Source organism: Macaca fascicularis, chromosome 2 (assembly GCF_037993035.2).
Source record: "Macaca fascicularis isolate 582-1 chromosome 2, T2T-MFA8v1.1".
Lineage (NCBI taxonomy): Eukaryota > Metazoa > Chordata > Mammalia > Primates > Cercopithecidae > Macaca > Macaca fascicularis.
The window spans coordinates 8,221,029-8,293,117 of record NC_088376.1 but is presented as its reverse complement, the minus strand read 5'-3'; the positions used below and the strand labels follow the sequence as shown (position 1 = coordinate 8,293,117).

Genomic DNA, 72,089 nt, shown 5'->3' with positions numbered 1-72,089 from the left:
TAGACAAATTTAAATTTAACTGAGTTTATTTGAGGGGAAAAGGAAAGCATTCAACAAACACACAAAAATGATTCACAAATCAGGTCGCCCTCAGAAGCAAAAGGTTCTAGGAACTCCTGATCTGCAACGTGTTTAGGCGGTTTTTATGGATAGAAAATAGAAGTGAGGCAAAAAGGATAACTTAATCGTTACAGTTTATTTGAATTAGCTGGCCCCCTACATTTGAGGAAAGCTCAGCTACTGTAACTAACCAGGATCCAGCTATCAATATATGAGTATCCTCCCAAGTTAATTGGTTTTATTAGCATGAAGGACTCCATATTGGTTTGATCTGTTGGGCCTAGTACAAGAACTTAGTCCAAATCAATGGCCTCCTACAAATTTTATTCAACATTTTTTTTTCAACTATAAAATGGGAATAGTGACACCTCAGAGTGGTGGTGTAAGTTTTAAGGGGCACTAGGTATATAGTGATTTTGGTTCTGTGACTGCCACATAATAGGCACAAAATCCATGATGAATATCATTTGATATAACTTCAAGCATAAACTATAGCAACTCTTACAAGGCTTTACATCTTGAAGTCTCTAAATTTATTCCTAAATTTAACAAACAATAATGGCATTATTTTCCTTACAATAATGGCAAAGAACAATGATATAATGAGTTTTTTTGTGTTTTTTCCCCATCACTACAACCAACTACACTGAAGAATAGCAATTTAATTTGAACACTAGGACATGGGATATTTGTCCTTCAGGAATCTGTAGTTTCATAAGTTCTGTGCCAATAAAGGTTTTTGAGACAGTCATGCAGACGTGTTGAAAAAGATTCTGACAGTCATCATATGAGCTAGTGAATATAACCCAGCCATCTGAGTGTCTGTTCTGGTGTCCAGGGCCAATACCAGCTCTGCAGTTCTGTCTTTTTCCCCCCGAAGGAATGTAAGAATCAAATGAGGAAATGCAAGTGAAAGCAATTTGAAACTTGTACAACACTGTGCAGATAATAGAATTGTTACGAGGCCTCTGTTCTGAAAGCCAGAAAAGATAACACAGTAAAGAAATAATAGGCCATCTCATAAAGAAGTTTCATTGTTTTGGACTGATGGTAAGTATAGTTACGTGCCACCATCTGTTGGGTAACTGAAAAGCTGATGTCCACATGGCAAGAGGAATCATCTGATTCAAGAAGCAGATAGAAGCCCCAGATCAGATCGTTTTTAACGTTTCCTGTTATTCAGATATGGGATGTTTCTTAAAAAAAAAAAAAATCTAATGAAACATTAAAAAAAATAGAGATGAAAAAATTCTCCCAAATTTTGCTATTGAACTGACACACTTTCTAGAAATAAATTCAAAGTAAAATATGTAGTTTTACAAACCTGTATTTTTCAGGCAACAGAGCAATCAAATAAGAAAACAAAGCCAAAATTATGGACCAAGTTGTTTACTAAATGAAAATTCTAGCCTTCATTATGGCTGTGGGATTTGGCTCTCCCAGAGCTATCACACCTGGCTTGTTGAGCAATAAATACCTGTGGCACCATGAGTCAGATGGGGCATTCACTGGCAAGTCAAGAGAACCAGGCGCACTACTGAAGTGACGTCTTTCCACCTGCAAAGGTACAACACTTGCTGTCCACAAACTAATTAAGCATGATGTGGATAGATAAGAGCAAGGAGGAGGGAGTACGAGGCCCGGGACTGGGAGCTTCTTGGCAGAAAATATTTCTGTCGACAAACCTTCAGTCTGTTAGGCTCCACCTCGTGATCTTTCAATACTTTGCATGCCTCTGTACAACGCATCAGATCTGTGTTGCATATCTTTCTCCATGAGGCAGGAAATGTGTCTCATTTTTCTGTATCTTTAATGACAAACCATGTCATTGCATACAACTCAGCATAAGGCTATTAAGTGAGTACAATAGCACAGATTAAAAAGTATCTCCGGTTCAAAAATTATTGCCAGTTAGTGGTCGAAAATCCGTGTCCTGCTCTAAACTTCTGGGAAAATGAATATACATTAACTTTAAGGACGATAATCAGAGATATTGTAATATAGGACTACTGTGAAACCTGGCAGGCAGAGCCCGGAGTAGCATGAAGCTCCTTCAATGCTGCAGCTCTCTCCTTGAGCCAAAGAGGAGGCGTCACTGCTGGCAGCAAGACAAGGACACCACTCCAGTCTTTCTAGTTACCCTGCCCAAAGAGATAAATGATAGCACTTCCTAATATGAGAAGCAAGCCTCAATCCCTAACTGAAGTACATGGAATTCTGGCTTCTTCCAAAACTGTATCTTCCAAATTGTATTAGGGGGCATATTTGGCCAATTTTCAGTCAACAATTTCCCTGATCTATCTAGATCATTGATATTTGCTGACCGTTGCTTTCTTTCTGAAATCTCGAATCCCTTATGTTCTATGAGAACATTATCTGCTGGTATTCTACTTTATAGGTGGACGTTTTCTGTGACTACTTTGAGGTTTCTTTCTCCTCTCACCAAGACAAGATTATTTACCACATGGCTCAGTGTTTGACTCTTATTTCTGTTCTCTAAACAATTTCCCCTTTAGTAATTCAATCTCTTCTCAAGACTTTAACTACATTAGTGTTCAAGAAGTGAGCATGTCTATCCATGGCTATCCCTGCCTCTACTTTAGTTTCAGTTTTACAAATGTTTGCAACATACCTTTTTGTAGATGCTCTGTCATCAGTTCATTGCCTTGTCTTGCTCTGCATACCACGTGCACAAATTTGGAAGGTCTCTCCTTTGGTCTGCATCTCAATTTTTCACAAATTGACTTAGGTGGTAGAAGAAATTATTTAGAAATTCAATGAAGCTTTTTAAATTCAGAGTAAAAGATTCTCTCAAATGAAATTCACAGTTTTTCCAATGTTCTTGGCAACTATACATTTCTATCATTTTTGTTACCATATTTCTAATGGTTCAAGCTAAAAACCAATATTAAAATTTAATATTCACCCACCAGTATTTAAATGATCCAGCCCGATACAGTGGCTCACGCCTGTATTCCCAGCACTTTGGAAAGCCAAAGAGGTGAATCACTTGAAGTCAGGAGTTTGAGACCAACCTGACCGACATGGTGAAACCCCGTCTCTACTAAAAATACAAAAATTAGCCAGGCATGGTGGCACATGCCTGTAATCCCAGCTACTCTAGAGTCTGAGACAGGAGAATTGCTTGAACCCAGGAGGCAGAGGTTACAGTGAGCGGAGATCACACCATTGCACCCCAGCCTGGGCAACAAGAGGGAACCTCTGTCTCAAAAATAAATAAATAAATAAATAAATAGTCAGACAAATCTTTTTATCTTTATTTATTCTAGTATTTGAATGACCATTGTTAGAATGGGCTAAAAGAAGATAAGACTTGAAGTCTCAGAAGGGAACGTCTGGACTCTATCACTAATAAAAATGGTTTCATGCTCTGCCTTACATTTGATTTATTCATATGGGTCTGTCTTTCCAATTAGATTTGAGGTTCTAGAAGGAAAGACTGATATCTGATTCATTTTAGTGTTATATAAAACAGTGTCTAATATTTTATATGTGCTCAATAAGTATTTGTTAAATTATTGCAATTTCAAGTACTATGCTTCTTACAGATGAGACACTGAGGTGTAGAAATATATGTCGTGTGCCCATGACCAATATGAACTTCTCTCTAACTTCCCCCCGGCGCTAGTCCTCTTCACTGCATGTCTCAGATCCTGCAAAGGCTTTTTGTCTCTACCTCCAGCCTCTTCCCTCTCACTCATCCTTCACATTGGTGCTTGATGTCACGCAAGCATCTCCACTGGCTTGTTCTTGTCCATGCCATCATAATGAAATATGTCACTCATGTGGCTTTTCACAACCGCTCTCCTGACCTTTTTCGAACTTGTCTCTCACTTTGATGCGGAATGCTTGTGTATTTCAAATGATCACTCTTTTCCTCCCTCTGCCACAGCCGTGAGAGGTTTTTCGGTTTAAGAACGTGGTAGGGTTCCTGAAGGTAAAATCCACAGAAGTGTGGGGATACCCTTGACTAAAGTTCCCCCAATTTTTTCAGAGTACTTTTGGTTTCAACTATGACAATATGAAGAGCTATTCAGCTTCCAGCAGTTCATCAAAATTCCCATTTAATTGTTCCTATCCATTTATAGCTTTAGTAGCTTCTGCCCCCGGTAAGTTGATCTTGGCTGTGTCTCCCTGAATTCATCTGTCTCTTCAGGGTAATGTAATGTTTTGTCCACAGTCTCACTTCTCTAATAGATCTAAAAAAAGGCATTGATTTTCAACTTGTTCAACTTTTTCTTGTCATAGGGGCAGGAGTGATGACTTCCAAGCTCTTCTTGGTCAGAGTTGAAACCAAAAGTACTCTGAATCCCTCCTGATTAGTCTAACATTGTTGGATGTGGAATGGCATAAGAATGAGAAATATATGGACTGTATCTTATTTAACCTCACATTCAGCTCTGGGAAGGGCAGAATAGAGTTAAGGCTCAATATACTGCAAAGCATTAGTGTCGAGTCAACAGAAAAAGACAAACTGTCTCACACATCAGAAAACTGCTACACTTCAGTTAATCAGCAGAATCAGTAAAGATTTCCAAGTATACTAATTGCATAAATTATAGAAGAGACTTGTAAAATTTAAAAAGCATAATAATGTTTTGCAGTGTTAGATGTGCGTGCCTGCATTCTTGAATAAAATTACAACCTTAGACACAGCACGTAATTATTCACACTGCTTATAAATCTGAAACTTAAAAGGGAAACCTATAAATTTTCAACAAACAATAGCACCCACACACCTACTTCATATGTCTGCTCATTCCCAAGCACCAGATTTTATACAGCTGCCTGAAATTTTGGCAGAGGGCATCCTAGATGCTGCCAAGATCATGAGAAAGGAAACAGATCTTAACCCAGTCCATTCCAACTTTAAGTATTCAAGATAATACATTTCTGAGTGTTCAGGAAACAAAGATTTTGATGGTGAGAATAATGTCTGAGAAAGAGAAAATTTCATACAAAGATTAAATTTCTAATATACTTTCAGAGTTATTTTTCTGATTTTTAACAGATGGGTTCAGAAACAGTGTAGAGAGTGTAGGGGAGAAAAGATTTCTTCCTTTTATTATTGCTATACTTTAGGTTCTGGGATACATGTGCAGAACGTGCAGGTTTGTTACATGGGTATACATGTGTCATGGTGGTTTGCTGCACCCGTCAACCCGTCATCTAGGTTTTAAGCCTTGCATGCATTAGGTATTTGTCCTATTGCTCTCCCTCCCCTTCCCCCCCATTCACAGACAGGCCCTGGTATGTCATGTTCCCCTCCCTGTGTCCATGTGTTCTCCTTGTTCAACTTCCACTTATGAGTGAGAACATGTAGTGTTTGGTTTCTGTTCCTGTGTTTGTTTACTGAGAATGATGGTTTCTAGCTTCATCCATGTCTCTGCAAAGGACATGAACTCTTTCTTCTTTGTGGCTGCACAGTGTTCTGTGGTGTATATGGGCCACATTTTCTTTATCCAGTCTATCTCTGATGGGAATCTGGATTGGTTCCAAGTCTTTGCTATTGTAAATAGTGCTGCAATAAACATATGTGTGCATGTGTCTTTATGGTAGAATGATGAAAAGATTTCTTTACTTACCCATTGCTAGGCTCATGGCAGAGGCACTTATAACAAAAGACAGATTAACAAGATAAAAACACACACTATAAGTTTTATGTGACACATGGACGTTCAGAAATTAATACCCCCAAAAATAGGGAGACCTGTGTAATTTTATGCTTAGACTCGATGAAAAGTGGACGGTCATGCAAAAGTATGAATGGACAAAGAGGGCATGATCTAATGGTGATAAATTTGGGGAGGAACTTAGTAAAGCCTCTTTGTCAAGATTCTTCTGTGTCTTCAGAGATAAGAATATTCCTTCCTTTGGGGTATTAGGAGGGTACCTGTTAAATGAGTGTCTTATTGTTACTTTAAAGAAAGAAAGATTGTTCTTTTATGGCCATCTTCTGGGAAGAAGAGCATGAGAAGGTCAAAGAGACCCTCCTGCGTTTGTTTTCTCAAATGCCAAGGTGCCATTTTGGGGGATAGCATGTCCTAAATCCCATCAATAGAAAGAAGACACTTGGACGGAATCTAAGATATGACCCCTCACTGCATCTCTGAAGCATTCCATTAGGAATCCAGTAAAGTCCCCGAGAACATATGTTAAGCAGTCATTCATTCCCAGCGGCTGTGGAAGGAAAAAGTCTGGCTGTAACTGTAGGAAATGCAAAAAACTGGCTTGAGGAAACAACTTAGGAGCAAACTTTAAAGGGAGTTTATTCTTCCAGGAGAGAGATTTTTTCTCACTATAAAGCAAGACCAATCCCACAGAAGTTAGAAATGTCCAATGCCTTTTGCACTCACACTTCAAGTTGAAAAAATATTGGTGACCTTTATTCTAGGAAAGGAACATATTATATCAAAAGAGTCTAGATTGGGAATCAACAAAGACTAATGTAATCTCCAGTCAGATAAATAAATACCACATGCTGGCATGATACAAGTTCTCTGTATGCTCTTTTCTAGTAATCACAAATACCCTCTCCCTGAAAGGTAATTTCTGTGTAACTTACGGGATAATTATTTCCTTGCTTTCTTCACAGTTTTGCCATGTAAATATATGCCCTTGAGATGTAATTAAATTTTGTTGTTACTAAACTTTATTAAAATTGATTAAAACTGTATATATTTTTGGATTGCTTTTTTTTACACAATATTATGTTAGTCACATTTATTTATATACTATCTATAATGTGGTTTGTTCGTTTTTTGTTGTAAGACTTTCCATTGTGTGATAATAGCACAATTTAAATATCTATCTTTTATTGATGAACAATTATTTATCATAAACTATGTCCCAGTGAATAGTCTTGTACATATAGCCTGTTGCAAACTTGCAATAATTTCAAGTCTTATTCTTTATTAGCTTTTCAAAGATCAACCCAATGAGAAAAGTAAAAGCTGTTTACTCAGAGATTGCTGTACCAAGGAAGTCAGCCATCATCAGAGTGGCAGAGACTCAAAGGCGGGTAGAGGAATAGGAAAGCTTTGTAGTAGAAAAGGGGAAGGCTTCCAGTGTGCTCCGATGGAAGGCTGTGGTCACAGGGCAGCTGTAGATGGGCTCTAGAAGTGGGACATCCTATGTAATTTATTAGGGGTATATATTTAGCTTTGTCTCTTTGGTCCTAAGTTAAAAGTGGTGAAAAAAATTAGGGAAACTGTCAGTTATTAATCAAGTCCTGCCCATTTGGGGCTGGTTATTATAAAAGTTAGTTTTGAGCTTTTTGGATTGATACTAAAGATAGCCATCTAGCCTTCTTATAGCAGGCTGGCTTCCTGGTCTGTTTACTGTACAGAAGGGGGTGGACTTTCTGTGCAGGTTGCTGCAAGTTGTGGTTCAAAGTTCTATTTTTATATTTCCTCCAGCCATTGTTCATTTGTATATTCAGCATCTCACTTTTGTGATTTTTGTCATCTGGCTTTCCTGAACTTCAGGATATAATAACAAAATGTATTTCATATTACTTTTTCTGATAGTTGGATAATATTATGATATATTTGATCTCTATCTCACTGTTTGACACGTAATTGTTCTTTCCTCTTTACACCTCTTCCAGTTTAATAGATGCTTGACAAGCGTCTACCAGTGAACTACAAGCAGCATTGCTTGAAATGCGGATGTTATGAAAAAAATTTCAAACACCAAAGTACTGGAGTAGCCGTATTGCTGCTCCTTTCTACCCTGAGAATCCATGTCTATGTTGCTAGTTGTAACATCTCTGTGTTCCTCCCAAAGATAAAAGTCCTTAGATAAATTAGTACATTTTCCTAGTGTCACATACTTAGTAAGTGGAAGACCTAAGATTTAAATCTAGGGCTGTCTGATTCCAACGTACATGCTTTTATTTGCTTCTTTTCCTCCTATATGTAAATGCCTCCCAGTATTTCAGGGCATTTTCCTAATTTATCAGACCACAGGGATACTTTTTTCTTTTTTTTTTTTTGAGACGGAGTTTCGCTGTTTTGCCCAGGCTGGAGTGCAATGGCACGATCTCGGCTTACTTCAATCTCTGCCTCCTGGCTTCAAGCGATTCTTCTGCTTCAGCCTCCTGAGTAGCTGGGACTATAGGCATGCCCCACCATACCCGGCTAATTTTTGTATTTTTAGTAGAGATAGGATTTCACCACGTTGGTCAGGCTGGTCTCAAACTCCTGATCCACCCGCTTTGGCCTCCCAAAGTGCTGGGATTACAGGCGTGAGTCACCACGCCCGGCTAGGGATACTTTCAAGGTTATAATGTATTAATAGAAACCCAACAGAAAATGTTCAGAGATTCAAAGAATAAGCAGAAGTTTATTGCATAATAAGATTTTGTAATTTATTGTGATTGCCACTTAATATGAAAAACCTATTTTATACATATTCGTTGTAATAAAGAGAAGCAAATGAACTCCACAGTAACTAAGCTGATAGTCTTGAATTAAGCTATTCCAAACATCATTAATGCTTACATCTTGAAAAGCTCATCACCATCTCTACCACCAGTTTTTAAAACAATGACTGTTGTTATTTAATTTTACTTTGAGGTTGTGGTTGTTTTAATTTCACTGGATTTTTGCTTATATCGTTTGGTCACAATATGAGAACCTCAATATTTTTCCCCACTTAACCGCAGAACTCGTTTCGTATAGTTTGGTTGTTCAAAGTATACATAGAGTATATTACATTTTCTAAACAATAAAAAGATGCAAAATGCATTTGATATATTACTAATATAGTATTCAAATTAAATTATAAATGAAAAGTATTGCTTTTATCTGTTTTTAAATAATATTTAGTGTTTCCTGGAGGGTGTTTTAGGAAATGCTATTAAAGTAGAGCTAGGCACTATGCACTCAGCATTAGCGACAATTAGAATGCATTGAACTTTTTCAATTTTATCATTCTTTTCAGAGCTAAAATTTCTCTATTTATCTGACCAGTTGTCAAAGGTAAGTTGGTTTTTAAAAACAACGATAAACTAAAAAGAAAGAGGCTTTCTATGTCTTTAAATATTCCAAAGGGAATATCTACCTGTTTGTGCTTTTAGCATGTAGTAGTACTACAGTTAGCTGATATTCATATCACCAAGGGTTTTCTTTACCTCATCACTTTTAGAAAACTATTGCATGCATACCTGATCTACAGAAATTATAGTGCATGAAATTATGGAAGTCTTTGTTTAGCATATTAAAGCTTGCCACATTGTTAATACCCTTTCGGAAAAATTCAGGCCAGCTACTGTCCAACCCCATGGGCTCAGGCCTGCTTATTCCAGTCACTTCTTTACAAAGTCTGGCAGAGACTGTAGCTCAGAAAGGTCCTTTTCTTTAAAATGGCATTTGGCTGATGTAAGCTCTACTCAGGTGTGACAGATAATCCATTGCTATTGCTCATATATATTGGAGTGCAGTGGAATTATTTAACTGAAAGGGATAAAAATTAAAGAAGGATACAGCTTAATTTTATCTTGCTGTATAGAGGTTTAAGAAACAATACGAGGTTTATTGAGGCTTTGTTTTGGTATACAGTATTGTTGAAACAGGCAGTTACAGAATTAAAAAATGAGACTATATTGATGTATTATTTTGCAATGACATCTGAGAAATAATATATTAATATAACCAGTAAAAACAGAACTGAAATTTAGTGTTCAAGGTAAAAGGAATATACCTGAAATTTGTGGAATTGGGTTTTTATCTTAGTTTTTCCTATTAAAAAAGGTATGATTCTACACAAATCAGATCACTTCTGTGAACAGCAATTTCTTCTTTAATATAATTGCATTATAAGGTCCCTTTTGTCTGTATCACAAAATTTTAGGAAGAACTTACAACGCAATTCAAGGGAATGTTATAAAATGTTAGTGAATACAGAGTATATAGCAAGCATTTTGCTGGGTGCTTTCTACATAATGTATACACAAATACATTGTATATTGTGAATTACCATACAAATGTATGGAAATATTGTGATATATAGAATAGTACTTACAACTGAGAACATGTGACACTTGATTTTCTTTCTGAGTTATTTCCCTTAGAATAGTGGCTTCCAGCTTTATACATGTTGCTGTGAGCTGGGCTGTGTCTTGAAAATATGTCTATCCTTGTACATAATGTCATGAGTATAATTACCCTGACTATAGTTAAATGGAATAAAATTGTTTGGAACTAAAGAGATAGGAAATGAGAAATGAGTAGATGAGGGTTGATGAAGAAAGCAAGGAAGATTGGGGAAAAAATGTGACTGAGAGGAGGGTGAAGGATTTACCTGGAGTGAAAGGGAAAGAGTAAAAAAGAAGAGTTGAAGTTGTTTGTCGCTGTTCTTATGTACATCAAATCATTCATGAGATTCAAAAGAAACTGAATTTTGGTGGCCAAAGATGTATAGAATTAACAAGATGATACCAGCAGAGGAGTCCTCCAAGATGCTAAGTTTGGGCTGGATGTCTAAGCCAGTCTGTTTTGGTTGCTATAATAAAATATCATAAATTGGGTGGCTTATGAACAACAGATATTTATTTCTTACAGGTCTGGCGTCTGGAAAGTCTAAGATAAGGCATGAGTAGATTTGGTGAGACTAGCTTTCTGGTTCATAGATGGCTGTCTTCATGTTACACCCTCATGTGGTAGAAGTGATGAGGGGTTTCCTGGTGTTTCTTATATAAGAGCACTAATTCCATTGGTGGAGGCTTTGCATTCATGACTTCATCAATTTTCAAAGGCCTTACTTTCAGATATTTCCACACTGGAGAATAGATGTGAAGCTATGAATTTTGGGAGAAACATATATATTTAACCTATAATATATATTCATTAGGCACTAATGCATTGACATTAACTATTAAGTGAGGCCAAGGACTTAAGAGTGTGTGTTGGCACTCCCTAGCCTTCACCCACAAAGGAAGAATCTACGTAGTCTCTTGCCGTTCCATTTCCTGCCTACTTCTCTCTTATCCTTAGAATCTGACATAGTCAAGCTACTCTTGTCTAGGTGAATTTTTCTCTTATGTGTTTGCCAAAATAATAATTCTTTCATTTCATCCAAATATACTTTATAGTTAGCTAAAATGATACTTCTTATCCTTGGAAGACCATTTAGCATTAGACAGAGCTGGTTTTGAGCTCATGGATAACTTAGAAATGTCAGCATCTCACAGAACATCCCCCATTCTTACCACAACTATGTGGGTATGAGGACGCCCAGACTAAGTTCTGCAGAACTCAGCTAAGAAAGATTCTCAGGGCTGCCAGTCTGACAATGAGATATCACAACTATATCTGGGTTAAAATAATAAATATAAAAACTATAACCTCTGTGACAGTCTTTTCTCCTTCCCTTCAATTTTCAGTTGGTTACTTCATTCTTCTTCTCCTTCCTTTTTGCTTCCTTCTTCCTTTTATCTTTCTTCCTAATTTGCCCTCTTATTTTTCACTAATTTAGTCAGACATTCACTCAGCCAAATAGTTGGCACTATGCCACTGTTGTGAGTACTGCTGAGCATTATATTCAATTTTAGAAAAAAGTGTTCCTGCTCTCATAGAGTTTAGGTCTAGTGACAGAGAAGGAAATTCATGCAAAATCATACAAATAAAGATCAAGTGAAACTTTGATAAGTGCTGTAGAAAGAAGTGGAAGATAGTTTCAGGGCATATAATAGGGAGAAGAGAAGGCTTTTCTTAACAAGTAATGATAGAGTAGAAATCTGAGGCACTGTAAGAGTTAATTAAGTTTAAAGAAAAGTGTTCTTTATTTTTAAACTTTATTTTAAGTTCAGGGGTACATGGGCAGGTTTGTTATAATATATAGGTAAGCTTGTGTCAGGTTTGTTTTACAGATTATTTAATCAGTCAGGAATTTAGCCTAGTATTCACTGGTTATTTTTTTGTGATTCACTCCCTCCTACAACTCTCCACTTTCCAGTAAGCCCCAGTGTGTGTTGTTCCCTTCTCTGTGTCCATATATTCACATTATTTAGTTCCCACTTATAAGTAAGAACATGTGGTATTTGGTCTTCTGTTGCTGCATTGGTTTGCTGAGGATAATGATCTTCAGCTCCATCTATGTCCCTGCAAAGGGCATGATCTCGTTCCTCTGTATGGCTGCATAGTATTCCATGGTGTATATATACCACATTTTCCTTATCCAATCTGTCCTTGATGGGCATTTAGATTGATTCCATGTCTTTGCTATTGTGAAGAGTGCTGCAGTGAACATGCACATGGATGTGTCTTTATGACAGAATGATTTATATTCCTTTGGGTGTATACCCAGCAATGAGATTGCTGGGTTGAGTGGTATTTCTCTTTTTAGGTCTTTGAGGAATTGCCACACTGTCTTCCACAATGGTTGAATTAATTTTCACTCCCACCAACAGTGTATAATTGTTCCTTTTTCTGCACAACCTCTCCAGCATCTGTTATTTTTTGACTTTTTAGTAATAGCCATTTTGACTATTGTGAGATGGTATCTCATTGTGATTTTTATTTGCATTTCTCTAATGATCAGTGATGTTGAGTTTTTTTCATATGATTGTTGGCTGCATGTATATCTTCTTTAGAAAAGTGTCTGTTCATGTACTTGCCCATTTAAAATTTTTTTTCTTATAAATTTAAGTTCCTTCTACATGCTGGATATTAGACCTTTGTCAGATGCATAATTTGCAAAAATGTTTTCCCATTCTGTAGGTTGTCTGTTTACTCTGTTGATAGTATATTTTGCTGTGCATAAGCTCTTAAGTTTAATTAGATCCCATTTGTTAATTTTTGCTCTTGTTGTAATTGCTTTTGGCATCTTTATCATGAAATCTTTGCCTGTTTCTATGTCCACAATGCTATTGCCTAGGTTGCCTTCCAGTGTTTTTATAGTTTTGGGTTTGACATTTAAGTTTTAATTCTTCTTGAGTTGATTTTTGTATGTGGTGTGAGGAAAGGTTCAAATTTCAATCTTCTGCATATAGCTAGCCATTTATCACAGCACCATTTATTGAATAGGGAGTCCTTTCCCTATTGGGAAAAAAAACTTCAGCTTTGTCAAAGATCAGATGATTGTAGGTGTGTGACTTTATTTCTGGGCTCTCTGTTCTATTCCATTGGTCTGTGTGTCTGTTTTTGTGGGAAGAGCTTTCAAACGGAAAGAAGAACATGTGCATACACCCGTTGGTAGGAATATATATGACACATTCAAGAAACAAAAAGAAGACCAGTGCAGCTAGAGTGCCAGGAAAAAAATAAGCATGGAAGCATATGATGTTGGAAAAATAGGTGGGGACCAAACAATGCAGGTTAACATTAAGAATATTTGTCTCTATTCTAAAAGAATAGAAGGACATTAAATGTTTTAAAGATGAGGATACTTAGACTTCTATTTTGAAAAGATGCCTTTGGTTGCAGGAAAATAGAGAATGAATTGGCAGTTTGTAACTAAGATTACAGAAATGACTCAAAGTATTAATTTCAGGGAATTAGTTACCTAGTTTATGAAGTGGATTAAAAAGTCAAAGTGAGGTAAACCAGAGTTAGCAGCAGCTTGATGTCCCTAACATGCCCAGGCTGGGAGGGCAAAGGAAAGAGGCGATGGACTGGTGTCCAGGGCCCATGGTTTTCTAATGGAAGCTGGAATCATAAAAGGTAAGCTCTATATCACAGAAAAGATAGAAAACAGTGCCATGAAAATAGCTGGCTCGTCCCTACCATCCTCCAATATCCTGCCACTATCTCTCATTGGCAGAATCATCAGGAAGCCAGCTGACACATATCTGGGTTATCAAAGTGTGCAATGGTTAATCTCCCTACAATGTCAAGCAGCACACAGGAAGAATGAGGGTCTGATCTAAGGCCGAATCAGTCTAGAACTAGCAGAAAGAGCAGGAGTGAATGGTGAGGTTGGCGGTGCATATTTGGAGGTATTGAAATAATTCAGCAGCTTATACTAAACTACTGGCAGAGAAAATGGGGAGAAGTGTATTTAAGACATATTTAAAAGAAAAAATCAGTAAGACTTGGTGACGGATTAAATTTGAGAATTAAGGAAATATGAAGTATAAAAAATTTCAACTATTTTCTTTGATTGGGTTAGTTTTGTGGTTTCTGCAGAACTATAAAGCTGTCACTCAAAAATAATCCCTGAGTGTTTAACCAAATTGCTACTCCAAGTTATACTAAGAAAGGGTAGCCAGCAATTGGCTCGATGGCATGCAGCAGAGAAAGAGGGAGATTGGCTGCTACCATGGAAACATTTGTTATTGTCACCAGGAGGCACAGGAGAGAACAGCAAGTTCTATTAACTGAGGAACAGAGGAATAATATTAATAGATCTCCCAGATATCTCTTTTACTGATAATAAAAACCAACTCACTACAGAAATTTAAAAGATACCATACCAGATATGATAATAAATGCTAGGGCTCTGTGTGTGTGTGTGTGTGTATGTGGTGAAGTAGTTGAAAAATATCTTGAGAATTTCTACAAAAAGCCATGTAGGTAGTCCAAAAAATAAGTCTCTCAAGGCATCAGAACAAAGGTGAAGATGAAGCTGTGGCATAGAAGAATTCATGGGCCAAAACATGAATGGCTGCCAACTTATCCTGTGCATTTGCAACTGCATTTAAGTGGGTGAGGTGGAGTGGACAAGAGAGCTTAGTAGTCATTAGACCTGTTCTCAACAGCTTTTGCCTGGTTCGTAAGTCCTCGGGGGAGAGTCAGGACCTTGACACACCATGCTTCCACTTATAATAATTTATACATTTTTAACTTTAGTAATAATGTAAGCAAAAGATAGCTAAAGCAATTTTGTCAATAATAACCCAGCTATATGATGATGCACTACTTCCATGGCTCAATGAGACATTAATTAAGTGCCTAACATATGCATGGCTTTGTGCTACAAAGAAATACAGAGCACATTTCAGCACCAATACAGCAAGATTCTTTCATTTTTAATTTTAGTAACACAATTTATTAGCTCTAGCAACACTGAATTCCAAGCAAATCCACCTACTAGTATCCACCTACTAGATACCTACTACAATCTCACATATAATAAAACCTCAATCTAAATTCATGTGAAAGAAAATCTGTTTTATGGATCAGAAAAGTTAATGTGTATGTATAAAAGCCATAGGATTTGAAAAGATCCTGTGGACATTATCAAATAAGAATGACATGAAGTGTTTGAGGTAGACAAAAGCACTATTAAACAGGTAGTTTGTTTTGGAAAAGCCTCAAAATGCCATTCTGACAAGCACACAATCTCTGAGGATCAACAAAATAATTCTGGAAGATACATTTTTTGTGCCAGGAATTACATTATAATCAGGCCTTTTTCACAGAAAAATAATTTAAAAAAATCATCAAGAAAACAAACAATCAGGTGACTTGCCAGAGATAGAAAACTGAAGAGCAAGATGTAAATGTCTCGATAGAAACTGTATGAAGGGCAAGTTTACCAAACTGTTGAACTTGTGATCTTTGATTTTGTGGAGGTTAATCAACATCCAACTTTAATTCTACATTGCAGAAACAATAGAATCACATTGGAAGACAATGGAAAGCCTTAGAGATAAAACCAGGCCTTTGCCTAAGATACTTGATACCTACTTTTAGGGTTCAATCAGAAATTTTGGCAACCTAAAGAAGAAAGAAGCAGGGACTCAAATTGAAAGAATTTATTTTGCAGCGAGACAGGATCGAGGGAAAAAGGAAATGGTGGAGCTACTGAGCACACTGAGAGTATTGTGCAATTCTCCCTCACTGAACAGTTCCCTGACCTTGACCCTGAGTTTTCAGCTTCATTCAACTCCATAGACTGCCAAGGGAAGGCATCTGTTCTGGAGCTTTGCTCATCTGGTTGATAGGGAGGGATAAGAATGGCAAAAGGAAGGTGTAGAGGATTTACTGGTTTGGGAGAGGACTCTTTAAAAATCATTGTTTTGAAAGTTAGAGCTCTAATTTCCAGTGTTAGATCAAAGCCTGGTACGTCTGATAGGAATTAATCTTCTACTTACTTTGTGTTGAAGAGTGGCTTCCTGTGCCCAGAAATAAGTTGGAGTCATGGACGACTGAGTGGTGTTTCGAACTGTAGAAAAGCATGACCACAAAATCAACTCAGTTGCACGGAGTACTGGCCATGTGGTCATTATGGGTGCTGAGCATGTCTTCCCCGTCTATTAGACTTTAGCCTCTCTATCTCTTACAAAGTAAACTATCACCTTATATTGTGGATGTCAGCTACTCAATGACTCTGTTAATATGTCATTAACAGAGTTATGAAGGGAAATTCAGAATTATGAAGGGAAAAATTCAGAATCATCCTTTTGACTAAGGATAGTATATTGGCTCACAAGTTTACAATTTGCCAAAATTCAGACCCCTAAGGAATGCATGCACAGATAATCCCCAACTTCTGAAGGTTTGACTTACAATTATTCAACTTTACAATGGTAAAAAAGTAATACCCATTCAGTAGAAATTGTATTTCTCTTGCAATGCTGGGCAGTGATAGTGAGCCACAGTTCCCCATCAGCCATATATTTTAAATTTATGATATTTTCAACTTGTGATTTGTTTATCAAGATGCAATTCCATTTTTAAGTCAAGGAGCATCTGTATTCCACAGAGAAACACAATTATGTTTTTAGGAAAATAAAACATTAATGATGAAAAAATATGGAATTTTAAATAGAAAAATTTATATGGACTATATTAACAAAGCAAAGTTAAATACAAGACTCATCTGATTATTATAAACTCAAACATTACTGATGGCAGTGCAGTTGGGCATCATCCGTTGGATAGCAATTTGACAATACATATGAAATGTCATAAAAAATTTAGTAATCCTATTTATTGAAAAGTGCCAAAGAAAATGTAAAAGAAAGGGCCTGTATGCAAGAAGATTATTATCAAATTAAATTAATTAAAATGTTCAATTATAAGACAATATTTCAGTAAAATAGATCTTATCTATTCAATGGACTATTGCCTATGTAATAAAATAATAATTATAGCTACTAAGCAGTACCATAAATATGTCAATAGAAAATGTTGAATGGGAACAACAAAATTCACTAAATTAAGGGTATATATATATACACACACACACACACATACACATATATATACACATATATATTCGGTTAGAGTAATAAAAAATTATCTGTGCATGGATAGACACTGAAAGATACGATGGAGAGTCACTTTTTTCTATTGTCTTGCTTGTATGTATCAAAAGAATGTTTTTATTTTTAATTTTGTGGGAACAAGGTCTGCCTTTTCTCTATTTTTCTCACTCTTTTCTATACATAGATGGACAGAAGACTAATCCGATTGGTGAGTTTGGGGGAAGGGGTCACTGCACATCTACATCCTTGCCTTTGCTCTTTTCTGGGCCTTGAAGACACAGGCTGCAGACATTTTTGCCTTTGCTCCAGCATCCTTCTATGGGTAAGGCTTCTGGGACAGGCCTGTCCCTTGCAAAGCACTCCTGACATTTTCTAACTTCACTGACTATGACTAGGTGCATATATCAATTCTGTGGGGTTAGGAATAAGATGTTTTTTGGTGGTTGTGTCTTTATCTGGTTTTGGTATTATGGTAATGCTGGTCTTATAGATAAGTTCAGAAGTATTCCCTCCTCTTCATTTATTTATTTTTTTGAAATAGGTTGTGTATAATTGGTATTCGTTCTTTAAATGTTTGGAAGAATTCTGCAGTGAATCTGTCAGTTCCTAGACTTGTTTTTGATGGGATTCTTTTTATTACTGCTTTGAGTTTATGACTTACTTGTCTGTTCAGGTTTTCTAATTCTTCATGGTTCAATCTTGGTAGGTTTTATGTTTCCAGACATTTATCTATTTTTTCTAGGCTTTCAATTCTGTTGGCATATATTTGTTCATAATTGTCTCTATTGATTCTCTGTATTACTATAGTGTCGGTAGTAATGTTTCCTTTTTCCTTTTTATTTATTTGGTTCTTCTCTCTTTTTTTCTTAGTCTAGAGAGATAAAAGTTCGTTGGTTATCTTTTTGATAAAATAAGTTTTTGTTTTGTTGATCTTTTTCTTAGTCTCAATTTTATTTGTTTCTACTCTGAACTTTATTGTTTCTTTTCCTCTACTATTTTGGGTTGCTTTGTTTTTGCTTTTCAAGTTCCTGGAGATAATCATTAGATTGTTTATTTGTAGTCTTTCCATTTGTTTTTCATATAGGCATTTATTGCTATAAACTTTCCTCTTAGTACTGCTTTTGCTGTATCCCCTAGGTTCTGTTATGTTGTGTTCCTATTTTTGTTTCCAAAAAATTTTTAAATTTTCTTCTTAATTTCTTCATTGACCCATTGGTTGTTCATAAACTTGATGCTTTATTTCCCAGTATTGTTCAGTTTCCAAAGTACCTTTTGTTATTTATTTCTGTTTTTACTTTATTATGGTCAGAAAATATACTTGTTATGATTAAGAATTTTTAAAATTTTTTGTCTTGTTTTGTGGCCTAACATATGGTCTACACGGTGGAAATGCTGAGAAGAAAAATGTATATTCTGCAGCAGTCAGACAAAATGTTCTGTAAATGTCTCTTAGGGCCATGTGGCCTAGAGTATAGTTTAACTCCAATGTTTCTTCATTGATTTCCTGCCTTGATGATCTGTTCATTATCCAAAGTGGAGTATTGAAGTATCCTACTATTTTTGTATTGTAATCTATTTCTCCCTTTAGATTTATTGATATTTGCTTTATATATCTGGGTGCTCTTGTATGGAGTAGATAATATATTTATTATTGTTAGATCCTCTTAAGGAATCATTATATAATGCTTATATAATGACCTTTATCATTATATAATGAACTTCTTTGTCTTTTGTTTGTTTGTTTTTGACTTAAAGTCTATTTTTCCAATGTAGTACAGCTACTCCTGATCTGTTTTGGTTTCCATCTCCATGTAGTATCTTTTTCCATCCCTTTACCTTCAGTCTGTGTATGTCTTTATATGGGAAGTGATTTTCTTGTAGGCAGCCTAGTTAGGTTTTATTTTTAATTTATTCAGACACTCTATGTCTTTTAATTGTAGAATTTAGTTTATTTACATTCAATATGATCTTTAATAGGTAAGGCTCTATTCCTACTATTTTATTACTTGTTTCCTAGTTTTTGTGTAGTTCCTCTCTTCCTTTATTACTCTCTTTATACGTGGTTAAGTGATTTTCTTTGGTAGTATATTTAAAATTTTTTTTCAGCTTTTGAGTGTCTTATACATTTTTGCTTTTTTGTTACCATGAAACTTACTAAAATCATCCTGTAGTGGCTCAGCACAGTGACTCATGCCTGTAATCCCAGCACTTTGGAAGGCCGAGGTACGTGGATCACCTGAGGTCAAAAGTTCAAGACAAGCCTGGCCAACATGGTGAAACCCCATCTCTACTAAAAATACAAAAAATTAGCCGGATATGGTGGTTGGCACTGGTAATCCTAGCTACTTGGGAGGCTGAGGCAGGAGAATCACTTGAATCCAGGAGGCAGATGTTACAGTGAGCCGAGATCATGCCATTGTGCTCCAGCCTGGGTGACAAGAGTGAAACTCTGTCTCAAAAGGAAAAAAAAAATCATTCTATACTTATAACAAACATTTAAAACTAATACTGACTTAACTATGAATGCAACAACAACAACAAAAAAGAAATCAAACAACTTCCCGAACAAAAACCTGGTATATATACATTGTGAATTAATTTCCTTCTTCCTCTACATTTTGAATTTTTTGTGTTACAATTCACATTTTTTGTATTTCTTGTTGTTTTACAAATTTTTGTAGTTATTCTTACTTTTAATAGTTTTGTGGTTTGGTCTTCTTACTAAAGACACAAGTGCTGTAAACACTACGATTACAATATTAATATTACAATTACATTAGCATCCTTTTCTTTCAGTTTGAAGAACTGCTTTTAGCATTTCTTGTAGAATAGGTCTGGTAGTGATAAATTCTCTCAGCTTTTGTTTGTCTAGGAAAGTCTTTATCTCTTCTTCATTTCTGAAGGATAAGTTCGCACAGTGTTCTTGTTTAACAATTTTTTTCCCCTCAGAACTCTGAATATATTGTCCCATTCTCTCCTGGCCTGTAAGGTTTCAGCTGAAAGCCTTTTGCCAGGCATATTAGATCTTCCTTTATATGTTTTTTTCCTTCTTTTCTCTCACTGCTTTCAGGATCCTCTCTTTGTCTACCACCTTTGAGAATTTGACTGTAATATTTCTTGGGGTATTCTTATTTGGGTTGAATCCGATTGATGACCTTAGACCTTCCTGTACCTGACTGTTTATATCTTTCTGCAGGTATGAAAAGTTTTCTATTGTTTCTATGGTTCTTTCCACCATTTTGTCTTTCTCAGTTCCCTCTTTAACTCCAATAACCTAAATATTGCTCTTTTTATGTCATCCAATAGATCACATACACTTTGTTTTTTTCTTTATATTCTTTATTCATTTTCTTCTTCTGACTATATATTTTCAAATCGTCTGTCTTCAAGCTCAATGATTCTTCTCTTTTTTTTTCATCATTTCAGCTGTTGATGCTCTGTTGCATTTTTTATTTCATTCATTGTATTTTTATGTTCCCGGATTTCTGGTTTTTTTTGTTTGTTTTAGTTATTTCATCTCTCTGTTAAGTTTCTCTGATAAATTTCAAATTGATTCTCTCTGTTTTCTTGACGTTTGTTTTCTTAAAATAGCTTTGTTGAATTATTTGTCTGAGGGATTATACATCTCCATTACTTTAGGGCTAGTTTCTGGTGCCTTATTTTGTCTGCTTGATGAGGTCATATTTTCCTGAATATTCTTGATACTTGTAGAGTGTGATATTGTGTATACATTGAGTGCTTAGGTAAGTATTTTAGTCTTCACAGGGTGGCTTTTTATGTGCCTGTCCTTCAGAGGGCCTTCTGGAGATTCTAAACTGACCGATTGTTGTGTTTCCTGAGCCTGTGACCACAGTAGTCATCTTAGCCCTAGTGGATTCTCTAAGCCCAGGGTTGTCAAGAGTCTCACAAAGGTTCAGAGTTTGACATGGCTTTCCAGCCTAGATAGACTTGGGGAAGATCTAAGTAGGGTACTAAGACTGTGTGGGAATGCTGCCCAGGTACCTGAGTCTGGAAGGCTATCCCAGTGACATAGATAGGTGTGCCCCCCAGTAGGTCTTTGCACAGGCAGAAATGGTTTCCAACTACAACAAGAAGAGCTGAAGATGTGACTAGAACCCCATGGGACTGGCTATGGGACAGACTGAAGAGCCCATCTCTTTGGTCCAGACAGGTACATAGTTCTCAGCAAGTCCTTGTGCAGGTGGGATAGATTCCTGTTTGTAGTGAGAGGGACCAGATCTAACACTGTGCCTCTTTGGGATCTGCTGTAGAAAGAAGTTGGCTGGTGTGCCTGTCTAGGAGGGTTAGATTCCCAGGCTGGGAAATATGGGCAAGTCTCCTCTGAGTCATTGTTGAGCAGCTCTGAGCTGGGAGGTCACCTGAAGAAGGCTTGCGCAGCACCACAGGGCAACTTTCGGGTTCTACTGCCAAGATCAATGTTAGTGAGCAGACCAGCCTTTCTGCCAAGGGACTGGGGTGCCCAATTTCTTCAGGACCACATGGCAGCTGATTTTGGTTGCAGGTTCAAAGCCAAACAGGGCTGTAGCCAAGCCCCTTGGGGGACTGAACTATTACTAAACTTGAACCTAGAAGCAAGCTCAGCAGATCAGCCACCCGGATGTTGATCTGCACTTTTGAAACAACCCTCCAAGGACTTGAGCTCTACCAGGGTTTCACAAACTCCTACCTGAATCCTGCAGCTCTCACAGAGAGACTTTTGATTCTAGGTAGATGCAGAATTTTTGTGTTTTTTAGGGGGTGTTAGCAGATTACCTTCTATTTTACCATTTTGGTGACATCAGTCCTTCTATGATTCTCTTCATCATATTTGCAAGATTGTCTCATTTGTCCAACAAATTTAATCTCACTGTATCTGAGAGACCCACTGTTGCCATGGAGGTTTTAAGTTGAAAATAATACCAAAAAAGATGAATGTAAATTTTAACTATCAAATTCTATGGACAACTCAATAAAAATGTTTTATTCATTTATTTTCTTAGTTATTGAGCAGGAAGTCTTAAAGTGTCTGATTATCTATTATTAAAACAGTATGTTTTAAAAATATTTTATTAAAAATTTGATTCAAATGATCAATAATTCAAAATTAATCATTAAAATAACTATGTACTCGTTACTCTCAACTAAAACTGAGTAAATTGAAAATTACAGAGGATTAATGACCTCATCAAGGTCACAGAGGTAGTAAGTGGAAGGGTACTTAATCATGAGGCTATTCAAGTGTCATGGTGAATTCACAAACTGGTTACAGAAAGAGTTGAGGTTGTTCATGTCAAAGTAGGTGGCTCCCTATTCTTAGAACTATAGCTGGTATTACTGTTTATCAACACTGACAAGCTTGTCACATAATCTGACACTGGTGTAAGTTTATGACAAAAGTCTCTTTTGAAAGGTCTTTAGACACAGATGTCTTTCTCTTTGCTGGGATCTGTGAACTGAATCATGGTTACAGAAAGGCTGACAATCTTTCTGAGGGCCTGATGGTGAACTTCAGCAATTATGACAGTTTTCACAGTTGCTTAGCATCAAGACAGAGAATCCGAAAGGTGGTTTTTGGGGGACTTCACAGAAAAAATATCCTCTAGTGATAAATGGAATAACGTCTAATAATGTGCTGGAAGATTCTCCAAAGAGGGGAGCTTACTTGGGGGAAGTTTCTGAATTATAGTATCTGCCACCTTGCATTTTAGAGAGCTTTTGTCTGTGGAGGCTAAAAGGATGGCAACTTGTCGAGGATACTTGAAAAAGAATTAGGTTTAGTCTAAATTGTATCATTTGACCTCCAGGATCTCTTTCAGTCCTAGGTGGAAGACAACTTTAAGAAAAAAAAAAAAAACCTACTCTTTCACACCTCACCATTTTCATTTCCATAAATTGTCCTCCTTGCATCAGCTCATCTCTGAAATTCTACAAAGAGGTAACTGATAAAACCAATTTATCTTCTTTTGCAAACTATCTCACCTGCTTAGCAATGAGTATCTTAAAATAGAGGGGTAATATAACCTTTATCTTACAGAAAGGATGTAGGAAGATCAGAGATAAATAATTATTACAATTCTGATTTATTAGGGATATGTGAAAGAAAATTATATCAAAGTAGGGAAAGAAATGAAGAGGAGTTAATTGCTTTTTAATTATTTATTAAATGCTAGCTTTGGGCTAGGCAGAGTTCTAGAAATGAGATATAGCAGTAAATGAAAACAAAAAAATTCTACATATCTGTGGGAATATAAAAAATATGCTTGTAAGCCAATAACTATGTGTCAGTTTGTGATAAGAATTATGAAGAAAAAACAAGTAGGATGTTAGAGAGTAATGAGGGGCTGGGTTATGTACTATTTTCTATATGATGGTCATGGGAAGCTTCTTGGATAAGGTGACATTTGAGCATAATGAATTCTATGAGGAGTCATAGCATGTGGATATCCAGAGAAAAACAATCTAGGCAGAGGGTACAGCAAATGCAAATGGCCTGCAGTGGGACTATCCCTTTGATGTCTGAGGAAGAGCAAGGAGATCAATGTGGTTGTTGAAGAATGTGTCAAGGAGAGGCGATGGTATCAGAGAAACAAAGGGTCATGGATTAGTCTGTTCTCATACTGCTATAAAGAACTCCTCAAGACTGGGTAAATTATTAAAAAAGAGGTTTAATTGACTCACAGCTCCACACAGCTGGGGAGGTCTCAGGAAAAAACTTAACAATCATGGTGGAAGGGGAGGCACGTCTTATATGGCCACAGGCAAGAGAGTGTATAACGGAAGTGAAGGGGGAAGAGCCCCCTACAAAACCATCAGATCAAATGAGAACTTACTCACTATGATGAGAACAGCATAGGGGAAACCACCTCCATGATCCAATCACCTCCCACCAGGTCCCTCCCTCAACACCTGGGGATTACAATTTCAGATGTATTTGGGTAGAAACACAAAGCAAAACCATATTATTTTGCTCATGGTCCCTCTCAAATATCACATCTTTCACATTTCAAAACTAATTATCTGAGACAAGTCAAGTCCCTTCCACCTAGGAGCCTATAAAATAAAAAGAAAAAGTTAGTTCCCTCCAAGATACAATGGGGATACAGGCATTGGGTAAATACACTCATTTCAAATGGAAGAAATTGGCCAAAACAAAGGTGCCACAGGCCCCATGCACGTCCAAAATCCAATAGGGCAGTTAATAAATCTTAAAGCTTCAAAATAATCCTCTGGACTCCATGACTCACATCCAGGGCACACTGATTAAGGGGGTGGGCTCCCACAGCCTTGGGAAGCTCCTTCATGGGCTGGTATTGAGTGGCCTGTGGCTTTTCCAGGTGCACATTGCAAGCTGTTGGTGGATCCAACATTCTGGGATCTGGAGGTTGGTGGCCCTCTTCTCACAGCTCCACTAAGCAGTGCCCCAGTGAGGACTCTGTGTGGGGCCTCTAACCCCACATTTATTTCCCTTCTGTACCACCAGAGGTTCTCTATGAGGGCTTTGCTCCTGCAGCAGACTTATGCCTGGACATACAGGCATTTTCATACATCCTCTGAAATTTAGGTGGAGGTTCCCAAACCTTAATACTTGACTTCTGTGGACTCACAGTCACAACAGCATGTAGAAGCCACCAAAGCTTGGGACTTGCACCTTCTGAAGCAATGGCCCAAGCTGTACCTTGGCCCCTCTTAGCCATACCTGGAATGCATGGCATCAAGTTGCAAGGCTGTATACAGCAGTGGAGCCCTGGGCCCAGCCCATGAAACCAGTTTTTCCTCCTAGGTCTCTGGGCCTGTGATAGAAGGGGCTGCTTCAAAGATCTCTAACATTCCCTGGAGATATTTTCCCCATTGTCTTGGCTGTTAATGTTTGGCTCCCTATTACGCAAATTTCTGCAGCCAGCTTGAATTTCTCTCCAGAAAATGGGTTTTTCTTTAGCTATTGCTTCATCAGGCTGCAAATTTTCCAAACTTTTATGCTTTGCTTTCCTTTTAAACATAAGTTCCAATTTCAGACCATCTCTCTCAAGTTTAAAGTTCCACATATCTCTAGGGAAGAGGCAAAATGCTACCAGTCTCTTTGCTAAAGCATAGCAAAAGTGATTTTCATTCCAGTTCCCAGTAAGTTCCTCATCTCCATCTGAGACCACCTCAGCCTGGACTTCATTGTCCACATCACTATCAGCATTTTGGTCCAAACCATTCAACACGTCTCTAGGAAGTTCCAAACTTTCCCACATCTTCCCTTCTTCTTCTGAGCCCTCCAAACTGTGCCAACCTCTGCCTGTTACCTAGTTCCAAAGTCGTTTCCACATTTTCTGCATCTTTATAGCAGTACCTCATTGCCTCAGTACCAATTTACTGTATTAGTCTATTTTAGCACTGCTATAAAGAACTATAAATTTTAAAGAAAAGATGTTTATTGGACTCACAGTTCCACATGGCCAGGGAGGCCTCAGAAAACTTATAATCATGGTGGAAGGGGAAATAGGCACATCTTACATGGCAGCAGGCAAGAGAACGTGTGAAGGAAGTGAAGGGGGAAGAGCACCTTATAAAACCATTGGATCTCATGAGAACACTCACTATCATAAAAACAGCATGGGGGAACCACCCCCATGATCCAGTCATCTCCCACCACGTCCCTCCCTCAACACCTGGTGATCACTATTTGAGATGATATTTGGGTGGGAACACAAAGTCAAACCATATCAGGCCATGTAATATATAGGACCTTGTAGATCATGCTCCAAGGTGCAGAATTTGAATTTTATTCTAAGTGTAAAAGCCTTAAATGGTTTTGAGCAGAAGGGAAACACAATTATGAATCGAATTGTAAGATAATCATGCTGCTGTCTGGAAATTAGACCATGAGTGGACAAGCATTAAAGTCCAGTGACCAATGAAAAAGTCCAATAAAATATCAGTAGTCCAAATGAGAGACTATGGGATTTGGACTAATACCTAATGGATAAGTTAGCAGGGATCAGATATGGGGTAAATTGTAAACTACAGCTAACAGGATTTAACAATGGATTGGACATAGTGTATAAGACAAAGAATGTATTCAAGAGCATATTGTGAAGACCTTGGCTCACTGGCTAAAGAAACAGAGAAACAGTTAAACAGAAAAGTAGAATCTCAGGTTTTTGTTTTGTTTGCTGTTGGTAGGGGATAAAGGGGCTAAAAGAGGGAGGACAAAGGGGGAGAAATGGGATCAATAATTTGGTTTTGTTCATGTTTTGTTTGAGATTCCTATTAGACATTTTAGTGGAAATACTGAGCAAGTACTGTATAATAAGTGTGGAGTTCAATGAACAAATGAGTCTAGAGTTTTAAATTTGTGACAGTTTTAGATGAGTTTTGATTGAAAAGGCTTGACAGAATGTCAGGAAGGAGAAACCAGAGGCTGTCTCTTGTCCTGAGAATTGCTTCCTGTTGGGGTTTACCCTAATCTGGGGGATTTTTCAGCTAGGGCAGATTTTTGTGCTTGAATTTAACTTAAAACGCTTCCTTGTAAACTACTTCAAATCTCAACCATGTCTCATAATCTTTACACAGCTAAGTTCTGACCTCATGACTTTGTCAAAGTAGACACTTAGTTCGACTAAAAAAAGGAACAATTTAAGCTGCTAGTATTAAATAAGTGTTCAGAGCGCACCACATGTAGTTGGTGGCTGTGGGCATTTAATTCATACTTTTGGTTGAATGAGAGGCTGACATTGAAAGACAATGTATTAACAGTCAAAGTGAATAAGCCTTGTCTAAAATTTTAATATTGAATGTAAATTAATTTAATTTTTAAATTTTCTGGACAGTGCATGCTTTTACTTACTTTTTTTTAAATAAGGAGAGTTTTAAAAGACATTAATAATAAAAAACAAGCTTCAAAACATGTCCTGTTTAAACAATTAACAAAATAAACTTTCTGCGAAAGTTTGAAATTATCATTTTACACAAATTATTAATATATTCAATAAACAAAACTTTTATATTTTAACTTAAGAACAATTTCTTCTGAAGAACATTTTTTACCCTAATCTTTTCCATAAAACCATATTATTGATTCTGACAATTTACATTGTTCTTACTATATTAAATAGTTTAAACTATAAATCATGTGACTTATAAAAACTGGATTAAAAGGTGTTTTTGAAAATATCTTGCAAAATTAGTAAGAAAGTAATAAATATGAGGATTAAAACATAAAGTTATCACCACATTTTATTGTTGTCTTCTCCAGTAAACTCAACATATAATGTAGAGACTCTTACTCTTTTCTAGCTTTATTTTAACCATGTTCTAACAGATGATAAGCTGAAAACATGGGAATTCAATAGAGGAATTATCTCAGGGCTGGAAAATTATAAAAATTAAGACAATTTCCCTGTAAGTTTTTACAGTATTATAGACAAGACACACTCATGTTCATATTTAATGAATATAAGTTATCAGATGCCTACTAAGTGCCAGGTACCAAGCAAGATACTTTCTCATTTCTCTGACAGTCTTGAGATGAGATTATGGGGTTGTCAGGTACACAATAATACACAGAAACAATAACTGGTTACATTCATCATGATGCGGTGATTAAAATATCTATGACCTGCAATAAACTTAGAGAAAAAAAGCATGAATGATACCAGTTTTAGAGGAAAAGAGAATCTTCATAAAAGCAAATTTTCTTTCCTTAACAAACTTATGGCTTAGGTTGGACAGAGGGGATTAATCCTAACATTTTCTTTGCGGGATTTTTTTTCTTTTTTCAGAGTTGGACTCACTCACAGTGAGGTGACAGTTTAGACTTAAAACGATTAGACAGCATAGGAAACTTAATCTCAACCTACTTAATTTCCTAGGATTCCTGGCTGGAATACTAGACTGTTTTGTAAGTGTACAACCTGAGATCATGGAGCGTTGGAGGCTGCTTGTGCAGCTGGCTAAGCAATATAGAAGTAAAAGATCAGTACTAGAACTCAGAAGATCCAAGCTTACATCTTACCTCCATTATTTTTGTGAGTTTGGGTGAAACGCTTCTTTTTTCCAGGTCTCAATCTAACTAGTTGTATAAAAGGAGATTGGTGAATATATTAATCAGGACTCTTTCAGAAGTAAATGATAGAAATACAAGTCAAAATACATTAAGAAAATATGAAATTTATATGTGCATAAAAACTCTACGTAGGGCTGGATCAAGAGGCTTGATTTATGTGATCAGGCATTTTTCCTCTGGCTCAGTTCTGCTTTTTTTGTAGAGTTGCTTTCATTTTTTTTTATTGGCTCTAGGGTTTTTTATTTCATCTTCTAGATAAATAGTTTTCTTCCCTGGTAGTTATAATAAAAGATCTGAAATGGAGCCTCATTGATCTGACTTGAGTCGTATACTCTACCTTAATCATTATTCATTAGTTTATCAATTTATTTACTAGTTACTATTTGAGCTCTACTATGTGATAGGCACTGTTCTAAACATTTGTGATACAAAGATGAACATAATATACACAAACATAAACATATAAAATAGCTACTTTTATAAAGCATTCATTCTCGTGAAACAATACAGTAATGCATGAATAAAAATATAATATTCTGTCATTCTTTTCATGTTACAAAGAAAAATAAAGCAGGGAAAGAGAATAGAGTGTCATAGGTGGCTACTTTATATAGGGTGATCAGAGAGGTCTTTTCTGATAAGAAAATTCTTTTGGGAGAAAACGGATGATGTGAAAAAAGCAGTAAGTTTAAGATGTGCACTTGTTGCATCTCAGAAATAGCAAAGAGACCAGTGTGGCCAGGTCAAGATGATCTGTAAGGAGAGTAGTAACGTGTAAGGATGGGAAAGTAGCTAGTGTCAGATTTAATTTTAAGTGAGCTGGAAATCTTGGAGGATTGTGAACACTAGAGTGATAAGATAATTATCTAACTTATGTCTTCCAAAGATATTGCTGCTAGATAGAGAATAAACAGTAGGACCACAGTGAGAACGGTGCCACTCTGGGTTTTTACAACAAAGTAGCCTTGAGACACAGACTGTGTCTTACTCATCTCTTTGTACCATTTCTGTTTAGATCAAGATTTGACACATATTAAACACAAAATAAATAAACACAAAATTAAACACAAATGTTTCATTGTAGAGTGAGTTTCACCAATAACATTTCAGTAAAATTGCTTTGCTTCCAATATCTTATGAAGAACTAAAATAGCAAAGTGGCTGCATTCAGACTCATTTTTCACTTTATTCTTTTTAAATAAAAAGTCACATCAACAGAAAATGTCCTTACTTCTGTAATATGGAATTAATTCTCAATGCTGAGCCCATATTATTCCATTACTTCTGTAATATGGAATTCTCAATGCTGAGTCCGTATATTATTCTGACAGACAGACATGAGGTAGGATGATATTTGGAGCTGGGGAAAGGACTGTACCTGAATGTGTGCTTCAAATTGCAAGATCTAGGCTTTCATTTTACATCTATATATATAATTTTACATATACATAATTTACATATATATAATTTACATATATATACATATAGAGAGAGAACATACAGAGAACGCCACAAAGATACTCCTCGAGAAGAGCAACTCCAAGACACATCATTGCCAGATTCACCAAAGTTGAAATGAAGGAAAAAATCTTAAGGGCAGCCAGAGAGAAAGGTCGGGTTACCCACAAAGGGAAGCCCATCAGACTAACAGCAGATCTCTCGGCAGAAACTCTCCAAGCCAGAAGAGAGTGGGGGCCAATATTCAACATTCTTAAAGAAAAGAATTTTAAACCCAGAATTTCATATCCAGCCAAACTAAGTTTCATAAGTGAAGGAGAAATAAAATCCTTTACAGATAAGCAAATGCTTAGAGATTTTGTCACCACTAGGCCTGCCTTACAAGAGACCCTGAAGGAAGCACTAAACATGGAAAGGAACAACCGGTACCAGCCATTGCAAAAACATGCCAAAATGTAAAGACCATCAAGGCTAGGAAGAAACTGCATCAACTAACGAGCAAAATAACCAGTTAATATCATAATGGCAGGATCAAGTTCACACATAACAATCTTAACCTTAAATGTAAATGGACTAAATGCTCCAATTAAAAGACACAGACTGGCAAACTGGATAAAGAGTCAAGACCCATCAGTCTGCTGTATTCAGGAGACCCATCTCACACGCAGAGACATACATAGGCTCAAAATAAAGGGATGGAGGAAGATTTACCAAGCAAATGGAGAACAAAAAAAAGCGGGGGTTGCAATACTAGTCTCTGATAAAACAGACTTTAAACCATCAAAGATCAAAAGAGACAAAGAAGGCCATTACATAATGGTAAAGGGATCAATTCAACAGGAAGAGCTAACTATCCTAAATATATATGCACCCAATACAGGAGCACCCAGATTCATAAAGCAAGTCCTTAGAGACTTACAAAGAGACTTAGACTCCCATACAATAATAATGGGAGACTTCAACACTCCACTGTCAACATTAGACAGATCAACGAGACAGAAAGTTAACAAGGATATCCAGGAATTGAACTCATCTCTGCAGCAAGCAGACCTAATAGACATCTATAGAACTCTCCACCCCAAATCAACAGAATATACATTCTTCTCAGCACCACATCGTACTTACTCCAAAATCGACCACGTAATTGGAAGTAAAGCACTCCTCAGCCATTGAAGCAATAATTAATAGCCTACCAACGAAAAAAAGTCCAGGACCAGATGGATTCACAGCTGAATTCTACCAGAGGTACAAGGAGGAGCTGGTACCATTCCTTCTGAAACTATTCCAATCAATAGAAAAAGAGGGAATCCTCCCTAACTCATTTTATGAGGCCAACATCATCCTGATACCAAAGCCTGGCAGAGACACAACAAAAAAAGAGAATTTTAGACCAATATCCCTGATGAACATCGATGCAAAAATCCTCAATAAAATACTGGCAAACCGGATTCAGCAACACATCAAAAAGCTTATCCACCATGATCAAGTGGGCTTCATCCCTGGGATGCAAGGCTGGTTCAACATTCGCAAATCAATAAACATAATCCAGCATATAAACAGAACCAAAGACAAGAACCACATGATTATCTCAATAGATGCAGAAAAGGCTTTTGACAAAATTCAACAGCCCTTCATGCTAAAAACGCTCAATAAATTCGGTATTGATGGAACGTACCTCAAAATAATAACAGCTATTTATGACAAACCCACAGCCAATATCATACTGAATGGGCAAAAACTGGAAAAATTCCCTTTGAAAACTGGCACAAGACAGGGATGCCCTCTCTCACCACTCCTATTCAACATAGTGTTGGAAGTTCTGGCTAGGGCAATTAGGCAAGAGAAAGAAATCAAGGGTATTCAGTTAGGAAAAGAAGAAGTCAAACTGTCCCTGTTTGCAGATGACATGATTGTATATTTAGAAAACCCCATTGTCTCAGCCCAAAATCTCCTTAAGCTGATAAGCAACTTCAGCAAAGTCTCAGGATACAAAATTAATGTGCAAAAATCACAAGCATTCTTATACACCAGTAACAGACAAACAGAGAGCCAAATCAGGAATGAACTTCCATTCACAATTGCTTCAAAGAGAATAAAATACCTAGGAATCCAACTTACAAGGGATGTAAAGGACCTCTTCAAGGAGAACTACAAACCACTGCTCAGTGAAATCAAAGAGGACACAAACAAATGGAAGAACATACCATGCTCATGGATAGGAAGAATCAATATCGTGAAAATGGCCATACTGTCCAAGGTAATTTATAGATTCAATGCCATCCCCATCAAGCTACCAATGAGTTTCTTCACAGAATTGGAAAAAACTGCTTTAAAGTTCATATGGAACCAAAAAAGAGCCCGCATCTCCAAGACAATCCTAAGTCAAAAGAACAAAGCTGGAGGCATCACGCTACCTGACTTCAAACTATACTACAAGGCTACAGTAACCAAAACAGCATGGTACTGGTACCAAAACAGAGATATAGACCAATGGAACAGAACAGAGTCCTCAGAAATAATACCACACATCTACAGCCATCTGATCTTTGACAAACCTGAGAAAAACAAGAAATGGGGAAAGGATTCCCTATTTAATAAATGGTGCTGGGAAAATTGGCTAGCCATAAGTAGAAAGCTGAAACTGGATCCTTTCCTTACTCCTTATACGAAAATTAATTCAAGATGGATTAGAGACTTAAATGTTAGACCTAATACCATAAAAATCCTAGAGGAAAACCTAGGTAGTACCATTCAGGACATAGGCATGGGCAAAGACTTCATGTCTAAAACACCAAAAGCAACGGCAGCAAAAGCCAAAATTGACAAATGGGATCTCATTAAATTAAAGAGCTTCTGCACAGCAAAAGAAACTACCATCAGAGTGAACAGGCAACCTACAGAATGGGAGAAAATTTTTGCAATCTACTCATCTGACAAAGGGCTAATATCCAGAATCTACAAAGAACTCAAACAAATTTACAAGAAAAAAACAAACAACCCCATCAAAAAGTGGGCAAAGGATATGAACAGACATTTCTCAAAAGAAGACATTCATACAGCCAACAGACACATGAAAAAATGCTCATCATCACTGGCCATCAGAGAAATGCAAATCAAAACCACAATGAGATACCATCTCACACCAGTTAGAATGGCAATCATTAAAAAGTCAGGAAACAACAGGTGCTGGAGAGGATGTGGAGAAATAGGAACACTTTTACACTGTTGGTGGGATTGTAAACTAGTTCAACCATTATGGAAAACAGTATGGCGATTCCTCAAGGATCTAGAACTAGATGTACCATATGACCCAGCCATCCCATTACTGGGTATATACCCAAAGGATTATAAATTATGCTGCTATAAAGACACATGCACACGTATGTTTATTGCAGCACTATTCACAATAGCAAAGACTTGGAATCAACCCAAATGTCCATCAGTGACAGATTGGATTAAGAAAATGTGGCACATATACACCATGGAATACTATGCAGCCATCAAAAAGGATGAGTTTGCGTCCTTTGTAGGGACATGGATGCAGCTGGAAACCATCATTCTCTAGCAAACTATCACAAGAACAGAAAACCAAACACCGCATGTTCTCACTCATAGGTGGGAACTGATCAATGAGATCACTTGGACTCAGGAAGGGGAACATCACACACAGGGGCCTATCATGGGGAGGGGGGAGGGGGGAGGGATTGCATTGGGAGTTATACCTGATGTAAATGATGAGTTGATGGGTGCAGCACACCAACATGGCACAAGTATACATATGTAACAAACCTGCACGTTATGCACATGTACCCTACAACTTAAAGTACAATAATAATAAATAAATTTAAAAAAAAATAAAAAAAAATAAAAAACAAATTGCAAGATATAGGCTTTCATTTTACATATATATAATTTACATATATATGTAAATATATGTATTATGTTCTCTCTATATTAATATATTATTTACATATATGTGTAAATATATATTTAATATATATTATTTAGTATATTTACACATATATGTGTATATATGTATAAATATGCATACACAGTATATATTTACACATATATGTATAATATACATATACGCATATGTATATTATACATATATACATAATATACATATATGTAATATATATATACTATGTATATTTACACATATATGTGTATATGTGTATATTATTAAATACATATTATTTGCACATATATGTAAATAGATATTACATATATTTATTTTTCAGGTGTGTGTGTGTGTGTGTGTATATATATATATATATATATGCATGCACATACACACACACACACATATACATACCTGAAAAAAAAACCTTTATTTATCCAGTATTTCTCATTTACAAAGGACATTTACATATGTCATTTGACTTCCACTGAAGTCCTGTGAGTTAAATTGGACATATATCATGACTGAGACTGAAAGATAAGTTTGTCCAGGCTACATAGCTAATGAAGTAGGCAAAAGCTGGTTTTGATGGGCAGCAACATGCCCATCTATGAAACTAAACACCTAATTCACTTGCTGCCGAATACGACCATGGACAACTATTCTATCAAATGAGACATCAAAATAGAGGAATATTTTTTTTAAAAAACATATTTCTTAATCGTCTTTTCCATATGCTATTTGATATAAACAAAAAATGTGTGTAATATATGTAAGTCTTAAAGAATAATAATTACATATGAATACCTATAAACCCACTGCCTAACCCAAGGACTAGAACGTTACCAACAATCACCATATACTTGTGACTCCTTTACCCATCCTACTGCTTGTCTTCTTTCGAAGGAAACATTGTATTAAATTTTGTTATTCATGTCCATGCCTTTTCTTTACATGTATGTTACAATACATGTAACAATAGTGTGATCTCACATGTATGTTTTACACACACACACACACCTCCCTTAACAATATATTATTTAGGTTTGCTAGTTGTGAGTTAAAAATGATATTATGCGCAATGAGTCCTTCTGGGAGTTGCTTTGTTATTTTTTTCTGAGACGGAGTTTCGCTCTTGTTGCCCAGGCAGGAGTGAAATGGCGTGATCTCTGCTCATGGCAACCTCTGCCTCCTGGATTCAAGTGATCCTCCTTCCTCAGCCTCCCGAGTAGCTGGAATTACAGGCATGTGCCACCATGCCTGGCTAATTTTGTATTTTTAGTAGAAACGGTGTTTCTTCATGTTTCTCCCGACCTCAGGTGATCTGCCCACCTTGGCCTCCCAACGTGCTGGGATGACAGGTGTGAGCCTGGGAGTTGCTTTTTTCGCTCAAAATTGTTTCTAAGGAAATATTTATTTTACATATAACTGTATCTATTTATTTTTTCATTTTTACTGCTATAAGGTGTTTCAATGTGTAAACACACCACAAATTATTTATCATTAAACCAGTGAAAATTTTAAAGGTTTCCAGTTTTCTTACTATAGCTACAATTGTCATTCTTATACATGTACCCCGTTATACACATAAGAGTTTCTCAAAAGTATATGCTTACTAGTGCATTTTAATGTGAAGTTGGATGTTTAAATTTACAGTATAATGTTAGTATTCCTTTCAAAATTTGTTAGATCAATTGGAGACCATCATTAATCCAAATATCCTACAACACTTGTAAGCATATCAGACATCTTACATTTTGTCAATCTGGTGAACATATAAGTCTGGTTTAAAGTTATATTTTTCATTTATTTTATTAATAAGGTTTTATTATTGAAGTTATTAATAAGATTGAGCATAATTTCATATTTTAATAAGCTTATATCATTTATCTTTTGCAAAATGCCTTTGCATGAATTTTGCTTTTTTTCTATTTGGTTGTATTTGTTATAATTTATTGGTTTTTTAAAAATATTCTGAATATTAAGTCTTTGTTTATTATATGCTATGCGGTGGTTATTCTTCCTAATTTTGGATTGCCTTCTGATGTTTCTATTATGTCTTTGATGAACAGAGCCCTTTATTTTAACACAGTTGTATATAACTATTTTTTAAGATTTTGTTTTTGTGTCTTATTTAATTAGAAAAATTCTTTAATTTATGGTAAGAAATTTATTCTTCCATATTTTTTCTGAATTTTTTTATATTTTAGTCTTTAACCTATGTAAAATTAATTTTTGTGTATTATATGGGTTAGAGACCATGTTTGTTTGTTTTCTTCCCCTGTAAATATCCACTTGTCCCACAGCATATATTGAAGCATCCCTCATTTCTTTGTTGATCTGTAATACTATCATGTCTTATATCACAATTCCATACATGCTTAGCTCTATTTGTACTCTCTATCCCACTTTTCAGTTTTCCACCCACTGAGGATTTATGAAAAAGTTTTGATTTTCTGATATATAGGTACCACTCCTTTCTCCTGTTTGCCTTATTCTTCTTTTGCTTCTTCATCTTCTTGACTTGAATAAGGTGATAAGAGTGAAGGTAGAGTAGCCTTCCTAGAACCAAAATAGCCATGAGAACGGAAGCCATACACTAAGAATGACAAAGAGAGAAGATGACTGAGCAATGATTTTACAAATTCATCAAATCATCTGTCTACTACCTACCTTGGGACAACTTGGTCTGTGAGAAAACCAAAGCTCTATTGGCTAATTCTCTGTACTTTCATGTGACATTCAGGAGGTATGCTGCTCTTCAAGTAAGAATCTTTCGTGGAGTGGGAATGGAGGGGGTGGGGTGGTGGGCAGTTTGCTGACAGCTTTTCTCTGCAGTGCTGTTGGCAGCTGCTACAACTTTCTAGTTAAAGTCACACTTTTAACAGCTCACAGATAATGAGTAAGTACAGTGGGGGTATTACGAAGTGACCATTGCTGCCCAATGCAGGACTACCTCATGGACATCCTTTAAACAAGAGTCCTCATGGGCTGGCCACAAGGCTTTATAAGAACACTCAACAGCCTAAAGTTTTTCTGACACAATTATCCTGCTGTCCTATTATCCATTCGCAGGTGTCAGACCAGGCTGTATTTGTTAACTATAGCCCATAGGCTAAATCTGGTCCACAGCCTTTTTTGTGTGTGTGTGGCCCACAAACTAAGAATGATTTACATATTTCAAAGAATGATACAAGTGACAAAATATTAGGAATACATTATAGACAATTTATGTGACCCACAAAGCCTGAAATATTTGCTATCTGGTCATCTACAGAAAAAAGTTTGCTCATCCCTCCGATCCCTGGCAAAGATTTTCCTATCTACTCCTGCTGCCTTTTCCTATTTTTTTTTTTTTCTCCACAGGTATTAGCCATCATGCTTTTGCAAGTCTAACTCTGACTTGGCATCCTCCTTCCCAGAACACTTAAACTGACACGTTTGGTTTCTATCACATTAAATTACAAAGATGCAATTATTAAAAGGGCAGATTCAGGATCAGAATCCAGGGCTGGTCTGTGACCCTAACACACCAGATTTCTTTGATGATACTCTCACAGAGAAAAAAAGAATGAAATTTTTGAGAGATAACAAAAGATGGATTTAGTAATGAGAAAAATAAATTTGGTTTCTCCCATTATTAACCAGCTAGCCTAGTGATATGTAACAATCAATCTAAATATCCAAAGACTGGAGCATATTTTCAACTTGACTCAATCCTGTGAAACTGATGTTTTGTTACTCTCTTCTCTTGAAATCCTTTTCTCCATTCTAGTTCTTCACATGCCTCTGTTTTTCTATTGCTTACTGTACATCTTTACTTGGATGTACAATAAGGCATGTTAAGATTATCATGTCCAGGTTGGGCGCGGTGACTCATGCCTGTAATCCCGGCACTTTGGGAGACTGAGGTGGACGGATCACCTGAGGTCAGGAGTTCGAGACCAGCCTGGCCAACATGGTGAATCCCAGTCTCTACTAAAAATACAAAAATTAGCTGAGTGTGGTGGCTTGTACCTGTAGTCCCAGCTACTCCGGAGGCTGAGGCGGGAGAATCTCTTGAACCTGAGAGGTGGAGGTTGCAGTGAGCTGAGATCATACCAATGCACTGCAGCCTGGATAACAGAATGAGACTCTGTCTCAGAAAAAGAAGAAGAAGAAGAAGAAGGAAGAAGAAAGAAGAAGGAAGAAGGAAAAAGAAGGAAGAAGAAGGAAGAAGGAAGAAGAAGAAGGAAGAGGAGGAGGAGGAAGAAGACAGAAGAAGAAGAAGGAAGAAGAAGAAGAGGAAGAGGAGGAAGAGGAAGAAGGGGAAGAGGAAGAGGAAGAAGAAGAGGAAGAGGAAGAAAGAGGAGGAGAAGGAGGAGGAGGAGGAGAAGGAGGAGGAGGAGAAGGAGAAGGAGAAAGAGAAGAAGAAGAAGAAATTATTACCATGTCCAAAATGAAATTTCTGACTTTCTTTTTCAAACCTGCTCTCAGTCTTTCCACTTTTGGTTTACGTCTGCTCTATCCTATCAATTTCTTAGGCAAAAAGCTTTGGAATCATTTTTGACTAGTCTTTTACTTTCTTTTTTTTTTTTTTTTTTTTTTTTTTTTTTGAGACGGAGCCTCGCTCTGCCGCCCAGGCTGGGGTGCAGTGGCCGGATCTCAGCTCACTGCAAGCTCCGCCTCCCGGGTTCACGCCATTCTCCGGCCTCAGCCTCCCGAGCAGCTGGGACTACAGGCGCCTGCCACCACGCCCGGCTAGTTTTTTGTATTTTTAAAGTAGAGACGGGGTTTCACCGTGTCAGCCAGGATGGTCTCAATCTCCTGACCTCGTGATCCGCCCGTCTCGGCCTCCCAAAGTGCTGGGATTACAGGCTTGAGCCACCGCGCCCGGCCTAGTCTTTTACTTTCATACCTCACATCTAGTCAATCAGCAAAACCAGTTGGCTCTACTTTAAAATAATATCCAGATTCTAACCACTTCCTCCTATGACAGATTGCAATCACCAAGCCATCTCTTGCCTGGATTATTGTAATAACCTTCCATATGAACTCATTGCTTCTCTCCTTATCCACTTATGGTCTATTTTTCAACACAACAGGAAGACTAATCCTACTAAGTCTCAATTTAGATCTTTGTTTCCTTTGATCAAAACTTAACAATATCTTTCTCTTTCATTCAAAGTAAAAGATGAAGTCTTTATAATGGTCTGTCATATTCCATACATTTTAAATCTCTTACCCTTTATGCTTTCATTTTAAAATACTCTCTTCCTGTCTTACTTCATTGCAGCTGCACTGGCCCCTTTGCTCTTTTTTGAACATTTTGTACGTGATTCTACCTTAGGGAACTTGCACGTGCTATTTCCGGAATACTTTCCTACCAGGTACCACTTGATTTGCTTCATCTCTTAAATTATTTCTTAAACTTCACCTTCTCATTGAGGACTTCCATTGCCACATTATTTTAAACTCTTACCTTCCTCCAACGTTCTCAATATTTCTTGACTATTTAGTTTAGGTTTATCACTGTTTAATAAGCTATATAATTAGTATATCCGTTTTATTATCTGCATTCCTCACCTATAATGTAACTTCCTGGATGAAAGGAATTTTTGTCCATTTTATTCATGGCTCCTGGGTTGCACAACTCCAGAGCCACCATTTCCATTATTTCAGAAAACACATGGAAAATGTTAGATTCTTAAAAATATTATGTGAGGCCAGTGTGGTGGCTCACACCTATAATCCTGCACTTTGGGAGGCTGAGGTGGGTGGATCACTTGAGCTCAAGAGTTTGAGACCAGCCTAGGAAATATGGAGAAACCCCATCTCTACGAAAAATATACAAAAATTAGCTGGGTGTGGTGGCATGTGTGGGTAATCACAGCTACTTGAGAAGCTTAGGCAGGAGAATTGCTTGAGCCTGGGAGGTGGAGGTTGCAGTGAAACGAGATGATGTCACTGCACTCCAGCCTGAGCAATAGGAGTGAAACCCTGTCTGAAAAAAAAAAAAAAAAATATATATATATATATATATATATATATATATATGAATCAATCAATCAGTCTGTGTTTAGAAAGTATGTCTGGTAAGAGTATATTACCATATACTTAAATGGAAAATAAAGCACAAATCAAAATTATTTTTATATGATGCTATGTAAAATAATAAAAAATAAGAATAAACCCCAAAGCCTATCTCTGGGAAAGGAAAAAGGGCTAGAGAAATCACATCAAATTCTTAGAAAGTTCTACCTTTTGGTAATATGACTATTATATTATTTAAAATAATTATTTCCAATTTTCTATATTTTTCTACTTCATTAATAAGTTTTAATTTTATTATCAAATAAATAAATATTGTGGTAAAAATTATCACAAAAAATCATTTTAAAACCACTGCCCTGCTGTATTGAAGCTCATATCTCTTTGCTGTATTTCATTCTCATCTTCCAGCAAGTATTCTCTGCTATTCCTCACCCTTGATCTAGATGTCTGCTTGACTCAGATCACCTAGAGGCTGCTGGATTTTTTTAATAGAGTCAAGAAGCAGCAATAGACACTTAGAAAAAGCACAGCATTAATAGAAACAGGAAATTTAACTGACAAAAATTATTTCCAAAAATAAGTAAAAGCCTCTTCAGCATAGCAATGTGTTCTATCCCAGGTCAGCTCAGTTAAGAGATCTGAACAGTTTTCAAACTTTATCTTTCCTAAATTGGTGTGTGTGGGAGTGTGGGTGTGTGTTCACTTTTTTTTTTCTATTTTGGAAAAGGGGAACAAAGCAATAAATTACAAAAATAATGAAATAAGTGAACTAAAATCACAGAAATGCTATTCAATTAAAAATAAACGAAGCAAGCTTAAGGTTTAGCTAAGGACTCTCCTGAAAATTGCACATTAAAGAGAATAACTCAGGCTCCACTTTATAAGTAACCACTTATCCTCTTGAACTCACATTGTTTGTTAAAAAGAAGCCTGTTCTTTTAAACAGTATTTACTTTGTATTATTGACTATTCTTTGGAAGTAAATTAAAAATAATAGAGAATGGCAAGAAAGAACGTTATTTGCCAAAGAAACGTGACAAAAGCATCTAAAGGACCACCTGCTTTTAACTCCTCCTTTTCCCCACAAAACACAAACAAAAAACCCCAATCCTGAACCAGAAAATAAAGCAATAACATTAGGTAAAAGGTGAACTGACAGCAAATCTATTAAGTGCCTGGATGTGTGTTACTCAGAAAATGTTTGGGACAAGATTGGTCCTGACAGATGACATAGGCCAGTGGTTTGCAATCCACACAGTGTGTTGAAATCCTCTGGGAAGCTCCTGCTGGGACTGTCCTCTCAGAGGTTCTGATTCCTTTGATTTGGGTGGGGCCTTGGAATTGGGAAGTTTCAAAAGCTCCCAGGCGATTCTAACATGCTGTTATGGCTAAGAGCCACTGCACGGGTCTAACGCCTTCATTTTATGAATGAAGAAACAGTGGGTGGAAATCTCCATGGCTCACCTGGCTCATCAGTGGCAGAACCAGTGCTTTGTTTCGAGCTTACTTCTCTTTCCACCCAATATCCTTTATACTGCTTCAGCCCAGGACAAGGTCTCATTATAGCTACTTTACCCTGCCTGCATTTAATGAGGCTGACCCTGTGATAGGTATTCAGTAAATATTAATTAAATAAATTCATATCTAGTTTTCAATTGCTGATAATGACCACATTGGAAAACTTATCAGTAGAAGTGGAGTGTGCAAACTGCCAAGCGATCTCCAGAGGTTCAGCAATGAGAAACTCTCTGATTGCCTATTTTTAGGACTCAACAAGCCATCCCCACATAACCCTAGAAGCTGCGATGACTTCTATCAAAGTTGCATGGTACCAGCTAAATGAAGAGGTTTTAGGGTAGGCTGGGGATCGTGGGGTTTGTGGGAAATGAGGAAAGAAGGAAATTCAGAGATGTTACTCCTGAGCCACATTTAAATGAAGGAAATGTACACAACCAGATCATACTAGAAATAATGACAGGCTGAAAAAGGTGGGAATATGGGGACAAAGTGAAGTTTTCCCTTGATCTGGGCAAATATAGAAAGTGCTAAACAAGAGGAGGAAAGGCTTGAAGAACAATGGCATTCAGATAAGGATGAGCGCCTACTTGGTATGATTCGCAATCCAAGCTTTCTTTTAGTTCTTTTCGGGAGCACCAAGGTATTTTATTGCCTTTCAAACTTCCGCTGACCTTGGCCTTGTCTTCAGATATTTATTTATTTATTTATTTATTTATTTATTTATTTATTTGATACGGAGTCTTGCTCTGTCGCCCAGGCTGGAATGCAGTGGCCGGATCTCAGTTCACTGCAAGCTCCGCTTCCCGGGTTCACGCCATTCTCCTGCCTCAGCCTCCTGAGTAGCTGGGACTACAGCACCCGCCACCTCGCCCGGCTGATTTTTTTGTATTTTTTAGTAGAGATGGGGTTTCACTGTGTTAGCCAGAATGGTCTCGATCTCCTGACCTCGTGATCCGCCCGTCTCGGCCTCCCAAAGTGCTGGGATTACAGGCTTGAGCCACCGCGCCCGGCCTGTCTTCAGATATTTAAATTCTGTAGAAACAGAGTGAGAATTCTGATGCATCTGCTTAATTTAAGGAGAATTCAAGTTAAACTGACTGGCAATGATCTTTGCACCTCACCCATCATGCTGATGTCTAAGACTCCACATTAGAGCTGCAAGCCTTTATTTACAAGCCTGGTCTCAACATGAACATTGTCCAGGAACAGGCCACACATTAAGGTTGTGTCAGTTATTGATACTTTAAGATAATGAGTGAATGAGTTCCAACATATCCTTAAGGAGTAGTTTTGATCATCATCATTACAGAGACAACAATGGGTTTCCAATGGCTGTCTTTCACTCTTCCACCTTTGTGAGGAACAAAGCCACTTCAGTTTGCACAGTGCTTTACAGTTCACAAAATACCTTCATATCTTATCATTTATCATTTATTATTGTATGTCCCCTTTTTATAGATGAGAAAAAGTATTAAGTAACATCTCCTGGCATCCTCTTCTATTACCACCCTTGGTGAGGAACTCAATTTGAGAGAAATAGGGCATTCTAGTGGGTGGAACCACTCAAATTTGATAGATGGGCCAGAGGCATCATAGTTCTTTCCCAGGAACATGGTGAGTCAGATCCTATCCCAAGCCACCTCCTCTACCAAGAATGGCAATCTTACAATAAATGATTAGAAAACAAGCCAATAATCCTTTTTTTAAATTAAAAAACAATTTATTGAAAAAGAGTAATGCTTTATACAAATTCCCATTATAAAACCCGAAAATATCTATTGGTCTGTTTCCAGGTGTGGTAGAAGAATATAAAAATATCAAAATTGGATGAATTCTATTATAACAATTTTTTTGGTCATTTTGGGCCATAAAATTTTTTTGTAATATTTAGTAACTGATATCCACATGGAATTACACTCACACATCATGAAGATCTATGTATGTGGCAAAAGCCATTTAAATTTTAACTTCCAAAAGCATATATTCTCAGGTTTGGAAGGCACACTAAAATGTATTAGGTCCAATTCCTCGTAAGACACGGTGGCTGACTTTCCTTGTGTAGTTTATTGTGAAGTACCATCCTAGCAGCGTCAGCTGCCAGCTAACAGCAAGAGCTCTGAGGGCGTCACTTAACAGATAGCACCTTATGAGTTATTATGATTCAAAAATCTCCCTTGCTGTTGGATTTAGCAACACTTAGGCTTTTATTTCTTCCCATTACATCTGCTCAGCCACGAAAAACATTGGGCCATCCTCACTGCGGAAGATAAAACTTCCTTAGAATCTTATTGGTTTAGTGCACTTAATTTTACTTCACTGTCTCATCACTTGAGAGACTGGTTAAGGCAAGAAACCCATTTCTTAATTTTTTTTTTTTCTTTTCAAACATTTGAAAAGCAACACCAACACGTATGCAGTTAATTCCTCAATTGTTTCCCTTAGTGTAGCACTTTTTAAATTACAAAACCACACTTACATGTATTCTATCTCACTGGATCCCCACAACATCACTGTGAGGTGGGCAGATCAGGAATTACAAACCACCTCTTACAGATGAAGCAATAAGTGTACAGCAGCCAAATGCCTTGCTCAAACACAGACAGTGATTGATAGCACGAAGACTCAAATCCAGGTCTCCAGACACCAGTGCCAACACCCTTTCCATTACATCATCTTGCTTGAGTGAAATAGCATTCTGTACAGACTGGAAAAGTAAGAGCAGTTGTTAAAGTGGCACAGAGCACAAACAACATGTCAGACACAGCTGAAAGAATGGAAATAGACTGATAGAGAGAGGAAGGTACTGAACCACATGAAGGTGTGTGTGTAGGTTTTGTTCAGTGACTTCTAAACAGCCAACTGAGCAAATAAAAACACTACATAGGCATAGTTCATGTTCAAAGAATGAGAGTAATATAAACTAATATTCACACTACCTCTTCTAACTGGTTAAATCATTATCTCAATTTGGCAGATAGAAAAAAGAGGTAGAAAGATTAAGTGACTTGCTTACAGCTGCAGAGAGAATATTTGTCACCAGCTTATCACTCCAGAAAGTCTAGCATTTTGTTCAGACAAACAGACCACACCTTATTAGGAAGATATAAACTACATGATAATTACATGTGGGAAAACAATACAATTAAGGAAGGGGAACAAAAAGGTAGTTTAGGTGGGATATATAAGTATGAATAAGTAGCTTCATAATTCAATCAATAAAATTGTGTTACAACACCTGGGTGAACAGCATGCAGCTACTCAATTGGACAAATATTTTCAAAGCAAACAAGAATGCTATGGGTCAGAGTACGAGGACTGTGTGGGAAGGTCAACAGGAATTTATCACTTTGGTCATGCAGAAAGATTTGCCTCCAAAGTTCTGATTTGTAATAAATTCTTATTGGCTTTAGAAACTAAAATGTAGACTATGAAATGTGTTAGCTTCAGGAGATAGAGACCAATGAAACACAAAACAAATAAGGGCTTAATAACGATGCAAGTGCTGTAAGATTATGGTAAAAAATAAAATAAGTATATGAAAAGGGCACGCATGAAGAATTGAAAGAATTCATTCTTGGTAGATTAGACTAGGTCTTATGGCAAAGACACTAAAAGCTAATGAAGAAGAGTAAATGATGTTTGACTATTATATATGTATACATAAACAAAAAAAAATACCAATAAACATTTTCATCAATATGGAATTAAATACATTTACCTATTTTTAGAGATATTTTAAGTATGCTAGTATCAACATAATGAGAAGAGTATTTTACTGTCTATTTTTAATAGAAAAACATGTATATATACACATCTATATATATTTAAGAGCACCCCCTTCCCCCATTTGAGTATGATTACTCAATGGGAAGCAGTAATACAAATGGAAAAATCTTCCCTCCTGTATTGAGGAAAGAAGATAAAATAAGACTAAGCCATGTTTAGCAATAGGTATTTTTAACACATGGGTTTCTTTGTTTGTTTTGTAATACCATACTTCAGATTGCAATACTCAAAAGTCTAAGGTCCTAATGTTAATGATAGTATCTCAATGTCCATTTTCAGTTTGTTCCAACATGATTGTCTCCTTTTGCCTCTGTGTCACACGTAGTCTTTCCCACTGGAAGGTGCAGGTTTTGGATAGGGCCGTGGTGTTGGGTATGAAGTTGTTTTTCGAGGACAGGAACAGCAAAGTAGGGCACCTCCCAGAAGGCAGAGAGAAGCAGCAGCCCAGCCAGTGAAGAGAGCCTGACCAAATTCGTACCTAAAAGGAAAAACCCACGTGCTTGTTAATCAGTGAATTACTGGCAACTTTTCTAATACAATAAAGGAAAAAAATCAATACTCATTATACTTTTTTCATTGAAAATAATCCCTCAATATCCCTTGGGAAGTACTTTAAGATTTGTGAACATATACACAAAAGAATGTTTATATTGCAATTGTTGACAATTTGCAATAGTAGGTCAGGAAATAACACATGTAATGCCAGTACACAAATAATTCCAAAGACTTTTCCATATGTAGGATACTTGTAAAGCATGTTTATGTGTTTTAGAAGTAGGGTTTGGATCATGGTTCCTAGGCTGAAACTTAGCAAAGGAAGCTATATCACTAAGTAGTAATCATATTCTATAAAGAAACTGATAGAGCATAATGGAGATAATCAGAGTTTTGAACAGATGATCTATTGATCCCAGGCACCTATGTAATCTAAAATCCAAATTTTATGGTTTTGTAAAGAAAAGTTCTAAGCAGCCCATGAACCATTCTGGATTAAGCTGATCCAGGCAGATGAATTAAAGCAGACACTTAGGGTGGGGTATCTGTGAGTGATTATGGACAGTATGGAAGAGTAGAGAAGGGTTGGTTCTATTAGTTATAAGGCCAAGTCTGAATCCTGATGCCAACTCTCAACTGCTGCAATTCGGGGAGAGCAACTTCACCTCTCAGCCTCAGTTTCTCCTCCTCTCAAAGCAGGATAATCCCACGTGCCTCAATAGACTGCTTTTAGGATCACATGCAATCATGTAAATAATAATTGCAAAATGACTGGCAATTTATAAAGTGCTTTCCTGTGCATTACTGGTATTATGACCTTGGTGAAATTTTAGACTACTGACCTCTAGCAGTTTCTGTTCTTACATTGTAAATCTTATGGGATGGGCTCCAACACAACCATTGGAGTACGTGTTCTCCCATATGTGGGTGATTATATAAAAAGAAAAACACATCTTATCTCTCCAAACACTGAGGTTTTTCATCCATTCATCCAAGCACTCAACAAACAATAATTATATTTTAACATCCTGACTGAATGTAGTTATTAGGCATTAAAGATGTGAAGACAGTGAGATGAAGAGCCTCGTCTCTGATTAAAGAATGTTGTCACATGAGAGCTAAGAATCAGCTCGACTTGCACAACTTGCAGTATTAAGAAAGATGACCTTTGTAAAGCCAATTTTATAGTTGTGAAAGAACAAAAAATTTCAAGGTGGTGTCTGAACATACTAAAAACATATATCATAGCTTTATGTGTAAAAATGAACTGTTGGGAATGAAGTATTATTCATTAAGCCCTAGAGTAGTACAATTTTTCTCAATCAATCATAAATTGTGCATTAGTTACAAATAATCATACAGTAGGTGCTGTAAACATCAGAATACACTTCAAAAAGGAAATTTCAAGTATATTAACATCTTTATTAATACCTGAAAAAAAGGGGAAAAAAAAGAGTCCAGTATACAGTTGAAAAGTTTAGGACTTGAAACTGTTCTACTTTGGAAGGTATTTTGTCATCAATTCAGGCTGTTAAAGCAATTATCAAACTCATTTTAACATAAGTCACAGATCATTTAAATTGTTTGTAGGTTTGACATAAAATTCTTGAAAGCAAATCTGGGAAATGATGGCACTAGAAGGACTTTGTAGAACATAAAAAGGGTATTTTCTCAGAAAACAAACTATTTTACGCATGAATAGCATTACCTGGCATTGACTGGGGTCATGGGGTCATAGAATTCTTGAACAATCCTATTGCCATACCATGCTGTGGCAACTAAAATAGCCAGACCTACAGAAATTCAGAACAAAAGACTGTTAATCACCATGGAACACTGAGCCTAAATACACAAGCTGTTAAACCAAAACATATTTTGCAAGAATTAAATCTCATCAACAGTGTTGACATTTTTATTTTGATATTAGGGAGATTAGAAGTCCAGATATGATTTATTCTGAGTTCCTATTAAAATATAAAAAATACTAGGTGGGAGTTAGACAAAATTTATACTTTTTATGACATCTTGGCACAAATAATGCTTTTTTGGAAACAATTAGTCAGGTGTATGTTGTACATAATCTCTTTTAAATATACTGTTATATATTAGGGTACTAAACTACATTTGATGAAACTATTGTCATTATTAGTACAGATGGAATTACTTGCAAAAGGGGAAGATGAAAACTCTTCTATGTTCTTGATCAAACTCAAAATTTACATTTCTGCAGAATCAAAAGGAATGCAAGCAGCTAGACAGCAGTGAGATTAGGACATGTCTCAGAATGGACCAGAATACCTGCATTACTACTGCCCCATTGGCCAAGGGAATACCTGGCACAGGTATAGATTGACCTGAGATTTGTTGAGGGTGCCACATCAGACCAATTTATGCAACCCAATCTCAATTTCCCATGGCATTTTATATTCAATGATAGCAGATACATAATTTAGTCAAAATCATTCCCTTAATCATTTATAAGATTTATAAAATACCTCATTTTTTCTTATCAGAAAAGTTAAATAACTTTCTTATAGTAATTTTAAGCATTAATCAATATAGACAGATTAGACGTTTCTATGCTACTCTCTCTCCCCAACCAAAAACATAGTCCAGTGTAATTGCCTCTAGACATGACAGAAAACACTATTGCTTTTGGCTGCTCAAATAGACCATGTGAATGGTCTTGAACTTGTGACCCTTACTCCTAAGAGAAGTCCTTGAAACTGGAATAGGAGTGATGCAGTCACCTGCGGGAGTTACAAGAAGGCAAGCAAAAGAAGAATGCAATGCATTGCATCCTCATCGTCTTCCAAGCACTTCATACACTTCATGCCAACGATGGCCACAAAGATTACTATTCACAGCCTTTGATATAAGATTAAATTATTGGGAATAAAACACTATCCATGCCTTTTCGGACAGGAGACAATTTGTATTTGGGTAAACTGAGAGACTGGTCATTTTAAACTGACCATATCTTTAGCAAAGCCACAGATACTCTTCCTCAATTACTGGTTAAACTGATATATTATACTGGAGCAAAAGCCCCTACAAGTCTTCTGTCAAAAATAAAACAAGAAAATAAAGTCTATTCTAGTTTTTCCTATTAGTAGATTTATATCATTAATTATATCTGTTATTTAAAAATATATACTATAATATACTACATATATAATATATGCATATAATACCTAATATAGAGAATATATAGTAATCTATGATAGCTGTATAATATATACAGAGATTATATATATAATACAGTGTACAGATATAAAAAACATATACACACACAGAGATTATATATATGTATATATACACATACATAATATACATACACTATAATTTTTAAATAAGCATTATTATAAAGCTTTGAAATAATGCTGTCCATGTTTTCTGACTTTGATTTTCTGAAATGACACATAATGTAACTTATCAATCAACACTTGATTTAAAAAACAGATATTTTCCTTCCTTTTTTTTTTTTTTGGAGACAGAGTCTTTTGTTGCTGAGGCTGGAGTGCAGTGGCGCGATCTTGGCTCCCTAGTTGAGGTGATTCTCATGCCTCAGCCTCTGGAGTATATGGAATTGCAGGCGTGCAACACCACATCCAGCTAATTTTTGTATTTTTAGTAGAGATGGGGTTTCACCATGTTGGCCAGGCTGGTCTCGAACTTCCGACCTCAGGTGATACGCCCTCCTCAGCCTCCGAAAGTGCTGGGATTATAGGCATGAACCACCATACCTGGCCTAAAAAACACATATTTATTTTCAATGGAAAATATAATATCATTATTTTACCAAAAAAATTTAAAAGTATTTCTGTATTTTTTTTTCCTGCCTTAAACTGACCATTCCAACAGGCCACCTCTACTCCAGTTGGCCTTTCTTTTCATTGGTCTATGGGTACATCCTGTTTATTCTTGAATTCGATCTGCCCAGCTGGAATGCTATCCTTATTTTTCTCCAATAAACTCAATCCTTCCATCCCTCACAGACCTGAAGGGTTCACATATTTTCTTGTGTTTTCTCTCACTATTCCCCATCTTTTCCACATAGAATCTGTGGAGACAACATAGGAATTTTCTGAATTACATGAACTTCCTCCTTAGCGTTTGCTAAATAGTGAACAACTTTCTTCACTGTAAGAGACTGGTTCTAACAAACCAGTTGCCACTTGAAACTTCAACCAACAGACCTGTCAGATGTGAGCAGAGCTCTCAAATTTTCATTTGGTTCGTGTTTGAGAACATGAAAGTCAACTGGACTTCAGGTCTATGTTTGCAGTTTGCCTTAGAGACTGAAATCAAGTGTAATGAATCCAACGTAATAGATTTCAAATCATACTAGGAACAGATTAGTAAGGTGAAAGCAAGGCACAGCCTCTATTACCTGCAAGAAGAAATATCACGCCCCCAATGACAGCCATCCTCATCTTCTGTACCTCATCGTCTTCCAAGCACTTCATACACTTCATGCCAACGGTGGCCACAAAGATTGCTATCACTCCCAGGAGGATGCCAACCACCATCAAGGCACGGGTTGCTTGCAATGTGCCTGGCAGAAAACATTTTAAAACATGTGAAATATGCTTGGACCAACAAGAGAAAAATGGAAGAAGACCAAGTATATGTCACTGTTGTATGGAAAAGAGAAAACTGGACTAGGAATCTAGAGACGCCAGTCATACTGGTATTTCCACTGGTAACCCAACATACACTGTCTTCTCCAGAAAAACAAATGCTGGACTGGATGATGAAAAAGAGATCCCTCCACTCCAAGATTTTATGTTTTCAACATTAAATTCAAAATCAACTGGAAAAATAATTAATGATCTAATTGAATAGGGTTAGCTGAACTAATACATATTTATTTTTTACTAAGGGATTTTAATCCTTGCTAAGATAATTTTAATTTTAAGTAGCAATCATATATATGATCCTGGATGTTAACTATTTGTAATCAAAATGGTTTTCAGTATATCTTTGATATTAGTTACCAGCTTTACACCCCAATCAGCAAGCTTCAGAAAAACTGGGTGAATTGGAGGATAAAAAATAAATGTTTTATAGATTATCATGGCTGGATAAGCAATATTCGTATCTCCAGTGATGTGAATAGGAGGAGTAGGGGAGAATATAGAAGTCATTTTCTTAAAACAAAACAAAATAACCTTTGAGATGTTACCTTGAAACATAGTAGTAGATTCTTATTCAAAGACATCACCAGTTTTTAAAGCTATTTAAGCTGTGATGTTGTAAAATAACACACGCAATAATTCAATGTAGTGTTTCTCAGGATTCCATTTTTTTCTCATTCCCCATTATTATTTTTGGTGCACTAACTCCTGAGCAAATAAACAGGGTCAAGTTTGAGAGATTATCAATATGTTTCTTAAAGAGTAAAAGCTTGATTCATTGTGGCATAAAGGCACGGACTTTTAAATATGAACTGAAACTGTGCTGGTTAGAAGATTTTGTTTAAATTCTAGATTTATGTCCTCTTTTAATTAAAGATCACTATATCATTGACAGTGATAATATGTGACAAGTACTTTTTGCATATGTAAGTATTTTTCAGCTTTAACGAACTATGCTATCTTGAGCAAGAAACTTAGTATTATTTGGAATAATATTTCAATTATATAAATAAAATGTAAATTATATCTTTATCCAGTGGATTGGAACAATTGACTCCTTGATGGTCTTTGACTGAGATGTTGGAAAGGTTTTGTATCTCAATGTCTAATTAGGCCTAAGCTTAGCCTTAATATCATCAAGATTGAGAACTTAGGTTACCAATCATAACTGAAGCTACATATTTCTAAAACTTCATTAAATCTTGATTTACTGATTATCCATCTTTGCTATAACCAGACAATCTATGATAAAATTATAGTAATCTCTTTCTTTTTCTTTTTTTCCTTTTTTTGAGACAGGGTCTTGCTCTGTCTGGTCTTGCCCAGGCTGGAGTGCAGTGGTGCAATCTCAGCTCACTGCAAACTCTGCCTCCGGGGCTCAAGCGATTCTCATCCCACAGCCTCCTGGGTAGCTGGGACTACAGGCAGGAGCCACCATGCCGGGCCTTTTTTTTTTTTTTTTTTTTTTGGTATTTCAGTAGAGATGGGTTTCACCATGTTGTCCAGGATGGTCTCGACCTCCTGAGGTCAGGTGGTCCACCGACCTCGGCCTCCCAAAGTTCTGGGATGACCAGCATGAGCCACTGCGCCTGGCCATAATCTCTTTCTAGAGTATCAAAGGTATTGTTTACAGTATTTGAGAGAGATTTTGGAAGCCAAGGTAAAGTTTTACTTGATTTCATTTAAAAATAAAAAAGAGACTTCCTGATTCCCCTCACACACTGACCTCCTCATAAGCATGTATGGGCGCACATGCACACTGACCCACACACTTATATCAAGACTCCAGGTGGCAGAGGGACTGCTGGATCAAAACACATGTTCCATGGACCACAGATTTATCAGGAAGGAACTGAAGCTGCTTGTAAGGTTATTACACAACCGTTTGCTTGGAATCACAAGCCGTACTGTGGTATGAAGAGGAAAGTACCAAGGACTCCATGGTTAAGGTATTTCCTCTTTCTGAGGGATGGTTTTTGCAAAGGCTATCATTATTGGAAAATAACAAATGAAATAACCCATACATAACACAGATTCCAGATGTGATCCTAAGATTACACGTGGAAGGAAAATATTTCAGGCAGAGATATGCTGGAAGAGGAGATGCTGAAAGTAACAAAGATGATCCATGTCTGGAGGATAGGGAAACCACATATCTCAGTTTGCCTGGAACAATCCTAGCTCTAAAGTTGAAAGTCTTACATCCTTAGAAGGTCCTCAGTCCTGGACAAATTGGGAGAGCTGGTCACCCTAATGTAGGATGATAGGATGTGTAAAGTAAAACGAAGTTTAGCAAGGTGGGCAGAAGGCATATGTCATGCAGAGCTTTGCAAATTAGGGTAAGAAGTTTGGATTCTATTCTAAGTGTAATCAGAAGTCATATGATTGTCTTGAGAAAGGGGCGACATGATTTTTACTGTCAGTATAGAGATCACACAATCAGTAAATATTATTTCTATGATAGCTCTTCCAGCATCCAGCATCTTATATTTCACAGCCTCCTCCATTTTATTTTTTCATAAATACTCTTTTTCAACCTTTTATTAATCATTTTCGGTGTTTTTTCTGATCTTGCTCCAAGTTTTTCTCTTTGTTCAAGTTGTGGGGCTGCAAACTGGACCCAGTTTATATAATAATCACACTGATCTTTTCTTCAAGTAAAAACAGAAGGTCACTCGTCCAGCAGGTCTGAGCACTTAGATGACAGGGTAGTCTTCAAGAGAAGTCTAACCGGGCATCAATCTCATGAGTCAGACTGTGTAAAACTACTGATCTCCCAGGCAAGGAACACATGTGCATAAACTACTCCAGGGCCCTCACTGCACCCACCTGGAATATCTAATATTCACATTTTTAATCTCTAAGTTTTTGCCCATTAAGTTCTCAAAGAAAACACATTTGATGCATGTCAAATCTATCTTGCCACTTCGTCTACAAAGTGTTCTTTCCAAGGGGCTAGGGACTAATATTCTGTTCTGTGATTGCTAATAAACCTACCAGGTTTCCTTTCTCTATAGAATAATATATTATTTGCATAATACACAAAAAGTAATGGAGAGAATGGAAAACACAGTATTTAAAAATTGCATAAACCATAGAAATGAGATCCTGTTTTGTTTTTTAAAATGTCATTTTGCAAAGTAATATTTTCACTTACATCCTGTCAACCATTGACTTATAAAATTTATTTGTATGTTCCAATATTAGATTTGCATCAAACCCAAAATCTTACTTTACTTCATTGGAGACATTTGGATAAATTCTTAAGTATAGTGATATGTGAGGAAAATGCAAAAATAATATACACATGCAGTCACGCACAAAAAGCTGAGAATTAAAACAGCACGAAAACTCACAAGCAAGGCATAGGTAATCATAGATTACAAGTCAAAGTGAAGCAACTATTGTGTTACAAGTTACAAGTGTTTTATGTGCAGATCAAATCTAAATTGCACAGTTTTAAGCTGGAACCAGATGAATACCTTCACATCATAGAAGTGTTTTAAATCAGAGTTGTAAAGTATGTAATTGTGAACTCCTGGATGATTTGAATCAGATATTTATTCCTATTTCCATCTAAAGCACCAAGCACAGTACTGGAAAAGTCACATGGATTTATCAAATTTCAATAAATTTAAATTAGAACATGTCTTTATGCTTTAAAAACTGTACCAATATGATAGGTAAAAATACTTATTCTCTTTTGTTTAGCTTAATTTTTGAAATAATGCTGAGAAACACCTCCCCTGAGAGCCTGGTATGCTAAAATCTTGCTACCAAAAGCCAGACTTAGCTTAGGTCACTAAAAACTAGAAACTCATGCAGATAATACAAATTGTACTTTTTGCTTAGTTTGATCTATTTTTTAAAGTATGCGTCTAACGAGCTTCAAAGCTGAAGTTTTGTTTTGTTTTTCCCTAATGGAATGATGAGTGGCAGAGCAGAGAAGTTAAGAGGGATGTTTGAAAGCTATAAAACAACATTTTGGATGAGATAGATGCAGTATAGCCTTGCAATATTAACTTTGAATTGGTTTGATTAGAACAAACCTATGAACAAACATATTCCTTTTCTCGCCTCTTAAATTTGCAGCTAACTCTGCAATATTATGACCAATGACTAAAGTTGTCTATGGAGAACCTGGTTAACAAACATTAAAAAGATTACACTATTTTTTCTCATCATTATTCAGCAGTAAACAGAGAAGGCAGTCTTTTAATTACATTTAGCTAGACTGATAATCTTGAGATTAAAGACCCCCTAAGGAGTTCTCATCATTTTCAACCTGAAAGTATAATTAAAAGTAAATATGAAGATCTCTACTTACGAGACAAGAAGTGAGTTGGAAGTTACTGATCTGCTACAGTTAGGTTAATCAACAAATGTGTAGAAAGACATATATGGAATTTTTCTAAAGCTTTAAAGTCTTGCTATACAAGCAGTAGAAGCTACTGTCAATACCAGACATTGTTTATGCTATTTTCTAGCCATATTACCTTAGGTTCTATATATCATAAACAAAATACAGTCATCTCTTGGTATACAAGGGTGATTGGTTCCAGGACCACCCACAGGTAACTAAATCTGCACATGCTCAAGTCCTACAGTTGATCCTGTGGAAGCCTTGTATACAGAAAGTCAACCGTCCCTACATGCAGGCTTTGGACCCTCAGATACTGTATTCTTGATCGGTATAGGTTGAAAGAAATCCACCTATAAGTGAACCCTTGCCGTTCAAACCTGTGTTGTTCAAATGTTGACTGCAGATTCCAATTCTACCTCATTCCCACATCGTCTCTCTTTGCATCTATAGTTGCTTAATTAGTATTAAGTGAATAAATGAACTGATGATTGGGTGACTAGAACAAAAATACTATACTTCCTTCTCCCCTGCAATTAAGTGAGCTCAACACAGACCGTCACAGAAGTGTACTCCCTTGGCTTTTTTTCCATATTAAATCTTTTGCTCTTACTGAAGTTCAACGTTTCATAAAAGTCCTAATCGTTAGCATTTCTCGCTTATTGGTGCATGAGGTGGTGGTCACCAGATGTGACCTCAGAACATCAGCAAAATCAGGGGTGAAAATGATCCTGGATGAGGCAGGATGTACCACTTTTCAGGATGTCCTCAGAAGTTTTGCTACCTTTCTCGTTTGTGTGTTTCTTCGAGAAATTTTCTCAGAATTAAGTTGATGCTTCTATATTACCTCCACTATACTTCCTTAATCACTCCAATTAAGGAAACCTAAGCTATGTGACTTGTCTCTTCCTCTTCAATCACTGAAGTGATAACAAAGAATGCTGGCACTGGAAGGCATCTTAGAACTCAGCTGCACCATCCTTAGCTGCAAGAATAGGGCCTGGCTCGCATCTGTTGAATGGATAAATGAATCATAGATTCATCTCCCCATTCCTCCCACTCTGCCCTATTTTATAAGTGGGGTAACTACTTGAAACCAGGGAGATCACGTGGTTCACCATTATACACCTGGCTACTTAGTGCCAAACCACAGTAAGAATAGAGAACTTCTGATCTCAAGCCTGGATTTTTGTTTCAACTTCCATTATTCTAAGAGTCAGAACTGATTTATGAAGTATATCTGAACACCAATGGTCCTTTGAGTACCCTCGGTTCAGCAGGCATAAAGCGTCTGGAGAAGCATAAATAGGTGCCCTCCTCTCCACTTAGGCTTCAAAGACTGTCCAAGTCAGTGATTTTGTTTCTCTGATTGAGCCTGACATCATGGTGAGAGTGCTGGGAAACCTCACAGCCACCAATACTCATTAAGCACACCTACACACATGTGGATTCATGCAAAGCAAGTTAAACAGGCTAGAGGAGCTTATAAACAAATTACAGAATCTCAGTGTTCGCTGAGATTGAGAGAGAGTCTAGCCTAACCTCCCATTTGTCTGGTGCTTGGATCTTCCCTACAACATTCCTTCAAAATGCTTATTTATTCTCTGCTTGCACACCTCCCACCATGCAGCCTCCTACAGCAACCCAGTCTTTGGACAGCTCTAGCTATTAAAGTCAACTAAGAAGAAACAATTAACCAAGCACATAAAATTGGTGCTAGCTTCCTAAAAGTTTGAGAATTAGATGAAAACAAGCAAGAGGTACAGGTGACTCCAGAAACGTCTACTGCAACTGTATCTGGCATTTTTTTGTATATTCCAACTTTCAGCTACAAGAATGCCCAGGGTCAATAAAATCTCATACTTTGGATGAAATGGAAATTGTATCAGCCATTGTAAAACTACAATACACAATGTGACATTTGTTTCCCCCAGGAAGTTCCTCAGTTACATTTTCATAAACTGCTTGCCAAGAACTACCTAAAAGAAGAAGACTTGCTGTATCTCATTTTGTATTTACTGTATACACTATTAGCACACTGTATTCCTTCAGCTACTTTATGAAGGTCATATGCTTTTTACAACCTACCCTACATAAACCAGGGAAACAAGAGATTTTAATACCTCCAGTGCTAAAGCCTTGGCAAAGCCCTGCATCTGGGCTCGAAGACAAGTGTTCTCTACTGGGAAAGACAGCAAGGTACAATTTCAGGAAACCCACAGCTAAGCTTTTCACCTAAACACACTTAATGAAATGCAGCTTTTTTATGAGGGATACTGCTTAGATATACACACATAACCCTTTTCGTCTCCACATGTAACAAAACTATCCCAAAACCGGCCAATGAATCACCATCCCAGATCTCTACAGCTGGTGGGCGTAAACGCCACTGCTCAGGCAGAGAAATGGAGTGAGGTTTCCTGGACTCCATCCAAAAGCATGCCGTGAGTCATGGCAGGTTCGAAGAGAAAACCTGTGAGTCCAGGGTCCCTCTTCTGAGAATGGGTTTTGAGAGAAAGGTGTAAGCCACACCTTGGATAAACTATGGCTTTAAGTAAAACAAAAGTGGATTCTGATCTGGAGTTTAAAAAAAAACAACTAAGAAGACACCTCTAAAGCGTATGTGGGGGAATAGCTATTTAGTCCTTTCACCGCAGTTTCAAAAACTGTGATAACTACATTAACCAAAAAATGAAAGGAAAACATTTTAACACATTATCGTGTGTAAGGGTGATCCCTTTGAGTTTTTACAACATGGATCAATCTGATTTCATGTGGTCATTTCAGGAAAGTTAAAAGAAAACCTATTTAAAGATGTTGAAAGGAACTATTTTGATCAGAGGAACAAAACTGACAGTGAGGCCTCTCTGGAATTGTCCTTAGAAACCTCCGTCTGCCAATTCCTTAACGTGCCACCTAAAATGCCTGACACCGTTTCCTTAAATATATCTATCTTTCCATGGAGAAATTCAATAATTATTACCTAATTTTTCACTTTATAAGCACAAATATAACCCATGAGGGCAATGAGCAACACATAATTACTAAACTTAGAGATTGGTTTTGGTGTAAAGAAGTCCTAACATGGGAACCTTCAGAAGCTGAAATCCTAACACTCAAAACGACCATGCACATTGACTGAGCCAATGCCACAGGTATTCAAGGTGTTTAAACAGATGTGGAACAGGTTTAATAGCTCTAAACTATATGGCTTTTGATATACACTATTAAAAGTTGTCCATTGATAGGAGGTAGACAAAACAAGTTAAGTAAACTTGAACAATGCCAACACTTTCCGCCCTTAGCACACAATGGGGGCTAGTGGGCAGTCACGTTTATCTAGGCAAAGACTAAGGGACCTTTTCTTCAAGTGAGTTAAAGGGCATAACAGACACATGATATAAGACAAGTAATGTGATTTCTCTAGGAAGATACTCCAGCCATGAATCATTATTACCTAAGTAAACGGGAATTTAATGATTTTTCTGACAAGGCACTCAAAACCTTTAGTTAAAAAAAGTAAAAAATTATCCTATTATCCTTCTTCCCACCATCCTTAGAAATATGTCTCTCTATACAATCCTTTCCAACGTGACAAGGGGTCACTGAACATCCATTACACAGAAATTCCTTTGTGGAAGATGGAAACCTAAGGAAGACCCACCTCTTCTTTCTCTCTCACTGCCTTCCACTCCCAGCTGACCTCTGATTTCATCAGCTATGACTATTTTGCTGCATTTCCCTTCAGTGCCTTTACTTTTCCCTTTGTATTATGTTGGGCAGGTTATTTAGAACCTTTGTTGTCAGCCTTCCCCCACTTGCCACCAACCTTCTCTTTCCAAAATAGAACTACACCATCAGCCTCCACCGAAGACCTTGGGTGTAAAACTTCAAACTTTGGGGGAATCTCAAGCGGCTTCTCCAGAGTCTTGCAAGGGGCCTCCCTGCACTAACTAGATCTTACACATTAAAAGAATCATCCTCAAGTATGAGCAGAAGACACTTCGGACATTTCAAGTAGGAATGTAAATTTTACTATGCAAAATCATAGTAAAGGTTACAAAAATTATATCTCATACTTGAGGATTATTTATTTAAGCTTGCACACTTGAGAAGTTACCAGGCTCCAAACTTTTAAAGCCATCCCATTTTTCTTGTCTGAACCCTACCAATCCTCAATTTACCCCAGATCTCAGAATGCCTAGGAGAGGTCTCAGAGCTCAAGTTCAAGTTTAGCCTTCACTCCCTCAATCTCGACCCCCCGGCATAGGAATTTAGGATGAAGCCACACCTAGAGTGGCAGAAAAGTATCACCCAGGGAGTTTTAGGCAAAACTAGAGCTTATGCCTGGGCGTCCCTTTTCTCAGACCAGGATTCTCTTCATTTCCTTATGACAGAGCACATGATCAGAAGACTTGATCAACTAAAGACTGATAACCATGGAATCACACGACAGAATGAGACGGTAAGGGAGCTGCAGGGGGACTGGGGCCTCTGGACGGCTGGGAGGTGGGGTGCACTCACTGCTCAGATTCAGCAAGGAGTCAAAGACTTTGCACTGGATCTGCCCGGTGCTCTGCGACACGCAGGACATCCACAGCCCCTCGTACATGGCCTGGGCGGTCACGATGTTGTCGCCGGCATAGGAGTAAATCCTCCACTGGGGCAGGGCAGTGCTGACGATGGCGCCGATCCATCCCAGGAAGGCGAGAATGAAGCCCAAAAGCTGCAGCCCCGCGTTGGCCATGACTCGCTCGGCCGCCCGCGCTGGCTCAGGGGTGGCAGGTGCAGAAGGCAGAGAGTTTGCAGGTGCGCAACGCGGGCTCCCGAAGGTGGCTGGGCCCCGCGGAGGAAGTTAAAGCGGGGAGCCCTGCTCGCTGCGCCGCCGCTGGAGAAGCTCTGGGTCCGGGCTGGGGTCCGGGGCCCGGGCGGCGCTGGAGTCTGGATACTAGAAGCTGCGGTTGCTCCCAGGCTCAGGAACTGAGACGCCAAACCGCTGGGCGCCGCGATTTAAAGCAGCTCCGCCCGCCTCGGCCCCGGCAGCCGGGGAGCGCCCCCTGGCGGTTTCAGGGCGGCTCACCGAGAGGGCGCCGGGAGCGCCGGGTTGGGGGAACACGCGGCTGGTGGCGTGGGGACCATCCCGCAGGACCAGGCACTATAGCTGCGTCCCTGCTCGTTTTCTCTGGTGGATCTTCCCGCTCCTGTCAGGCGTTTCGCGCTTTTCATTCATTCACTCCAATTATCCAAAAATTACTATGCACTGTACCTGTAAATCCAAAAAACAAAGATGAAAAAATGAGCCCTCAAGAGCTGCAGTTTTAGGTTTAATACCTTTTTCCTATTGTTTTATTAAAAGGCATTTCCACCCAACTCCGCATCTCCTCCCCCATCACACACATTTCTCTCTCCTTTACTTGGCTTCCTCCCCCTTCTCCTTTCATCTCTCTGCTCCCTTCTGTCAAGGTCGTTCCATTACTTGTCTCTGCAAGAGAGAGATCTTTACACTCTACAAATTGGGAAACAGACCCAGAGAGGAACATGATTTACACACACACACACACACACACACACACACACACACACACACACACACAGCATATCTAGTACTTGGCTCCCCTCCCAATCTGCTTTCCACTACATATCAAGTTGACCCAAAAATACCCCCTTTGATCTCTGATTGTCCTTTTTGATGTATTATTGTCCTTACGAAAATGCAGCCTAGCCCTCCCCCGCCAAACACCAACCTCCTGCCCACAGCAGTTATGTCTTAGGCAGCAATTCATTATCAGAGAGACCTGGTCGGTGCCCCGCTCTCCCTGAAAGATGTTAATTTTGTGAGTTATCACATGCTGTTCGTCACAGGTGAGGGCATGTAAACAGCGTTTCCCAGTGGAAGAAGGACTGGGCTGGAGTTGAGGAAGTCTGGGCTCTGGTTCCAGCTTTTGCTGTGACTGGCTATGTCACCCCTCCGGTTTCGGTCTCGCTGGGACTGTAGTTTCCCTCTATGCTTCTCTAAAGCTTCCTTCTTTGTAGTTAGTCAGAAGTGCTGCTGTGGTTAGGAATAATTGAAGTGTTTTCCCACTGCTTTTTGTGCGTGGTGCGAGTGTGGTGGGAGGGGAAGCTTCTATGGTTTTAGTAAAAACAGAAGCACCTTGGAAGCAGAAATAAACATATTAAGGAGAAAACAAGATATACTCTTATATACCATGGCAACTGCTAGTGGGTGACAGAGAAGGAAAGGTGCAAATGCTCAAGGAGGGAATGGGAGGAAAGGCCAAGCCCCACCACCTTCATTTCCACCTGGCTCTCCCTGGATGCCTTTCGTGTAGGCTTACCACTAAAGGACTTGGCCGTGCTAGGATTTGGGGACAAGCACTGAAGAATGTAAAACAGGAGTTAGATGAAGACATTTAATTTGGACTAAGATTAACACAGTGAATGCTGTCTTTCTCCTATCAGCTGTTTAGGGCAAGACCATGTCCCTGTTGTATCCCAGGGTTTGGGCCTGCAGTCAGTACTACTTTCTAGGTCTCGGTGGATGTTCTGTGGGTGCCTGTCAGTGTGAATGAAGATGTATCAATCACATTTGATTTTGTAAAAATTCCCTGATCAGAGAAGGCACTAGAATTTGCTGTAGGACTAGACCAGTACCATGTGAATCACATAATCTCATTTTCCTTTTTTTGTTCCAAACATTTAAGAATTAAAACTGTTATTAAACACCCAGGCACGGTGGCTCAGGCCAGGCGCAGTGGCTCACGCCTGTAATCCCAGCACTTTGGGAGGCTGAGGCAGGCGAATCACTTGAGATCAGGAGTTAGAGATCAGCCTGGCCAACATGGTGAACCCTGTCTCTACTAACAATATAAAAATTAGCCGGGCATCGTGGTGGGCACCTGTAATTCCAGCTACTTGGGAGGCTGAGGCAGGAGAATCGCTTGAACCCTGGAGGCAGAGGTGGCAGTGAGTCGAGATCGTGCCGCTGCACTCCAGCCTGGGCAACAGACCAAGACCCCATCTTGATAAATAAATAAACAAATAAAGGACATTATCTGAGTCCAGTAAATGTATTTGTGCACAGGCCCTTTTAATCTGCATTAGGCCTTGTTTCTATCAACCTACAATTAGCAGGGAATTGGAGGGATGAGTTCTGTGGTCAGTAGGGTCCTGTGTTTTTGTTTGGTATTTCGGGTCTGTGTGAGACGGATTACTTCACTGCCCTCAACCATGTTTGTGAGGCTGAGGTGAATCCTGTTTGCTTCACTGTGATTCAGGCTCATCTCTAGGCAGCCTTAATCCTGTCTAGTTTTCTGCTCCTGGCTTCAGTGCAGATGACAGGTGAGATAATGGCTCAGCATAAATCTATCAACTCAACAGGAAAACAGCTTACAAACACTGGCCTTTCGTATATGAAACATACACACTAAAGGCAGCACTGAGACCCAGAAGGCTCTAGAAAGGCTGGCAATGGTATGGTAAGTGTCCTAGCCTGTTGAGTAGTAAAATCTGCTATGTACCCTCAGACAAATTACTTATTTTCTTCCTCAGTTTCCCTACCAATAAAAGTTATGGGGTTAATTTCTGAAAGTCACCCAGGTCTGAAGCTTTATGACTCTAAGTAATGACAGCTGGCACTTGTTGCTGTCTATTTTCATCAATGTTGAGGTCAGAGTTGTATATGTTATCTCTACTTGCAGGTAACAGGCACAGAGAGGTCAGGTTGCTTATCCAGAGTCATATTGACTATGACAGTGCTGGAATTCCAAACTGTATAATTCGACCCTGGTGTCCATGCCTTTAACTGCTCTCCTATAGTATTTCTCTGTGTTTTGACCCTGGTGTCCATGCCTTTAACTGCTCTCCTATAGTATTTCTCTGTGTTTTGACCCTGGTGTCCATGCCTTTAACTGCTCTCCTATAGTATTTCTCTGTGTGACCCAAATCAATTGAGGACAATATTTTTTTTCTTCTTTGGAAGAGCTTAGACATACTTATCATGTGTTTCTTGCTCCAGGCAGTGGCAAGATATTTTACTCTGTGACTGTCTCTTCTCAATATCTGTTGCAGCCCACTGAGAATTTATACCCTGGGGATTTAGAATCATGTGGCAGAAAGTTGTTGCTGTTGAGGAGGAAGATATGTGTAAAAACAGCAAATAGCCTACTGGTTTATTCCATGTGCTTATGTGCCTGATGCTTGGGCTTCGCCATGATCTCGAGAACCAGTAATAAGTAGAAGAGATACATGCAGAAAAGATAGAAGCAAAGGTAAGACTACGAGTGTCAGAAGAGAGTGTAGACAAAGAACCAAGCCTCTAAGAGGCAGCATGGCAGACTCTCAGAAATGGTTAATGATGACAGTAAGAAAGACATTGGGATATAAATTTTTTTGCTTAGTGTTATGTATATGTTAATGTTGACTTTTCAGAGCTTCGTAAGTGGTAAAAGCAAAACCAATGAACACATTACTAAGTGAGCAATCTGCTGTATAATTATTTAGGGCTTGAGAAAAGGATCAGAGTATGAATATTATAAAAATTTGACATGAATTTTGGTATTAAAACATACAGGTTACTAAAAATACATTGCTGTGTGACTGACACAACCTTTTAAAATGGCCCTTTGAAACTCCTTAGAGTCTTTGAGAGGGTAGTGAGGGGTAGTGGTCAAAAGCACAAACCTTTTGAATCCCGTTTCTGCCACTTAAAGTAACCTTGAGAAATTTGCATAACATCCCTCTTGTGACTCACAATTTTTCTTCTTTTGAATGGCTCAGACCCTAGTGCTGTTATGAACATTAGACAAGTTCATACATATACATTATTTAGAATAGTAGCTGGGATATAGCAAGCATACATGAAACAGTACTTATTATTTCAAGCAGATCAGATACATTTAGTTTCTAATCCTGCCATTTGCAAATGATCCTCATGTTTGTTCGGAAGGACTCTTTCATGCTTCAATTGTTACAATCTCACTTAATGTCATAGTTAAATCATAGTGAAAAGATATGCAGTTTCTCTAGAACGATGACACAATGTTGTGTTCAGAAAAAGAAAAGGCAGCAATGGCATAGATATGAGCTTTAAATGAGATTTCTAGGTCCCCTCTCCAAGCCTGGCAACATTTTCCCTCCTAGCCCTGGATAGGTTTCCTGGTTAGGACTAATGCCTGAGGGGTTCTTCTGAGGAGGGGTTGGTCAAGAGGAAGAATGGCGATGTGATGTCAAATGACTCTCACAGGCCTGCAAGAATCTTTAGAGGGTAATGAGAGAAAAACAAACAAAACCTCAGTTTGATATTTTTATTATCAAGTATCTCCCTTGTTTTAATGGAACATAAAACTTCCCCCATAGGTTCCCCCCTTAACTCCTAGCCTAGCAGGTCCATCTCTTCAGAGAATTTGGGAGGGGATGACATTTTAGCCATAAAAATCTTCTATTTCAGTCATAAAAGGTTACTTTGAAACAAATTAGTGAAGGACTATTCCTTTTATTCCTTTACTTGTGTCATTTGGGGAAGATCTTTTTTATCTTAAAGATGCTAGAAACATTCAACTTATTTGAACAAGGGTCAAGGTCAAATTGGTAATATTTTACTTGAAATCTCTTTATTATAACACTAGCTTTATTAGTGAGGGTTCTCCAATGAATAGACTATATATGTGTATTTGTGTGTTTGTGGAGAGAGAAGAGAGAGGGAGAGAGAGAGAGAAAGGGAGAGACAGAGATTTATTATAAGAAATTGGCTCATTCAATTGTGGGAGCTGCCAAATTCAACATTCATAGAGCGTTCCAGCAGGCTGAAGACTTGAATAGGAGTTGATTTCGCAGTCTAGAGTCTGAAATTTTTTAGTCTTCAGGAGAATTCCTGCTTTTCTGGGAAACCTCAGTATTTCCTTGATTGAATTAAGCCCATCAAATTACAGAGGGTAATCCATTTTATTCACAGTCTACTGATTTAAATGTTAATCACAACTAAAGAATACAGCCACATCTGGGCTGGTGTTAAGCTAACATGTGGACGCCATAGCCAAGTGGACACATAAAATCAATCATCACACTCACTAACACTCACTGATCATTTAGATTCTAAGGGCTTTACTTGTATAAACTTACTTAGTGCTCAAAAAAGCCACTGAATTAGATAACTGTCAATACAGATGAGAAAAGTGGGGTGTGAGTAAGTAAAGTAGTTTATCCTAAGTTACACAGGTGGCAAAAAGCAGGGTTGGCCTCCAAACTCAATTGTTCTGACTCTTGATCCAGAAAGCTTATGTGGTGCGCTATCCTACACCCAAAGCAAATGTTTATCATTTACCTCCTTTGTAACTCTCCAAGGTTACAACTACCTAGTACAGTGATACCCAAAGACTGCATCCTCACCAAGCCTCCAAATCAGAGTCATATCAGAGTGAATAGGAAGTACTCAGTAAGTGAGGGGTAACTAATTGAATGAGTGAATAGATGGATGAACTGATAGAGGAAGAATCGCTCATCTTTATTATAATCCAAGGCGCTAGGAACACTGTAGTGAGTGAAAACAGTTTTGACTCTCAAGGAGATCTTCCTTGTTTTTTTGTGTGGAGAACATATCAAAGCAGAAATAAGTAGCAATACAATGAAGATCATAATTTTTTGGACAGGTGTGGTGGCTCATCCCTATAAACCCAACAGCTTGGGAGGCCAAGGTGAGAGAATTGCCTGGGCAACATAGTGAGAGTCCATTTCTACAAAAAAAAAAAAAAATAGCTAGACATGTGTGGCATGCACCTATAGTCCCAGCAACTTGGGAGGCTGAGGTGGGAAAATTACTTTGGCTCGAGAGATGGAGGCTATAGTGAGCTGTGATCATGCCACTTGCACTCCAGCCTGGGTGACAGAGTGAGACTTGTCACACATGCAAAAATGATCTTAATTTTTAATACCTTGATCTTTGAGATAAGACAGAATCTAGGATATGATACTACTTTCTCTCTCCATTAGACATGATGTTAGACAAGTTAATTAATCTTTCTATGCCTCATTTTCTCCATCTGTAAAAGAAAATAAGTATGTGTATCTCACAGTGTTGTGAGAAGTAAATAAAATTGATTGAGGTAACTTATGGATAATGCTAAATCCTGTATCTGGAACTTGGAAAGTGTTTGATAAATGATAGCAGTACTTTGAGAACCTGGGTGAGGATTCCATTTCCAAGGAGTAGAATGTAGGTAAGCTGACTGTGACTTGATCATGCTGAACAAAATATTTGAACTAAACTCCCAGCTACATAAGGGAGAGAACATTCTAGGTTAAAAAACACATATATACATATAAATAGAGAGCAGTGTTACAAACCAGTGAGGTGCATCTCAAGTTTGACCTGAATATGCATTTTGTTTGAAGTGCTCAGTAATTTTCCAAAAACTAAATTAGCTTTTAACTTTGAAAAATTGAAAGATTTCCCTAAAAATCTAGATTCTCTTTTGTTTAGAATAATCAAAAGAGATGGCAATACTGTGCAGCTCTATGGTTTCTGATTTCTCCATAGTATCTGCTATTTCTACTTTGTTCATTTATGTTACTTCTCTGGGCCCTGTAGGCATTTGGTGCAACATATGCATAGGTAGCGCACAACATAAATAGTTTAATTTACAGGATTTGCATGCCAGGCTAAGTGTGGACTTTATCACATTAGTGGTCAATAAGGAGCAATCATAGAATTTTCAGAAGACACTTGAGCAAATTTGTTATTTTTTTGGGAGGCGGAAGTAAGAGATAGAAGTGAATTTAATGAACAGGCTGAATAGTTTAGAGATGGGTTGGTGGGAGGCTTTGAACTATGCCAAAGGCGGGACATTGCAGATAGAGAGATGAGTGCATCTACCAGAGACAGGTGAAAGTGAATATTTATACCTTTATGTGATTTCATATTTATTCTGAGCTAAGAGCCATGACAATTTCAAAAGCTTCTGGGGATTTTACCCAGTCAACACAGGACAAGACATTACTTGTGTTCCTAAAGGAGAACAAACATTGGATAGGAAGAATGACTCTTATTCCTCTCTCAGTTTTAGCCATTTCAGAGATGAAGGAGAAGCTCAATCTTTTGGACTTATACCGTATGTCAATCTTTATTATGGCTCTTTCCTGAGGGATTTTCAAGAACAATGATATTATGCGTGATTTTAGCCTGTAAGATGCAATTTGGCTGTATTGTCTTAGGAGGAATAATAAGACTTAGAACCAGGAAGATTGATGAGGAAGACTGGGTATTAGATATTAGTTTTAATTAATATGTTCATGCAAATGATTAAGTTAACCTGTGGTTATTTAAATTTTTTCTCAAGAGAATAGAAAGACATTCAATGGTTTAAAGGAGGAACAATACCTGATAAGACTTGCATTTTAACATTACTCTGAAGAGTGAAGAATGGTTTGGCGAGAGGGATCTTGGAGAAGTATAGCAGTGTATTCCAGCTAGAAGGATGTTAGTATTATCTAGGTGAGGAATGGAGTTCGGGACCGAAGTCCGAATCGAAAGAAAAACAGGAAAAGAAACAGTTGAAAAAGTATGATGGGATTGGATTCTTAGTGTACAGAGACCACTTAGCTGTCTAATTTGGGGACTATTGAAATATTGTAGAAGAAGTATCTCAACCTTTCCCCCCAGCATCACTTAATCATATACATGATCGAATACAAGATTATATGCAATTTCAAGTTCGCTAGCTAGAAATGTTTCCAAAATTGAGAATATAGTACCTAATATTTGCTGAGTTCCAACTGTGTGCTCACTATTCTAAGCGTGCTGCCTGAGATTTTAGAGACAGAAACTTGAATTACCTTTTGTTTACTGAAAAACTATTGTTTCACTGTGAAATGTTGGTTCTAAGGAATAAACTATTAAAATACTAAATTATGCTGTTTTGTAATAATAGTAACTAATTATGATCCATGTTCTAACTGAAGCTCCCTCTCTGTGTATCATAATGAAGTTGTTTAAGTCAATATGGTAAAAGTAGCAAGAAGCATGACTTGTAGCTTCAGACTGATGCATTCCAATCTTGGCTTTGCTGGTTGCTCACTGTGTAATATTAGGTAAGTTACTTATCATCCTCTGGATGCTTCGTTTTTTGTTTTTGTTTTTGTTTTTTTAATTTGCAAAATAAGAATACTAGTACTACTTTCATCACCTTGTGGTGGTAAAAGGTGGGTTATTACACATAACTTACTTAGCAAAAAACCCAACACATGCTAGCTGCTCAATAAATCTTATCTCTTATAATAACTGTTATAGGAGAAAGATGTGAGAATCTGAACCAGTACATGACCCTAAGGATAGAGTATGGGATGAAGTGAGAGATTTTACAATGGAACAAGCTGCCTTATTGTGTCATAAGATGAATTATAAATAATTAACATGCCATAACCACTAGAAAAATAATCAAAAGTAAAATTAATTTTCCAAAGGCATGCCTGTGTCTATGTAATTTTTAATCTTCAAATTTAAAACTAAAGTCTTAAAATAAAATCTGCTACTCTTTCAGCCCTATACCCCATCCTGTTTTCTCTCCTACCTAAGATAGCCTCAGGAACAACTGCTTATTCTGTGACAGTTGCACAAGGTAGAGGTTAAACCAGGTAGAACTAGAATCAATGAGTAAACGTGAGAAATAGAAAGAGGACAGAGTGCAACATTGCAAAAGTCCCCCAGTTAAGAATGAATTTGAAACTGATTTGCTGTTACTCTGACCTTTGCTACCATACCTATGCGAGGTTAGGGTCGATAGATGAGCGTGATCTGCTGTCTGATTATGCCTGCCCTTCGTGCCGCAGAGACCATCCTGGCTGGAATTTGACAGCAAACCGTGGATGTCTTCTCCCAAGCAACTTTCTTCCTCTACCGTTGACGTTAATGGTGGCTGCCACCATATTCCCCCAAGCTTTATCAAATATTTACTGAGTACACAGTTTACTAAACACAGCTCCAGGATTTAGAACAGCCAAAGGCTTATTTATTGTTTGCTACAGTAATAGTTTGTAAAAATTGTCTTTGGAATCCTAGGCAGGATATAAGAAGAAGCATTTAGTTATAATCTAGGCACTAACTGTGTTGTCCAACTTGATAGCCACTAGTCACACATAGCTATTTAAATTTTAATTAACGAAAATAAAAAATTCAGTTTCTCTGTAGTACTTGACAATTTCAAGTAACTACATACTGGCAATGCAGATATAGAGCATTCTGCCACCTCACATGCTTATGCTGTTCATCACTACTAGAGTGCTCTTGTCACAGTCCTAAAATGGATTTGACTACACGGATAGTCTCTGTTAAAATTTTTTAAATATCTCTCTAAAATTACTCTATTAGTTTTCGGTGGTTACTGTAATGAATTACCACAAATTTAGTGGCTTAAAACAGCAAATGTATTATTTGCAGTTCCGTAGTTGAGAAAACTGAAAGGGATCTCACTGGACTGTAATTAAAGTGTTCACGAGCCTACGTACTTTTCTGGAGGCTCCACTCCTTGTCCCGATACATTCTAGAGGGATCTATAGCCCTTGGCTTATGGCCATCTTCCTCCATCTTCAAAGCCAGCAAGTATGGGCCAAATGGTTTTCACAAAGCCAGTTCTCTGGTTGACTCTCTTTACCTCCTTCTGACATTTTTAAGGACTCTTGTGATAACATTGTGCTCCTTCAGATAATCTAAGATAATCCCCACATCTCAAGATCAATTGATGAGCAATCTTAATTCCCATTGTGCCACGTAATATAACCTATTTCTAAGTCTGAAGAATAAAGACATGGATATCTTTGGCAGAGGGAGGTTATTATTCTACCTCCCATGATGAGTAAATATTTTATAAAGTACATTGGTTTTCCTTGTAGAAAGGGGCTATGTAAATATATTGCAGGTAATTATTCACATAATTCTGAATTTAACAAAAGTTCTGATTATATATAATGAAATCAATTAACAAAAATAAGATATTAATAGTTTACTTAATATGCACCAGACAGTAAGGGCTGAGATTTTAAGAGCTTATATGCATGAATTCATGATGGAGTAAAGAGAGACATTAATAACACCTTAAGTAGTAGTGTGGGATAAATGAAGACATGGAATCTTAATCGGGAAAATGGGGTTCTTTTCCTGGCATAGCCACTTACTCACCTGTGTAATTTCTATGGATTTAAATTTTTTTTTTTTTTTTTTTTTTTTTTTTTTTTTGAGACGGAGTCTCGCTCTATAGCCCAGGCTGGAGTGCAGTGGCCGGATCTCAGCTCACTGCAAGCTCCGCCTCCCGGGTTCACGCCATTCTCCTGTCTCAGCCTCCTGAGTAGCTGGGACTACAGGCGCCCGCCACCTCGCCCGGCTAGTTTTTTGTATTTTTTAGTAGAGACGGGGTTTCACCGTGTTAGCCAGGATGGTCTTGATCTCCTGACCTCGTGATCCGCCCGTCTCGGCCTCCCAAAGTGCTGGGATTACAGGCTTGAGCCACCGCGCCCGGCCGGATTTAAATTTTTCAGGTAGATAAAAGGAGGAGAACAGATTAAAATGATCTCTAAGGTCTCATCCAACACTTAATTTTTCCACTATTAATTAAGTTAGCAGTAAGATAAGATTATGCAAAAGCACAATATTGAGTAATACAGAATTGCTGTGTATTACTGGAAAATTAAACAAGATAATATGTCTTGGAAGATAAAGAAAGATTATTTAATCATGTATAGCAGAGCATGATTTTATTTTTTTGGTTACAAGACACTTTGCTTTATTAAGAATTGAGATTGAAGGAGGAACACTAAGGGAACATTGTATTTCCAGTTGGGCTAGACTGACATTAATTATTAGTCATATGCATGATTAAGCAACTTTTTATCCCCCTGCTTTATTGTAGCCAGGTGTTTAGGGAAAAAGGAGAATATTACTGCCATTAGAAGACCTACATCTCTGTCAAAAGCTATTGGCTCATACGTAAATAAACCTTTACACCCAACAAGGTTGATAAACAACTGAGACTCTTTTTGTTGTAGACATTGGCATGTGTGTTATGCAGTAAGTCAAAGAGTGAGACAAAGGCATTTTCTCCATAAAATTAGGCAAGTTGAAGCTTTCTAAATGAAACAGACCTCAGGTTTAGGAACTCTGAGGATCCACAACTTTCAGATCAAGGTGTGTTAAAACAACTTATTTTCCCTAAAAGGGTATTAATTCTAAGACTTATTCAGATTCTTAGAAATATCTGGGCCAATGGCACTCTAAGTATGTTAACAAATTACCCATGTTGAGTGCCTTAAAGTACTTTAAGTATATACACTATTACTCAAAAACTATGGATAAAGTTTTATATAATACCAGTAGGATATTTTCCCTTATAGGGATTGAACACTATGTAGCTAAAACAATTATCATCAATCTATGATCTATCTGTCTGTCTATCTATCTATCTATCTATCTATCTACCTATCATCTTTCTATAAATCTGCTGATCTTTCATCTTTCTATGATATTCTGCCTAATGTTCAGCAGCCCATTGTGCATGCCACACTTACTAAAATCTTATCATAATTTGGAGTGCTTTCTCTGATAATAAAAAAGAAAAGTGTGCTGTCCCTCCTTGAAATTCTATGGTTTTTCACTCTCTATTACACACATTTACTCATTCAATCATTTATTAATCTTTCGTATTCTTCAAAGATGTATTGTTTGCAAGGCACTGGAAATACTGTGATAAAAGGCACATACTTCAGTGGGGTGAGGGGTAAAATGCAGCCGACAGAAGCACTGTCACAGAACCATGTAAATTTTATGAAAATTTTAGGTAAAGGGTATTATGGAATCAGGGTAGAGTGGCACCTAAAATTTGGGACAAGGAGGAGGGGCTAGAGTTGCCATTAAAAAGATGTTGCTTAAAATGGAATCTTGAAGGACATGAATGAATCATTCATTATTTCTTCCATTCATTCATTTATTGCTACTCTGCCAAAATGATGCAAAAACAAAGCCATTCCTGTGCTCAAGTAATTAAAAATCTATTTGAGAAATAACTTATAACAAACTAGAGTACAGAGTGATTGTTGTAAGGATAAAACTATACGTGTGTGTTTAGCACAATGAGGGAAGTTGTAGTGGGCTAGCAGAAGGCTGTATTCAGATTAGGGAGAGGAATATCAGATAAGAGGAAAAGTGAGAAGTGGAAGGATAAGAAATTTGACTGGAGTATATGCTATATCAGGTAGGGGGCCATGGAATATGAAGCTGCAAAATGGAATAAAGAGACTGAGAAGGGCCCACTATGCTAAAGACTTTGTGCTTTCTCTCTTAGGTTATATGCTAAGAATGATTGATTTATCATTGAATGATTTTCAATGATTTTCAATGATAAATCAATTTTCAATGATAAATGAATTGATTTACCATTGAATGAATTTATCATTGAATGATTTATGTACAAGCAATGGGCAATTTTGTGTGTGTGCCCCTTTATGTCCATTCTGCAATCTTTTCCACTCAGTCTGTTCCCAGCAAGTGAATCTTTCTACTTGCATTCATAGTCTCTCTTGCTCTCTGGCTTTGGCCAAAGAGAAGCACCTTTAGAAAGTCAGAGCACAGGAGA

The 72,089-nt window shown here is 37.5% G+C and overlaps 1 protein-coding gene across 1 annotated transcript; it reads right to left on the bottom strand.

Annotated features, from left to right (window-relative positions):
* Positions 1–42,897: 42,897 nt before the first annotated feature.
* Positions 42,898–59,462, bottom strand: CLDN1 (claudin 1). Its single transcript, XM_005545414.5, has 4 exons — positions 59,005–59,462; positions 49,874–50,038; positions 47,189–47,273; positions 42,898–45,463 (listed from the first exon to the last, which is right to left on the bottom strand). The coding sequence occupies exons 1-4, from the start codon at positions 59,225–59,227 to the stop codon at positions 45,301–45,303; spliced, it is 636 nt and encodes a 211-aa protein (XP_005545471.1). The 5' UTR covers positions 59,228–59,462; the 3' UTR covers positions 42,898–45,300.
* Positions 59,463–72,089: the final 12,627 nt, after the last annotated feature.

Bases quoted from the DNA above. Each gene is read 5' to 3' on its own strand.
- CLDN1 (XM_005545414.5), bottom strand. From the start codon at position 59,227: ATGGCCAACGCGGGGCTGCAGCTTTTGGGCTTCATTCTCGCCTTCCTG. The intron at 50,039-59,004 runs GTGAGTGCACCC...GTTTTCTGCCAG, and splicing joins CTCCTTGCTGAATCTGAGCA to GCACATTGCAAGCAACCCGT. The intron at 47,274-49,873 runs GTAATAGAGGCT...GAATTTCTGTAG, and splicing joins CGTGATATTTCTTCTTGCAG to GTCTGGCTATTTTAGTTGCC.